Source organism: Jaculus jaculus, chromosome 2 (assembly GCF_020740685.1).
Source record: "Jaculus jaculus isolate mJacJac1 chromosome 2, mJacJac1.mat.Y.cur, whole genome shotgun sequence".
Classification (NCBI taxonomy): Eukaryota; Metazoa; Chordata; class Mammalia; order Rodentia; family Dipodidae; genus Jaculus; species Jaculus jaculus.
Window position 1 is genome coordinate 150,311,501 of NC_059103.1, and position 72,089 is coordinate 150,383,589.

Sequence of the window (72,089 nt, forward strand, 5' to 3'; positions counted from 1 at the left end):
ACCCTGTCTAGTAGAATTAGAGAGCTTAGTTAGGGCATGGCCATAAACAACCTTGGCTTTGGCATCAATCAATCCCATATCCAAAACCTGCAACATGTGTGCTGGAGAGATGGCTCAGTAGTTAAGGCACTTGCCTGCAAAGCCTAACGACCCAGGTTTGATTCCCCTGTACCCACGTAAAGCCAGATGCACAGTGGTGCATGCATCTGGAGTTCATTTGTAATGGCTGGAGGCCCTGCTCTCTCTTTTCTTATAAATAAACAACATATTAAAATTTAAGAAATTTAAGAAAAACTGCAACATAATCTGGATGTGGTAACACACTCTTAGAATTCCAGCACTCAGAAGGTAAAGGCAGGAGGATCATGAGTTCAAGGCCATCTTAGGCTATGTAGTGAGTATGACCCCAGCCTGTGTTACACAGCAAGTCTCTGTTTCAAAAGAAGCAAAACAAACCGGGCGTGGTGGCGCACACCTTTAATCCCAGCACTTGGGAGGCAGAGCTAGGAGGCTCACCATGAGTTCGAGGCCACCATGAGACTACATAGTGAATTCCAGACAGCCTGGGCTAGAGTGAAACCCTACCTCAAAAACCCAGAAAATAACAACAACAACAACAAAAGCAAAGCAAACAAATAAAACAACTTTCACTACTTCCAGACTGGAAGTCTTTTTCTCAGTCACACAACTTCCCACTCACAAGAGCCTTGATCCTCTCTCTCTCGCTCCGTCTCTCATGCTCCACCCATGGCTTTCTTAACTTGGCCTCTGGAGCCCTGGCTGCCTAGCCTACTAGAGTCAGGAGCTCCTCAGGGACTGGCTTCGCTGGCTCTGCAGCGTTCAGTGTTACACCTGCTTCGCTTCTTGAGGAGCCAGCCAGCTGCAGGCCAAGTGCACATGTGTTGCTCCCTGCCAGAAACATTCCTCTCCTCCTAGTCCTGGGAAGCGCTGCCCTATGGGATTCCAATCAGTACAACTACAGAAGGGTCTCAGCCAGCTGCCTTCTGCTGGTGTTCTAATCAGGTGAGGAACAACACATGCCTCTCCTCGCTGCCTGAAGTACAAAAAGGACCACCTAGTCGAGGTGTTTTATTTATCAGGGGAGGGAAGGAAAAAAAGATCTTACTATGTATCCTGGGCTGACCTTGAACGCAGTGTTCCTGCCTCAGTCTCGTCAATGCTAGCATGACAGGTGTAGACTGTCATTCTGGGGGATCCTGTCATTTTGAGTGATGGCGTGGGCTACTGGTTATTGGCTGTTTATGGGTTAGCATGTTTTATTAGTAATAGAGTGATAGGATAAAGAACCAAGCAGGGAGGAAAGGCTGAAAAAGAATGAAGGAAACCAATTTGCATGTAGCCAAGTTTGGCAGAATGAAGGAAACTGTAGACAAGTTAACATTTAAATTGGGCCTTGAGGGATAAGTGAAAGTTTCTCATGAAGAGATGAAGGGTAGAAATGGAGAGTGAAAGAGAAACCCAAGCAAAAAAAAAAAAAAGAATGAGCAAAGCCTTCAGAATCAGGCCTTTATCTACAGACTAGCAGGGAATTCTGACCTGGGAACAGAGGAGGAATAGAGGGGATATCTGGTGCAGCAGAGTAATAAAGTGTCAAGAAATTCATAATTTGAGCATTATCTTTCCAAATGTAAGTGCTTTTGGCCACTGAGACAGAATGGCATTTAGTGTGTGTTAAAATGTAGTTTCCAAGGCTGAGGAGATTGCCCTGTGGTTAAGAGGCTTGCCACTGAAGCATGAGGGCCTCTTGGAAACCACCAAGCTGGACTCTGCAGAAATCACATTTATTGCTGCTCTATTCACAACAGCCAGGAAATGGAACCAGCCTCGGTGCTCTTCCACTGATGGATAGATGAATAGATGGAGTTTTATTAAGCTGTAAATAAAAATAAAATGAACAAATTTGCAGGGAAAAGGATGGATCTTTAAAGGATTATACTGAGTGATTATACCAAGGCTCAGAAAGTTAAACTCTGAGTGTTCTCCCTCATATATGGAGTCTAGCTTCAAATGTTTAGATTTGTGTATGAATTTGAGTGAAAGTCAGTTGCAGAGGCCACAAAGCTAGAAAGGGGCTATGAGGGAGGGAAGAGAGAGGAAGCTTCAAGGGAGGGTACAGTAGATACATAAATAGAGGGACAGAAACTGGAGGGTGAAATTGTCTAAGAGGAGTCAGGGGTTGGGATGGAGGAGAGGAAGGGATGAGAGGAGTATTAATCAAAATTAAAGCTGTTTTGGATAAATCATATACAAACTTCCTTCTTTGCTATCTATCAATATATATGTTTAAAAGATAGAGAATTTGAGTGGAAGTATCCTGTGGAGGTAGATAATGGTGTGCCCAGAAGCCATAGATTGATTGTCAATAGAATTCAGTGCCAAGGGAGGGATACCTTCAAGCAAATTCTTGGTCATGTTGACCTCTGATGCCCTCAAATTACTATAGACCATTTCCAAGGCTCTTGTTTCCCACCAGAACTAGATTATAAGGTCATATTGGTTAAGACTCAAAATGCCTGGGCTACAGGACATTGAGAAATTAAGCTGGAGCTGAGCTAGAAGCCTCCTCCCTATTGACTAGCTATCAGGATACTGGAAAGAGCTATGCAGCCTGTTGGAGAAGAAAAGTCATCAATGGTATTGACTAGCAGTGGATTATGGCTGGCCAGTCATGCCAAATGTACCAGCTGGTGTAATAGTGGCATATATGTTATGGGGAAACTAACTGTTCTCTGATTGAATTGGAGGCCCACAGCACCAGAAGTAACTCCTGCCTGGTACTGAAAACCTAAAGAAAAGCCTATGGCTGAGGATCTCATAAGCCCTAGAGGGAAAAATACTACGGTTGTCAGCTAAATGGGCACATTATACCCACCACACTGTCCTTCTCTCACTTTTGGTTAAAGAAGCTTCTCTTTTCAGATGGAGGTGACCACTGGGATTACTGAAAACTCACCAAAGTGCTGAGAAATGACAGTGCAGTGTTGAGCACTAAGTGAGACAATTTTATCATTAACCTCCAAGGGTCAGAGACCGTTGTGGAAGAGGTGGCAGAAAGAATGTAAAGGCCAGAAGAAGGGGAGGAGTGTTTACAATACTGTTTTCCAGACGAAAAGTGGTTATGGTATTCATGACTGATGCTACCAACACAAGACTTGTATAATAGGAAGGGGGACATGATGGCATTAAAATAGAAGAAAGTCTAGTTGGAAAAAGGGATCCAGTGGAGAAAGGGCTTGGAAGGGGGAAAGCAGGGTGGTAGTAGGGGATTATGAACCTGGTATACTGTCCATATGTCTGGAACTTGCCAATAAGAAGTTAAAAAATAAAGCTGGGGCTGGAAAGATGGTTCAATGGTTAAAATACTTACATGCAGGGCTGGAGGGATGGCTTAGTGATTAAGGCGTTTGCCTGCAAAGCCAAAGGATCCAGGTTCAATTCTCCAGGACCCACGTTAGCACAAGGGGGCGAACACGTCTGGAGTTCGTTTGAAGTGGCTGGAGGCCCTGGCATGCCCATCCTCCCTCCCTCCCTCCCTCCCTCCCTCTCTCTCTCTCTCCCCCCTTTCTCTGTCAAATCAATAAATAAATAAAATTAAATATTTTTTTTAAAACACATTTGCATGCAAAGCCTAACAACCTGAGTTTGGCTTCCCAGTACCCACATAAAGCTAGATGCACAAAATGGCACAGCAGGGCTGGAGAGATGGCTTAGTGGTTAAGTGCTTGCCTGTGAAGCCTAAGGACCCCGGTTCGAGGCTTGGTTCCCCAGGTCCCACGTTAGCCAGATGCACAAGGGGGTGCACACGTCTGGAGTTTGTTTGCAGAGGTTGGAAGCCCTGGCGCGTCCATTCTCTCTCTCTCCCTCTGTCTTTCTCTCTGTGTCTGTAGCTCTCCAATAAATAAATAAGTAATTTTTTAAAAAATGGCACAGCAGTGGAATTTGTTTGCAGCAGCAAAAGGCTCTGGCATACCCATTCTCTCTGTGGCACGTGCCTTTAATGTCAGTACTTTGGAGGTAGAGGTAGGAAGATTGCCATGAGTTTAAGGCACCCTGAGACTACATAGTAAATTCTAGTACAGACTGGGCTAGAGCAAGACCCTACCTCAAACAAACAAAAAATGTTTCAACATATTGGCATAAGCAATGACTTTCTGAATATAACCCCAGTTGCTCAGGAAATAAAACCACTAATCAATCACTGGGACCCCATGAAATCAAAAAGCTTTTGTACAGCAAAGGACACTGTGAGTAGAGCAAAGAGGCAACCTACACAATGGGAGAAAATCTTAGCTAGCTATACATCTGAAAGAAGGTTAATATCCAGGATACACAAAGAACTAAAATAAATAAATAAATAATAAGAAGTCAAACAACCCAATTTTAAAAACTGGGCCATGGAACTAAATAGAGAGTTCTCAAAAGAAGAAATGCAGATGGCATATAAACATCTAAAAAAATGTTCTACATCCTTAGCCATCAGGGAGATGCAAATTAAAATTACTTTGAGATTCCATCTCACTCCTGTCAAAATGACTATCATCAAGAAAACAAATGACAATAAATGCTGGCAAGGATGCAGAAAAGGAGGAACCCTTCTACACTGTTGGTGGGAATGTAAACTGATACAACTATTGTAGAAATCAGTGTGGAGGTTCCTGAGACAGCTAAAAGTAGATTTACCATATGACCCAGCTATACCATTCATAGGTATATATCTTAATGACTCTTCTCACTACCTTAGAGATACTTGCACAACCATATTTACTGCTACACTATTCACAATAGCTAGGAAATGAAACCAGCTTAGATGTCCCTAAATTGATGAGTGAATAATGAAGATATGGTATATTTATACGATGGAGTTCTATTCAGTAGTGAAGAAAAATGAAATTTGCAGGGAAATGGATGGATCTGGAAAGGGTTATACTTAGTGAGGTAACCCAGGCTCAGGAAGCCAAATGTTGCCCATTCTCTCTCATATGTGGATCTTAGCTACAAATGTTTAGACTTTTATAAGAGTTAGAATAAAAATTGGAAGCAGAGACCAGTAAGCTAGAAAGGGTTATAAGGGAGGGAGGACTTAAGGAAATGGTATTCTATATATTTAAGTAGATGAACAGATTACTGGGGGTGCAATGGCCTAAGTGAGGTCAGGGAAGAGATTGAGTAAAGGAAGGGTAGAGGTGGCTTAATCCAAATCTAAGAGAGTATGAATAAGCCATATGGAAATTTTTTGGGTAATGGTGCACGCAGAAGCCATAGACTGTTACTAGAAAAATTTCAGTGTCAGGTATGGGATACCTTCCAGTGAATTGTTGATCATAGAGGTACCTGATGCCCCAAAAACATTATAGGTCATCACCAAGGCTCTTGGTTTCCCACCAAAAATAGATGGTAAGACTCTATTGCTGAAGACTTCACATGCTTTGGCTGCAAGGTCATTGAGAAATCAAGCTGGAGCTGAGCTGAAAACCTCCTCCCTGTAAACCAGTTAGAAAAAGCAGGAAAGAGAAGTCACCAGTGGAGATAAACAACAATGGACACTGCAAGCCTTAAATTTGGCTGGCCAGACCAAATGACTCAAGTGGTACAATAGTGGCGTGTCTGTTATGGGGGAAACCAACCACTCTGGACTGGAGACCTGCTCCTTGAGAGGGAATACATGTTTGATACTAAAAACCTAATTGAAAACCTATGGCAGGAGAGGTCATGAGCCCTAGGAGTGTAATGCCTGCTGTTGTCTGACTAAATTCATACATTATGCTCACCAAACTGCCCCATAAGCACCTTTCTTAACATTCATACCCATATATTAATGCTACTTTTCACCTTTGGTTAGAGAAGCTTTTCTTTTCACATGCAGTGACCTCTGGGATGACTCAGAAGGCACCATGGTACTGAGAGAAGTGACAGAGGAGTGCTCAGCACTGAAATATTTCTATCACACCTTCCAAGGCTCAAGATCTATTGTGGAAGATGTAGCCAAAAGAATGTAAGAGCCAAGAGAAGGAAGGGTAGGACTCCTTACAATGCACTCTTCCAGACACAAAATGGCCTGGATATACATGACCTCATAGTGCCTAGCACAACCTTCACAAGACCATCATAGTAGGAGGAAAAGTTAATGACATCAAAATAACAAAACAACCTAATTGAGAGAAGGAGGAGATATGATGGAGAGTGGACCTGTGAAAGGAAAAGTGGGGAATGGGAGGGTATTATCATGGTTTATTGTCTATAATTATAGACATTGTCAATAAAAAAATAGTTAAAAACAAAAACCTGGGTTTGGCCAGAGTGGTGGTTTGATTCAGTTGTCCCCCATAAACTTAGGTGTTCTGAATGCTAGGTTCCCAGCTGATGGAAATTTGGGAATTAATGCCTCCTGGAGGGAGTGTATTGTTGGGGGTGGGCTTATGGGTGTTATAGCCAGCTTCCCCATGCCAGTGTTTGGCACACTCTTCTGTTGCTATTGTCCACCTATTTTGGCCAGGGGATGATGTTCACCCTCTGCTCATGCCATCATTTCCCCCTGTCATCATAGAGCCTTCCCTCAAGCCTGTAAGCCAAAATAAATCTCTTTTTCCCAGAAGCTGCTCTTGGTTGGGTGATTTCTACCAGTAATGTGAACTGGACTGCAACAGCCAATCTTCAGGGGTAGGCAGAGGGATTGGAAATTGCTGGGGCTCTTTAAGGGTCTCTCGCTGGAGCTGAGGGAGGGACCTCATCTTAAAGGCAAGTCTTCTGACCTCTCTATGCATGTGCATGGTTCATGTGCATTTGTGCACAGACATTCACATACCACATCACACATTCTACATATACTCATATGCAAGAAAAGGTGCAGATTCCAAGTATGTATGCTACCACATGCCTATAATCCCAGCAGAGGGGAGCCAGAGACAGGAGGATTATCACTTTGGCTATGTAGCCAGTACCAAGCTAGCCAGTGCTACATAGAAAGACTTTGTCTAAAAAGGTTAAAAAGTAATAAAAAATGAAAAAGAATGAACATTGAACCTGGTGGCACAGGCCTGTAATTCCAGGTGCTGAGGATCCTGAAGGAGGAGTTAGAAATTTGAAACAACCTGGGAAACTTAAAATTTTTTAAAAATCTGAGTATGTAATTACTAGCAGAGAGCTTACCTAGCATATATGCAAGACCCTGGGTTCAATCCTAATTACCAAAAAATGTGACACACAGTTGGTGGATAGATGATATATGATAGATGATGATGAGGAAGATAGATAGATAGATAGATAGATAGATAGATAGATAGATAGATACATAGATAATCAGACAGATAGATAGATACATGAAATATTGATAACTGGAAAGAAAATCAAGGGGTATGTAATACACATAGCATAATTTTACAGTGATGTCCCATTAACTCTACATATACATAAACACACAACATTAAAATAGTATTTGATGGTTCTTGGAAGGGGCCTTACTGATAATAGTGGCCTGTGGAATGAGTTAAGCCTGGGAAAGATGGCCAAACTATACTCTTATTTTTACAAAGAGAAAGTATTTAGATATACTGTGTAACTAAAATCTAACTCTGACACAATGGCACATATCAAAACAGAGCTGGCTCTGGATTCAAACCTGGCCCACTCTTCAATATTGCTCCCAAAGTGACATTGGCCACACATGCACTTGTCCCCACTCAGTCAAGCCAGAGATGGTAAGCAGATGGGGCTGGGGTAAGGCACTCTGCCTCCCCACAAACCACAGCTAAATGCGAGCACAAAACAGAAGAGGCTTCAGTCTGCAGTCCCGTTTCACACGCGGTCTCCTGAATCTAGCATAGATAGCCTCATCCTCGCTTGCTCAGGCACACGTGTTGCTGAGCAGCCCAGCCGAGCCCAGCAGGAAGGATTTTCTTGCAAGAAAAGCACTTTGGTTTGGAAAGATAAGTACCCAACCATGCCACCACGTAATAAAAGACAAAGGGCCCCGGTGTACATTTTGTTCTCATGTGTTTTTCTCTCTCTACTGTCGGGTAACAGGAAGAATATTCTGCTAGCAATGGTTAGTAAAGATGTAAGTTTGCCATTGGGATTTGCACCTAGTGGTGAAACAACATAAATAGCAAGGTAACACTTAATTTTCCATGCACAGCTATTGTTAATTCATGCAATACCCTCGCCAGGGCCCAGACTCAGCTCAAGCAAACCTGTTGAAGTCACACACAAGAAACTGCCTAGAAGCCAAACTTTGTTGTTAAATTGAATTAAGTGTTTTATGTGTCGCATTTTGAAAAATAAATCCCATGAGACATTTACCAGACCAGAAACTGCAGAACTACTTAAGGTTTCCTCCCGACCCCAGCCCCTCCAGCCCCAGCCCATGGAGATGCAAGCACGTCTTGATTCTGTAGCAGCAGGTTTTCCACGGAGGGTCCCAGAAGGGATTGCTCAAGGTAAATGGAGGTCAAAATTAAAAGGCTGAAATGATTCTACCTGGATGTTTTTTTCTTAATACTCAAGGCAGAGTGGCCATGACAAGCTCCTAGAGTGACACATTACTTTGTAAGTTCTTTCTTCTGAGTGACCTGCAATGTGACCGTTGCTCTTGGAGCCATCAGCAATGCTGTTTTCTCTTCTACATGGCACTTACAAGTAAGAGCACACTTCATGTTTTCTCTTTTAAGCTTAGTCCAGAGTTAATCAACAAATCTCAACCATGCGCATGAAATATAATACAATGTATGCACTGTGCATTTTACGAGGTGGAACACTAGTAATCAAAACTCAACAAAGATAAGGCTGGGAGGTGGCTCTGATGACCAAGAGCTTGTGGTGCAAGCATGAGGGCCAGAGCTCAGTCCCTCGAACCCATGTCTGAAAGCTGGGCATGGTGGTGTACACTTGTAATCCCATCCCCGGGGAGGCAGAGGTGGGGGCCCAACCCTCCTGGGACTTGCTGGCCAATCAGTCGTACCTTAAGTGGACAGCTTCAGATGAGTGAGTGACCCTGTCTCAAAAACACAAAAGAGGAAAAAGGTTAGGGAAGTGGCTCAGTGATTTCAGTGGTCAAAGGCACTTGTTTGCAAAGCCTGTCAGTCCAGGTTTGATTCCCCAGTAGCCACATAAAGCCAGCTGCGAAGTCACTGAGCATCTTTCTATTGTTTGCAGTGGCAATGAGGCACCTGCATGTCCATATACTCTCCATCCCCCACCTCTGTCTTCTCACAAATAAATATATTTTAAAAATTTTTAAAGGGGCTGGAGAGATGGTTTAGCATTTAAGGCATTTGCCTATGAAGCCTAAGGAGTCCCAGTTCGACTTGCTAGTACCCATGTAAGCCAGATGCACAAGGTGGTGCATACATCTGGAATTCATTTGCAGTGGCTAGAGGACCTGGCCCACCCATGCTCTCTCTCTCTCCCTCTCTTTCTCTCTCAAATAAATAAATAAGATATTTTTAAAAATTAAAAGACAGATGGTAGCCAGGCATGATGGTGCACACCTTTAATCTTTAATCCCAGCACTCAGGAGGCAAATGTAGAAGAATTGCCATGAGTTCGAGTCTACCCTGAGACTACATAGTAAGTTTCAGGTCAGCCTAAGCTAGAGTTAGACTATACCTCAAAAGAAATAAAAAAGATGGATGGCATTCTTGAGGAATAACACCCCAAGGATGTTCATATCCACCCACACCCATGCCAACACATATCCATCTGCCCCTTACACAATTACACACAATTCATATACTATGGTCTAGAAAAAGAGAAAGATAAGCAGTTGAATGCTTTGGTAGATGTAGACAGATCCTGCATAGATGCTAATGGGCTCTCGGTGACATCTTAGAGGAACTGTCGTCTAAGCAGACGAAGAAGAGCAGTGCATCAGGAATGCTTTCGGTTACAGTAATAGAAAAATCTCATTTACAGAAATACTAACACATAGCAAGAATTCTGGAACTGGAGAGATTGCTCAGTGGCTAAAACTGCTTGGTTGTAAAGCCTGAAAGCCTGGGTTAAATTCCTCAGTACTCACATAAAGCCAGATGAACAAAAAGTGGTGCATGTGTCTGGAGCTGGTTCACAGTGGCAGGAGGTCCTGATGTATCCATACCTTTTCTCTCTCTCTCTCTCTCCCTCTCAAATAAATTAATTAATTTAAAAAAAGAATTCTGGAGGTGATTAGCTCCTATATTTGGAAAGAGGTTATAGTATACAGGGCTGCATTTGTCAAGTCTTGGCTTTTCCCTCATGTTTGTTGCCACATGGTTTGTTAAGTATGTTGTAACTCCAGGCCAGTGTGGTGGCATATGCTTTTAATCCCCACATTCAGGAAGCAGAGATAGGAGGACCACTATGAGATGGAATCCAACCTGAGACTATATAGTGAATTGAATTCCAGGTCAGCATGGGCTAGAGCAAAACCCTACCTCAAAAAAAGAAAAAAGGAAAGAAAGGAAGGAGGGAGAGAGATGGAGGAAGGAAGGAAGGATAAAAGAAGGAAAGGAGAAAGAAGGAAAGAAAGAAAGAAAGGGAGGGAGGGAAGAAGGAAGGAAGGAGAAAGAAGGAAGGAAGAAAAAAGAAAGAAAAGAAGGAAGGAGAAAGAGGGAAGAAAAGAAGGAAGGAAGAAAAAAGAAAGAAAAGAAGGAAGGAAGGAAGGAAGGGAAGAAGGAAGGAAGGAAGATGTTCCAGCTTCAGGCATCACCCCAAGGGGAAACAAGGATGAACCAAGCTAGCTATATCTATACCGTTACCATCAGGTTTAAAAAGTCTCAATGCTGTCCTCTGGGTGTGACATGACCGCCACACTCAAAAACTCACAGCAGCAGCTGTTTCCTGTACAAAATTGAGCCCATCCACCATTCTTGGAGTAGCTGTCGCAGATAAGGGCTGCTGGAGGAGGCAGAGTCTTGTTCTTCAGGGGTGTGCCACCGGTAATTTGCCCACAGTCTGATAAATAACTCCCTACCCAAGCTCATGCGAGCAACCCTCATTTCAGGCAGTGGGTCACACACACGCACAAGCCATGAAGGTGGGAAGGGGATTACTACTAGAAGTGGGCCGGGAATAAGAGGGCCATGGGGTAAATAAGCTGAAGAAACATTATGTACGTGAATGAAATTGCCAAAAGCAAAATAAAAATATTGAGTTAAAATTAAATCCCCAGTAAATTTGTTGTTAGGGTGCACAAGCTGTAGAACAAAATCACATGACTGCCTGCCTGCAGCCAGTGGGAATGCTGCACGTACACTCAGCAGATAATCCATCCCAAGTCATGGAGGAGGCAAGGGGAGAGGGTGACTTTCAATAGTCACCGAGTTTGCTCCAGACAAGTAAGCATGAGGGGAAAAGTATAGACATTCCAAGGAAGGAGAGCAATGTGGGCACACGTCTGTATGTACCTTTTCAGTCTGTCCTCACAGCACTTCTATGAGGAAGTGACAGTAAAAATGCTCATTTTATACATACAAGACCTTCATAACATATCCAAAGTACGTGCGTATGTGAGCAGACCAGAATTTTAACTTAGTAGGTCTGACTGCTAAAAAATGTACTTTCTATTGTTTTGTTTTTCTAGGTGGGGCCTTGCTCTAGCCCAGGCTGACCTGGAACTCACTCTGCAGTCCCCTACTGGCCTTGAACTCAAAGCAGTCCTCCTACCTCTGCCTCCTGAGCACTGGGATTAAAGGCGTGTGCCACCACGCCTGGCTTCTATGATTTTTATAATTAGGAAAATTGCCATGTTGCTGATGACTGTTACAGGGGCTTCCATCCAGCATTGTATGTGTTATTTGTGATTGAGTAAGCTGAAGTGAATCCTGCCCTCCATCAGGAAGGACTCTGATAACCCAGAAACAAAAACTAAACCTGGAAGAGAATACTTACAGTAGGTCAGAACTAAAATCCTCAAGGAAAGCCGTGAGAGATTTAGACCTGGAGATTCTATGGTGTAAAAATGAAGGTGAGGAGGCACATGTGATCATCTGGTGGGAAAAAAAAATGTAAATAGAAATCACCTCACTTTGAAAGAGCAGCAGCCAAAGTATAGCTACTCCCTCTGACCATGTGGACATCTGCAGGCAAGTGAGTCATCTTCCTCCCCCGACCCCCGACAATGTTCCTACCTGTAGAGTGGAAATAGCACACCTTATCTCAATCAGTTCATTATATCGATATAGACTAGATAGATGATTGATAGATAGATAGATAGATAGATATAGATAGATATAGATATAGATATAGATATAGATATAGATATAGATATAGATATAGATATAGATATAGATATAGATGATATAGATATAGATATAGATATAGATATAGATATAGATATAGATATAGATATAGATATAGATATAGATATAGATATAGATATAGATAGATATAGATATAGATATAGATATAGATATAGATATAGATATAGATATAGATGTGGCAGAGAAGTTTTATATCCAAGCCCACAGTCTCTGCAGTTCCCTCTACCTAACACCCACCCCCTCCGCACCCCATGACTTGCAGGTGATGGTCTGAGCTCCCAGGAACAGGGTTCTGCATCTTCATGCCATTGGCTGCTTCTCCAATCCATTCCCAGAAAGTCCCAAACTACAGTTTAGAGTCACTGCAGTTGCCCAGGTTGGCAATTTTCTCTTTTAGCCCACAACTTCTCGGCATGAGATGGTGTATCTACTGGGTGACCAGGTCCTGTAGCTCAGAGGGGGGTCAGCGTCTTCTTCCCACCTTACATGGAGTACGGGTAGAAATTCGTGATGAGGGTCTCAATGGCCTTCTCCAAGTCCCTGAATTCCTGAGTGTGCTCAGCGTAGGCTGACTGACACTGTCATGGTCCTTTGGTAGGTTTTGTCATCCCACAACCTGCCCGTGAGGAGCTGACCACTCATGATCTGCCTGCTGGAAGCAGCTGAAAAAAGACAAGAGGCCAGTTCATTATGTTATACCAAATATCATGATACCAAATACTACAAACTGCACAGTGGTTGCAGAAATTCCTTCCTCATAGTCCCTAAAACTAAGGAATCCAAGATGAAGGTAGCATTAGATTCAGTATCTGGGGACAGCTTTGTCCCGGTTCATAGATAACTCCTCCTCTGCATCCTCATTGGACTGAAAAGGCAGGCAAGCTCGTGAGGGCCTCTGCTGTAGATGCACAAATTCCCTCCTCGAGAGATCTGTGCTCATGACCCAACTGCTTCCGTCAAAGCCCCCATATCCAGTGCCATCAACCTGGGAGTTGGGATTTTAATGCACAGATAATCTTTGTAATGCACTTAGCATGTCTGACACTAATTTCAGCAATCATAATTACTCCTCTAGACCTTATTCTTCTAGTTGTCAGCTATAAAGTATGATCCAGTAAACTTTTAACTGCAATATTTACTTCTCTTTTAAAGGTCTAGGAACCAGTCATTTGATAAGCACAGAAGAGCTCTGACTTAACATCATTTGAAGGTTTCAGTGATCTAAATATTCCTAAAGTGGTTAATTTTAAGTTATCCAAAATTTATTAAGTAGCTCTTAAAATTTCCATATATTTAGTAAATTAGCTCTCACCAGTTAGGGGTATCTAGCTCCAGGTGGCTCTGAAACCACCATCTTGTTTCCTCTGCCAAGGTTTATCCCCACCGAACACTTAAGCCCAAGACCAGCTACATACTTTTCTGGCTTCAATTAAAGGAAAATCTGCAGCCTTTATTCAAAGAGGATGCAGACTGTAGAGAGTTGAGCCAATGCAAGATTCCCCTGAGCATGACAGTCCTGTGCTCACACAGCTTGCCATTGCAAGGCAGCTGCCTCCAGACCACTGACTCTCTCAAGGGCTGTGGAGCATGAACAGTTCTAAAGGGTTCAGCTTCATATCCCAGCTGCCACCCTTCTAAAACTGATTTTCCACAGAAAGCCACGTCAGAGTACAGGTAATTCCTTCTCAACTTTCCATTTACTGTCATTTTTCCGCCTGCTTAAAACAAAAACTTATCACTCCTCAGAACCATACCATGGTGTGTAAACCAAAAATGTTAGAGACAGTTAGGTGACTCTTTTAATCAAAGTGCCACAATATGCATCCAAAGAATACTCATTAAAAGTTCAATTTCTTGCAAGGCATGGTGGCGCATGCCTTTAATCCCAGCACTCGGGAGGCAGAGGTAGGAGGATCACTGTGAGTTCAAGGCCACCCTGAGACTAAGTGAATTCCAGGTCAGCCTGAGCTAGAGTGTAACCTTACCTCAAAAAAAAAAAAAAAAAAATTCAATTTCTTGGGGCTGGAGAGATAGCCTAGAGGTTAAGGCATTTACCTGCCAAGCCTAAGCACCAAGATTTGATTCCTCAGAACCCACATAAGCCAGACACACAAGATGACACATGTGTCTGGTGCTCATTTGCAGTGGCTGGAGGACCTGGTACAACTCTTCTCCCCACCCCCCTCTCTCTCTCTCTCTCTCTACCATCCTCCCTCCTTTCCTCCCTTCCTCTCAAATAAATAAAAAATATATATATTTTAAAATTCAGATTCTCTTGGCCTCAATATCCATGACTTCACAGTGTCATGACCTTCACAAGACCTCATAATAGGAGGAAAAGATAATGACATCAAAACAAAAAAGAGACTAATGGAAAGGGTGGAGATAAGACGGAGAGTACATTTGTGAAGGGGAAAGTGGAGGAGGGGAGGGGATTATCATGTAATCAAGTATCTGTAAGTATTGAAGCTGTTAATCAAAAAGGAAAAAAAAGGCGGGGTGTAATGGTGCATGCCTTTAATCCTAGCACTCAGGAGGCAGAGCAGGAAGATCGCCATGAATTTGAGGCCACCCTGAGACTACATAGTGAATTCCAGGCAACCTGAGCTAGATTGAGACCCTACCTGGAAAAAAATTTTTTTTTAATTTTTTTTTTTTTTTTTTTTTTTTTACTTGCGAGTGAGAGAGAGAGAGAGAGAGAATGGGCACACCAGGGCTTCCAGCCACTGCAAACGAATTCCAGATGCGTGAGTCCCCTTTGCATCTGGCTAACATGGATCCTGGGGAATCGAGCCTTGAACCGGGGTCCTTAGGCTTCACAGGCAAGCACTTAACCGCTAAGCCATCACTCCAGCCCCCCCCCAATTTTTTTTAAGTTCAATTTCTCAGGAAAATTCATTGATAGGTAAAATAAATATATATTTATCATTCTATATATTTTTGTTTTCTTCTTTTGAAGTTGGGTGGGTGTCTCCTTAGTCACCTCCACTTTCTTTTTAAAAATATTTTATTTCATTTATTTATTTATTAGAGAGAGGGGGAAAGATAGAGAATGGGTATGCCAGGGCCTCTAGCCACTACAAACTGCAGACACATGTGCCACCTTGTGCATCTGACTTATGTGGGTATTGGGGAATTGAGTCTGGGTCCTCAGGCTACATAGGCAAGTGCCTAAACCACTTAGCCATCTCTCCAGCCCGCTTCCTTATTTTTTTTTTTTTTTCTGTCAAGGTAGAGTCTTACTCACTCTGTAGACCCAAGACGGCCTTGAGTTCACAGTGCTGAGACTGAGTGCTGGGACAAAGGAAGTCACATGCCTCCATGACCAGTTTCCACCTTTAAAAAAAATGTTATTTCTTTATTTATTTGCAAGCAGAGTGAGATCTAGAGAAGAGAGAGCCACAGAAAGAGAGAATGGGCACACCAGGGCCTCTAGCTTCTGCAAGTGAACAGCAGATGGATGTACCACTGTGCATCTGGCTTTAAGTGGGTACGGGGGAATTGAACCTGGGCCCTTAGACTTTAGAAAGTAAGCATCTTAGCTGCTATGCTATCGCTCGGGCTACCTCCACTTTATTTTTGAGACAAGATCTCTCACTAGACTTGCTAGAGGATAAAGCCTGGGATCCCCTTTCTCTCCTTCATAGGCTCTTGAGCACACAGCATGGCCAGCATTTATGTGGGGGCTAGGCATCCAAATCCGTGTCTTGATGATGGCAAGGCAAGCAGGTTCCTGAGTCATCATCCCAACCCTATAAGTTTTAAAGTTGATTTCTTTACTATTGTTTATTTTATCCAAATGTTAAAAATTTGAAATTAAGCTGGGCTTGGTGGTATATGCCTTTAATCCCAGCACTCAGGGATGGGGGGCAGACGTAGGAGGATCGCCATGAGTTCAAGACCACCCTGAATCTACATAGTGAAGTCCAGGTCAGCCTGAGCCAGAGTGAGACCCTACCTCAAGAAAACAGCAAAAAAAATATGTGAAATTATTTGCATTGTTTTTATTTAACTGTACAACGTTCTTTTTTTAATTTTTTTTGTTCATTTTTATTTATTTGAGCGTGACAGAGAGAGAAAGAGGCAGATAGAAAGAGAGAGAATGGGAGTGCCAGAGCTTCCAGCCAGTGCAAATGAACCCCAGACGCGTGCGCCCCCTTGTGCATTTGGTTAACATGGGTACTGGGGAACTAGGGTCCTTAGGCTTCACAGGCAAGCGCTTAACTGCTTAGCCACCTCTCCAGGCCACAAACGTTCTTTTTTCAAATACTTACAATGTTTGTTCATAGGAACAACATACACTCATACTACTGAAAGGGTGATCAACAGAAAACTTTCAAGCCAGAAAGCACAGGACACTGAGAAAAAAATTAAGGAAGAGGAAAACAGATACAAATTCAAAGAGCAAAACTAAAGATGTACATTTAAAAAATTTATTTGACGGGTGTGGTGGCACATGCCTTTAATCCAAGCACTCGGGAGGCAGAGGTAGGAGGATCGCTGTGAGTTCAAGGCCACCCTGAGACTACATAGTGAATTCCAAGTCAGCCTGCACTAAGTGAAACCCTACCTCGAAAAACCAAATATATGTGTGTATATGTATGTGTGTGTGTGTATATATATATATATATACTCATTTATTTGAAAAAGAGAGGGAGAAAATGAGCATGCCAGGGACTGTAGCCACTGCAAACAAATGCCAGACACATAGACCATCTTGTGCATCTGGCATGGGTGCTGGGAATCAAACCTGGGTCCATTGGCTTTGCCAGCAAGTGCCCCAGCAGAGCCATCTCTCTAGCCCAAGATATACATCTTTTAACTCTTCTTAAAAAAAAAAAAACAAACCCTCACCATGCATTTTTTAAATGAGCTACAATTCTATTTTATTATAAAATGCTAGATTTATGAAGACAATTGAAGTACTTATTCTGTTTTAAATAGCATAGGCATACTAGTCATATTTGCCATGTGAGCAGAGCAGAGTACCATTCTAAGCCCTTGATACTATTTAAAAATTTGATAAATAAATTAGACAGCTATTTTTAAATGCAGCTCATAGTGTGAAAGTTTCTGCTGATAACTTGACAGGGTTTAGAATCACAGTAAAAAAAAATAAAGTGGGAGCATGACTGTGAAGGATTTTCTAGATTAGTTACTTGAGGTTGGAAGAATCACCTTGCATGTTGGTGGTTCCATCCAATGGGCAGGGCTCCTGTAGTATGGAAAACAGAGAATGCAAGCTGAGTACCTCCATTCACTGCTTTTCCTTCCTGACTTCACATGCAGTGTGAGCAGAGCTGGGTGCCCCATGCACTGCTTTTCCTTCCTGACTTCACATGCAGTGTGAGCAGAGCTGGGTGCCCCATCCACTGCCTTTCCTTCCTGACTTCACATGCAGTGTGAGCAGAGCTGGGTGCCCCACTCACTGCCTTTTCCTTCCTGTTTCACATGCAGTGTGAGCAGAGCTGGGTGCCCCATTCACTGCCTTTTCCTCCCTGACTTCACATGCAGTGTGAGCAGAGCTGGTGCCACATTCACTGCCTTTTCCTTCCTGACTTCACATGCAGTGTGAGCAGAGCTGGGTGCTCCATTCACTGCTTTTCCTTCCTGACTTCACATGCAGTGTGAACAGAGCTGGGTGCTCCATTCACTGCCTTTTCCTTCCTGACTTCACATGCAGTGTGAGCAGAGCTGGGTGCTCCATTCACTGCTTTTCCTTCCTGACTTCACATGCAGTGTGAACAGAACTGGGTGCCCCATTCACTGCTTTTCCTTCCTGACTTCACATGCAGTGTGAGCAGAGCTGGTGCCCCATTCACTGCCTTTTCCTCCCTGACTTCACATGCAGTGTGAGCAGAGCTGGGTGCCCCATTCACTGCTTTTCCTTCCTGACTTCACATGCAGTGTGAGCAGAGCTGGTGCCCCATTCACTGCTTTTCCTTCCTGACTTCACATGCAGTGTGAGCAGAGCTGGTGCCCCATTCACTGCCTTTTCCTTCCTGACTTCACATGCAGTGTGAGCAGAGCTGGGTGCCCCATTCACTGCCTTGTCCTTCCTGACTTCACATGCAGTGTGAGCAGAGCTGGGTGCTCCATTCACTGCTTTTCCTTCCTGACTTCACATGCAGTGTGAGCAGAGCTGGTGCCCAATTCACTGCCTTTTCCTTCCTGACTTCACATGCAGTGTGAACAGAGCTGGGTGCCCCATTCACTGCCTTTTCCTTCCTGACTTCACATGCAGTGTGAACAGAACTGGGTGCCCCATTCACTGCCTTGTCCTTCCTGACTTCACATGCAGTGTGAACAGAGCTGGGTGCTCCATTCACTGCTTTTCCTTCCTGACTTCACATGCAGTGTGAACAGAGCTGGGTGCTCCATTCACTGCTTTTCCTTCCTGACTTCACATGCAGTGTGAGCAGAGCTGGTGCCCCATTCACTGCCTTTTCCTTCCTGACTTCACATGCAGTGTGAGCAGAGCTGGGTACCCCATTCACTGCCTTTTCCTTCCTGACTTCACATGCAGTGTGAACAGAGCTGGGTGCCCCATTCACTGCCTTTTCCTTCCTGACTTCACATGCAGTGTGAACAGAGCTGGGTGCCCCATTCACTGCTTTTCCTTCCTGACTTCACATGCAGTGTGAACAGAGCTGGGTGCCCCATTCACTGCTTTTCCTTCCTGACTTCACATGCAGTGTGAACAGAGCTGGGTGCCCCATCCACTGCCTTTCCTCCCTGACTTCACATGCAGTGTGAGCAGAGCTGGGTGCTCCATTCACTGCCTTTTCCTTCCTGACTTCACATGCAGTGTGAACAGAGCTGGGTGCTCCATTCACTGCTTTTCCTTCCTGACTTCACATGCAGTGTGAGCAGAGCTGGGTGCTCCATTCACTGCCTTGTCCTTCCTGACTTCACATGCAGTGTGAGCAGAGCTGGGTGCCCCATTCACTGCCTTTTCTTCCCTGACTTCACATGCAGTGTGAACAGAGCTGGGTACCCCATTCACTGCTTTTCCTTCCTGACTTCACATGCAGTGTGAACACAGCTGAGTGCCCCCATCCACTGCCTTTTCCTTCCTGACTTCACATACATGTAAGCAGAGCTGAGTACCTCCATTCACTGCCCTTTCCCCCTGACTTCACATGCAGTGTGAACAGAGCTGAGTGCCCCATTCACTGCCTTTTCCTTCCTGACTTCATGTACATGTAAGCAGAGCTGAGTAACTCCATTCACTGCTTGTTCCTTACCGACTTCACATGCAGTATGAGTAACTGCTTACTGGTCCTTCCTCCATTCCTTCCTCATAATGATGAACTAAAAACATCAAACTGGAAAGTAAAACCAACCTTTCCTCCCTTCCTTAAGTTGTGTTTCCAAGTATTTTTTCACAGCAACAAGAAAGGTAACTAACCAATAGGTATGCAAGCAACATGTTATGATGCGTGGCCATATCAAGCAAAATCAGGACTCACTATACATAAGAGCTTGCTACAGTAGAGAAGCTGACAGGGAGGCCACTCATCAACAGTAAAATAATAATAATAATAATAACAGCAACTATAGTCACTTTTATGTAGTACAGAAAGGTCAACTTTAGTGTAATTTCCAGAGGTGACAAAGGTCAGGAAGGTACCTTCCAGTCCATCATAGTCTCAGTGGCTGCAGATTTACAGGTATCCATCTGCACGCATCCAGGATTCCATAGTTTTCTATGAATGAATGTCCTCCCTCTAGGTTGACAACTTAGCTTTGCACCTTTGTACATTTTCTTCAGTTTTAATTTTTTTACTTGCAACTTCCATAATTATAGACAATAAACCATGGTAAGTCCCCCCTCACTTTCCCCTTTACAGCTCCACTCACCCTTATACATTGTTTTACATGTATGCTGTCATCAAGAGGCTTACTGAATATTGTCTCAAAAATAACTCAATTTTAAATCCTAGATTTACACTACAAAATTGTGCTTTTAAAATAACATTTAACATTTTATTTTTTCTAATATGCACTAACATAATAAAAAACCCAGGTTTAATTCCCCATCACCTATGTAAGCCAGTTGCACATGGTGGTACATGTATCTTGAGTTCGTTTGCAGTGACTAGAGGCCCTGGTGCATGCCCATTCTCTATCCATGACTCTTTCTCTCTTTCTCTCTCTCATAAATAAATAAATAAAGTTTAAAAATAAAAATATCACCCATCATGTCACTTGAACTTATTCTGCACATTCACTGCCAAGTATCAAGAGGTACCTTTCAGGCTGGGTGTGGTAGTGTACTCCTCTTTAACCCCAGAGCTTGGGAAAATAAGGTAGGAGGATAGCCATGAGTTCGAGGCCAGCCTAAGACTACATAGTGAATTGCAGGCCATCCTGGGCTAAAGCAAGACCCTACCTCTGAAAAAGAAAAAAGGAGGCAACATGCTGACAGAATCTGTTTGATGCTTCAGAATGGTAGACATAACTGTTTCATTATTTAAGAGGGACTCTGTGGGGGTTATCTCTTCAATTTGAAAAATTTTAATCTTTCCCTGGGCTTGGAAAATGTATGTGGTTAAAGAAAATGCCCAACACTGACCAAGCTGGTCATTTTTTTCTCTCTTAGCAGTAAGATAAAATTATATTGTTCACAAGCTTCCCATAATGCATTTCATTTGCCACTGTGTCTAGGGAAATGATTGGTTATAAAACTATTGGGTCTCTTATAACCAAAGCCAGCTGAACTTCTCTGACACCAGAACAAAGAATGGAAAAAAAAAAAACACCCTCTAAACATCTCTTTACTAATAGTCAGATCTGAGTCATTCAATTAAAAAGGAAACCAATTCACATATAGCCAAGTTTGGCAGTGGGTTTTGATTTTTACAGAGACAGACAGCGAGGCAGAGAAGAGAGTGAGAAGAATGTGGTAGTTTGAATGTATGTGCCCATTGACTCAAGGGTTAAAATTAAACTTGTAACTTGTATCTCCAGCCGCCTGGCTGGAGGAGGTGTCACGGGGGGTCCTGAAGTCCAGCCCTAAGGGATCACTGGGAGCAGATCTGAATTTCAGCCCAAAGGTTTATAGAAAGGTTTGAGCGCTGGAGGGTCCTGCTTGCTGCCAGTTCTAGTTTGCTTGTGTGTTGTTGTTGGCATTTGCTAGCTCATGGTTTTTTCTCTCTCTGTTTGGGTTTAAGAATCACAGCCTGAGCTGGAGGGATGGCTTAGCAGTGAAGGCGTTTGCCTGAAAGGCCAAAGGACCCAGGTTCGATTCCCCAGGACCCACGTTAGCCAGATACACAATAGGGCACATGCATCTGGAGTTTGTTTGCAGTGGCTGAAGGCTCTGGTGCATCCATTATCTCACTCTCTCTTCCTCTTTCTCTGTCAAATAGATAAGTAAATATAAATAAAATATTTTTTTAAAAAAAGAACGAGAGCCATCCTCTTCCACCATGAGTGAAACTTCCCTTGGATCTGTAATATTGAAATAAATCCCACTCCTCCCCGTAAACTGTGTCTGGTTTGGTTGTTGCTCCCAGCAACACTGGAACTATCTACTACAAAGAGGAAGGAAAAAAGAATGCAAAATAAGACATGATAGCTTTCTGGCTATGGAAAACCTGAGCAAGTATTAGGTCTAGACAATTGTTACTTTACCTAAGTATTTCATTCCCATTTACTTCTGCATTCCCTAAATATTAGGTCAAAAAAATATTTGAAAGCTGCATGCAGTGAAGCACCTACAATCCCAAGCCAGTTCAATATAATTCAAGTAAATTCAAGGCCAGACTGGACTATATGTTGAGACCTTATCTTAAATATTTCTTGGAACAACTCATTAAATAAGCAAATGTGTTTAAATGGATAAATGGACAAACGAGTAGATAAATTAGGTAAATAGATGGTAGGTGATTGGTGGGTAGAGAAATGATAAACAGATAGGCAAATAACAAAACCTTACAAATGAGGATATAAAGGTTGTAAAAATGGCCAGATATAGTGGTTCACACCTTTAATCCCAGCACTCAAGAGGCAGAGGTAGGGAGATCTCTGTGAGTTCAATGCCAGCCTAGGGCTACAAAGTGAGTTCCAGGTCAGCATGAGCTAGAGTGAGACCCTGACTCAGAAAAAAAGAAAGTAGTAAAAATTACAAGGAAACCAGAATTAAATACATCCACTCTCTTTCATCAGATTCTGTTCATTTGCCTGCAACAGGATCTGAACATTACCTCAACTTCCTGATAACCAATACAAAAGAGGAAACCCAGTCAGAGAGCCATCAACAGCAAGGAGGACTATGCTGTCACAGAACCCTGCATTCGAATCCCAGCTTTAATGGGCTGTGTGGCCTTGAATGCAAGCCACCAGACCTTCCGCAGCCTCAATTTCCTCCACTGCAGCATGGGAATGGTTACACCTAACTCTCAGAATTGAGAACTATCAAGTTTCTGGGGGAAAACCTGGTATTTGGTAACTGTGCAATATGAGAAATCGGTTTAAAAGTTCACACTATCTATTGAATAAGAAAGAAAGCCAATTGCTTGGGTCCAGACACCACCAGCAGTACTGCAACGAGGCTCAAGTACAGAAAAGAGAAAGATCTTACACATTTGCTTTGGCAACACTTGAGTTTCAAATCAACTGTTATAAAAAATATGCACAGGAACTCACAAACAGCCAGGGTGTTGGCAGCGGTCTCAGACTTCAACCTAGAGCACTTGGGTTGGGTTGCATATGTGTGCGTGAAGCCCGTGTATTGTGCTACGATGTGAATTTAGTAGTCCCTAGACGAAAAGTAATTTGTTTCTTCACAGATTTGCCCAGGTGGCTTCAACATCAACTCTCCTTTCTATTTTCTTCAGGAACAAACTGAATTTCCTGGCTCTGCACCCCTCTCCCCACACGTTAACAGAGACTGAGCTGGTGAGCTTTCTCGGTGGGGAAGGCAGGTGAGTCCATTAGACTAGATTAACAAGCACTAATGGATCAAACAGTGACTGACTAGGTGGCAGATTTCCCCAGTGGATCTCCCCGGAGGATTTTAGAGTTCAGGAACACCCAGCCCCCTCCCCTTTGGCCACATCTTGCAGCTCCAGATCTACCAGGATGTCAGGCTCCTGTGTCTTGTTCTGCCTCTGAAAACCCCCAACTGCTGATCCATGATGGTTTTTCCACACCTCACACTGGCTGTTGTCAGTACACCATGCCAGAGTATTTGAAATCTTTTGAATTCATTAAAAGAGATGTGCAAGCGGGATTGTTAACTGCTCACTAGGGTCCCCAGCTCTGGCTCCTATACCACATTCCCCAATGTGCAAACCCATTAATGAGAACACACTTATCTGTGTGTCCCTGGTGGTCTGAAAGCAGTAAGGTCATGTTTAATTTCCACTTGTGTTTTGTTTACCTGCAATAGAGAAACCGTCCCTGCCGCCTTCCATGATAGCATCCCTTGGAGCCCTAAGAGACATTGACTAGAGGCCAAGTAACGCTTTCCCACACAGGCCAAAATTACCATGTTTCTCAGAAAGCTGTATTATTTTTATCCAATACTGATGCAAAATGCTCCAAAAATGAAACATTAAAAGGCAAAGTAAAAGAAGAAGAAAAATTAACTACATGTCATCTATTTAACAATTTAGTACTTCTTGGGAAAGAGAGGTCTTTGGCTAGGGAGAACATGAGGCTCAGAAGACATCGGCATTAAACAAATATGTTTGTATTTTCAAAGAAGTTAAAGAATAATGGGTGAACACACTCAGTCAACTTGCAACAAAGAGGCACATTGCACCAGTCATGACAACAGTCGGGCTCCCAACCACACACTCAGCATGAAAGTTTCCAAATTCACTTAGTTACTTGCTGCGACCCTATTGGGCCCTTTGAAGCCAGTACACCTATGCCTTTTTCAAGCTTACAAAGCCATCATAAGGTAGATCTTACCTCAAAGGACTTTGGTCATTCCATTTGTTTTCTGAAGTCTACTGCACACCACTGAGTCATTCATCTGCCCAGTGAATCCTCTGGCAAAATATTCCCATGAGAATAAAAATGTCAAAATCTACTTTCTTGAGCTGAAACAAAATAAATGACATTTTGTCCCCTGAAATTGTCTTTATAGCAGAATTTATGAGAGTAGGAACATGCCCCGAGGGGTAAGATGAAAGGCCCATTTCTAGGGTCATTTTAATCGAGACTGGAGACAGCCCTGAAGAAGTCAATGCAAGTGGGCCCCAGAGGACAGACTGATGCCTGGGTGTCTCCACAGTTCTTGTCATTATTTTTTTCCCCTGTGTCTATATGGCATTCATGTATGTGCAGGCATGTTCATACACACATGGGTGCATGTGTGTGTGTGCATGTAGAGGCTGAATGTTGAAGCTTGGTGTCTTTGTTAATTGTTCTCCTCTTTACTGAGCCAGGGTCTCTCACTTAAACAGAGCTTGCCAATTCAAATCAGATAATCTAGCAAACTATCTTGCCCCGAGGCTCCCATCTCTATCTTCTGAGTGCTAGGATTATAGACAGGCCACCATTGACAACCAGCATTTACACAGGTGCCTAGGATCTAAACTCAGGTCCTCTGCTTATGTTGGAAAGCGCTGTGTGTATTGAGCCTTCATTTCCACACGTCTAACAGCTACACTTCTTCTGTAAGAAGTCTCAGTACCAGCAGGATCAGTTACTCTCTCATCCTGGGCCAAAATACCCGACCAGAAGCAACTTATGGAAAGAGGTTTATTTCAGCTAATCTTTTCAGGGGAAGTTCCATCCTGGCAGAAAAGTCAAGGAAGGCTGGAGGGAAGCTGGTATCACATTGTCACACAGGCAGAGAGGGAAGTAGAGTGAATGAACAGCATGTGGGGCTGGACTATAAAATCTCAAAGCTGTCCCTGGTGACACACTTCCTCCAGTAAGGCTCCACCTCCTGAAGGTTCTACAACCTTCTCAGTCAGAGCCACCTGCTGGGGATCAAATATTCAAACACATGACCCTGCAACGGGCATGTTATATTTGACATCAAACCACCACACAAGTCTAGTAAGTTGTCAAGGTGTTTTATGCAAGAAAACTGAGCACGCTAGAGTCATAGGCATAGACTACAATGGCATACTGCAGATAGCTCCATGATAAAGGAGGTATGCCCAGGTGCCAAAGGTACTTTGGAGGGGCTGCAAGTTCTGGTAACCCTTCAAGAGCTTCAATCTACATGGAATCTATGGGGAATCTGAAACTATGACCATTTGACTCTGACCACTATACATGATTCATTATAGAATAGACAAACGGGTCCTTTTTCCACAAGAGAGACAGCGCTGTTGAAATAAGTTCGCCTTCATTCTTTCCATGCCATGTGTTGGTTAAACTTCACTGCCAAAGTGACTGGATTTGGTATCTTCCAGGAAATACACCTGCACACATGTCTGTGAGGCTGTTTCCAGGGCAGTTAAACTGAGAAAGGTCCCCCCTGAATGTGGCCAGAATCAACGCAAGGGCTAGGGTCCCAGACTGCAACCACCTCTTTCTGCTCTCTTTCCTGACTGTGCACATTAAATGGCCAGCTGCCTCACTCTTCTGCCACCATAGCTAGAACCATTCACACCTCCACACCTTCCCCCCTTGATGGACCAGACCCTGAAAGAACAAGCCAAAATAACCCCTTCCTTCCTTATGGTTTTTTTTTTTCAGGTATTTTGTCACAGCAACAAGAAAAATAGCTAGTGCACTGTGCCCACTAACATAAATGTACAGAATTTGAAGATCATCAGCTTAAATGGTGCCAAATTCTTACATTTCTCTTGGCCCAGACCCCTCCTAACTAGGTCTGTTACTGCATCTCAAGGCATAGAGCATCACAGGGCTAATTCAGGAAAACCATCACGTCTCACGAATGCAGTGGTCACAACAGTGGGCAGAGCCCTGAAATAGCCCCAGAGCCCAGAACAGCTGAAGGCCTTGCAGCAAGGCCAGCAGCATTAGGAAAACAGTAAAGGCTCGGATTCAGGGATATCAGCAAGAGCACAGCAAAGCAGGTCCCAGCCAGAAGCCCCTTCAGGATGTCAGCATAGGAAGGCCAGAGAGGCAGCAATCTGATTTGAAGAGGACTGGAATGTTCTATTTGTGTAGACTCCTACACAGGATTGAGGACATGTCAGTTACCTATCTCCACCCATGAAGGAACTCTGGACATTCTAGGGAGGGACAAACTGGAGCATCTCAAAACATGCACTGCACATCATCCCAACCCTGCAGGACACAGAAGTTTCTGGGATTCAGCATTCTCTGAGGCAGCCCCAAGCAGAAGGATGGGCTTAGAGACCAGGCTACAACATGGAGGACAGGCTGAGCCCAGAGAAGCCAGTTTCAGGTGTCCCATCCCAGCACACAGGGGACAAGGAGATGGGGGGGGGGGGAGCTGTTGCCATTCCCAGTACAGTGCAACAGCTCAGCCATTAGCAGAGGGACACACATCCTTGATAAAAGGCAGAACTCAAGAATGTCTAGATGTGAGGAGGGCCTTGGTGGGCCTGTTTAATTGCTTCCTGCCTCCAGCCAGAGTGGTCTGGGAAGGAGACAGGGCCCCAGCTGCAGGTGGGAGATCTGTGCGGCCAGCTGGGCTGAGACAGAGGGATCTGAGTCAGGGGAAATGGGAAGTGGCAGGGCATTGACACACGCTGAAATAAATCCTTGCATGTCCTGGAGAAGGAGACAGGTCACTCAATGTGGGGAAACTGGTTCCTCCCCTCTTTCTTTATTTTCCTTCCATTCTCTTCCCCCACTGGCAACCAGCTAGAGGCAGGATGATCTGTCTGAAGGAGGAAGAAATAAAAACAGGTTTTAAAACACTGGAGGTCATGTCCTGTTTGAAAGAACAACAAGCAAAGGGAGCAGAGGGCCACCTCTTCCTCTGAGACCTAGCAGACAGGAGCTGGGTCCAGGGGGGCTGCATTAGTCCTGGCTTCCCAGCCCTGAGGCTCCTTTCAAGAACCTAACCACCTCCACACTGACAGTAGTTTCTTTTTATGCTTTTGTACACACACACACACACACACACACACACACACACACACACACACACACGGTATTTCTACCTACCCTGTGGCTCTTAAAACCTTTCTGCCCCCGCTTCTGCAACAAAGCCCGAACTTTGGGTGTGTTAGCACTGTGTTTTTAGCATTGAATTCACAGTGGCCTCTATATTTCTGTTAGATTTTCCTGGCCTTCCACAGAGAAAGCTGGGATGCAGTAACCCCAGAGGCAGTGTCTACAGCTCGGTTACCCCAACCTGTGCTCTTATGCATTTAGCTTAGGGCATAAAGAAGAAACTCTCAGCCGGGCGTGGTGGCGCACGCCTTTAATCCCAGCACTCAGGAGGCAGAGGTAAGAGGATCACTGTGAGTTCGAGGCCACCCTGATACTATATAGAGAGTTCCAGGTCAGCCTGACCTAAAGTGAGACCCTACCTTGAAAAACCAAAAAAAAAAAAAAAGAAGAAGAAGAAGAAGAAACTCTCAGCAACACGAGCAGCTCAGGAGCAAACAAGACCACTGCCCCCTTTCCAGCTCCAATTGCTAGGGATTGACTGACCACCTATGAAATATGCACCACATTTTAATTTGCAAAGGAACCCTAGCCCTGCCTTCCTTCAATCCAGCCCATTACGTGACAAGTATTTATTATTTAAGCATTCTAGCTTTTCCACAGAAATGGCAGGCACTACTGAGATGCCACCAATAGGATCATCTGCAGTTTTTGTCATTGTAAAAATTATGCATTTCAACATGACAATTTCACACGTTTATATACTGTGCTTGCATCATATTATCTACCCCATTACCCCCTCTCGCACCCACCCTTTCTGCTAGTCCTTTGCATTTTCTCAACTTATACCCTCTCCGCTTTCAGAGGTTTCTTAAAATATTCATTTATTTGTTTATTTATTCGTGAGCAGAGAGACAGAGAGCGTTCAAGATGGAGAATGGGCGTGCCAGAGCCTCTTGCTGCCACAAACCACCCCCACATGCACCACTTTGTGTACCTGGCTTTATGTGGGTACTGGGGAATCGAATCCAAGCTGGCAAGCTTTGCAAGCAAGTGCCTTTAACCACTGAGCAGTCTCCCCATGCCTGTTTTTGTTTTTGTTAAGCAAAGTTTCACTCTGTAGCCCAGACTGACCTGGAACTCACTAGGCACTACACAGACCAGGCTGGTCTTGAACTCATGGTGATCCTCCTACCTTGGCTTTTGAGTACTGAGATTTCAGGAACTGTCAAATCTGGTTTTCATGTCCTTGTTTTAAAAACCTGGATTCTACTTACAAGGGAAACCATATGATATTTGTCTTTCGGAGTCTGACTAGTTTTGCTTAACATAATGTCCTCCAGTAATATCCTTTGTTTGTTTGCTTGTTTTTAATTTCTTTTTTTGCAAATAACATGATTTCACTCTTTGTTGCTGAATAATACTCCATTGTGTATATACAACACATTTTCCTTAGCCATCCATCTGGTGATGGACACCTAGGCTGATTCCATAACTTGACTATTGTGAGTAAATGAACACACCCACAGAATGTTAAAAAGAAAGAATGAAGACTAAATTTAGAGAGACAAAATTAAAGCATCAATATCTGGAAATACAGGCTAAATTACAGTGGAGAGTCAGAATAGCCCCCTGAATACTCATGTCATTTATAAGGTTGGATGGGGCAAGCAGAACCGGTCAACCGGCCAGAAGAGCACAGTAATGACCATCCAGACATCCAGAGGAACCGCTGGCTGCTGAGGTGCTAATGGCATGAAGAACCCTGGAGGGCTGGGAAAGGTCCATCCAGCTGGCTGTAGTCCAAGGGCACGAAGCACAGCCTATTTATGCAATGGCAACCACAGGACCTGGGCAGAAGAGTGCCTAAGCCCAGCCTCCAAGAACATGCACTGGTTCCCTAGGCAGTCTGGCTCTTGTAATGGGCCTGGCTATCTCATTTATTCAGAAGCTTGGGGTACCTACTAATGAGATTAAGTATGATATTTCCATATGTGCACATAGTGTTCACTGACCAAATCCTCATGACTGACCCACACACACCCTTCTCGTTCTCTAGTAGTCACAATTCCACTTTCAGGTAATATATCTGCTCTTGAGAGATTAAATCAGTTGAAAATAAATGAACCCCTATCATGGCTATTGGATCAACATTTCCTGACTGAAAACGAACAGGAAGAGGAAGAGGAAGAAGAAGAAGAAGAAGGGGGGGAGGAGGTGGAAGAGGAAGAGGAGGAAGAAGGAGAAGGAGGAAGGAGGAGGAGGGGGAAAGAAAGGAGGCCTCTGAGCTTGACTGTTTGGCAGCCAGCCACAGAAAATCCCTCTAGGCACAGCCCCTCCCTGTGAGCAGCTTGAGGGAGATTCCGCAGGCAGGCCTTTCGTTTGCTCCCAAGCACCCTGCCCCAGATCTCGGCCAAACATGTCTGCTTTTTCTGACACTGAACAAATGAAACCAACTCTTGCAGCAGGGACCCCTTCATCCTTGAGAAAATAACATAAAACAAGTAACTGCCATGTATGAGTTCTGAGCAAGAAAGCAGGAATGACAAGAGATGCTCTTAACGTGGCCTTGAAGATCTGCAAGGATGGAGAACTGACCCGCATTCCAGATTGGAGAGGACCCAGAAAGAAAGTGAGAATACTGCCCGGCGTAGTGGAGTACACCTAGAATACCAACAAGTCGCAAGTAGAGGCAGGAGGATGGACATTCAATATCAGCTGTGGCTACATAGTGAGGACAAGGCTGGACCGCATGATATGATGTTTAAAAAAAAAAATGAGGCTGGAGAGATGGCTTAGTGGTTAAGACACTTGCCCGCAAAGCTAAAGGACAAAGGTTCAATTTCCCCAGGACCCATGTAATTCAGATTCACAAGGTGGTGCATGCATCTGAAGTTCTCTCTCTCTCTCTCTTTCTCTCTCTCAAGGAAAAATAAATGCAAATACTTACAACTTATGGCTCAGTCTTTGAAGTGCTTAGAACATGATAACAAAGGGTGACGAATGAATCGTGCGCTGTCTTATAGCCAGACGGGCTGTTGCAAGAGCACAGAGTGGAAGTGGACCTACCACCGACCTGGGACGGTAGAGAGGCAGGAGGCGAGGGAAGAAACCAAACTAAGAACAGTCAAGAACCAACTCAGGAGGTAATGAAGAAGGGTAGTGAGCTCACGTTTAATTTTTTTGTTTTGTTTTGTTTTTCGAGATAGGGTCTTACTCTAGCCCCAGCTGACCTGGAATTCGCTATGTAGTCTCAGGGTGGCCTCGAACTCACGGCGATCCTCCTACCTCTGCCTCCCGAGTGCTGGGATCAAAGGCGTGTGCCACCACACCCAGCTCACGTTTAATTTTTTGATAATTGTCTGTTTTCTTTTACATTTCTAACCTAAGTCCTTGGCCTAATGAGGGGAATACATTAAGTGGAAGAAAGACAGTGACAGGAGATGGGAACACGGAGGCTGGTCTGGAGAGCATGGTGGAAAGATGCCTGACACACTTCTGTGTGAACTCACATGTCCGGAGAACTTTTATCCTCGTAGACTGAAAAGTTATACAGTATTGATTTGTGGTGCTGAAAATTTAATTTAGGACCTCACTCATGCTACAGGTGCTCTGCAACGGAGTTAAAACCTCAGCCCTCTTTTTACTTCTGACTTTTGTGTGTGCGCGCAGGTGTGTACAGGCATGATGTGGGGTGTGTGCATGTGTGTGGTGTATGCATGTTTATGTGCAGATGCAGCACCCTCTGTGTGTGGAGGCCAGAGGCGAACATCCCGTGCCCCCTTCATTGCTCGTCCTCTTGTTTCCCCGAGACAGTCTCTTTGTTGATTCCAGAGCTTGCCAGTTTTCACGAGCTCCAGTACGTCTCAGGTGTCTGCTCCCCACAGCACTGAGGTTACAGACACATAGCCATGCCCAGCTGTCACCGTAGGCTCTGGTGCATTGAACTCAGTAGTCTCAGGTCCTCCCAGACCCTCATGCTTGCCCGGGAAGCACTTTTTTAAAAAATATATTTTTGTTTATTTTTATTAATTTATTTGAGAGTGGCAGACAGAAAAAGGCAGAGACAGAGAGAGAGAAAAAGAGAGAGAGAATGGGCATGCCAGGGCCTTCAGCCACTGCAAATGAACTCCAGATGCATGCGCCCCCTTGTGCATCTGGCTAACACTGGTCCTGGGGAATCGAGCCTCGATCCGGGGTTCGTAGGCTTCACAGGCAAGCACTTAACCGCTAAGCCACCTCTCTAGCCCAAGGAAGCACTTTTAACCACTGATTCATCCCTCCAGCCCCTCACTTTATATTTTTGACGTAGGGTCTCACCACCCACAAAACTCTGCAGCCCAAATAAGCCTTGAACTTTTAAAAAATAAATTACTTATTGATTTGCACAGTGTGTGTGCGTGCGTGTGTGTGTGTGTGTGTGTGTGTGTGTATGGACACACTTTTGATCCTCCTACCTCAGCTTTCCAAGTACCTGGGATTGCATGCCTGAAAACCCAGGCCCAGCTATGTCTAATATTTTTAAAGCCAAAGAGAATTTTTATTCTTCCCTAAAACTAAGGCCTTTTGCTGGATAGCAGGAAGGTGGGCGGGGGGGGGGGGGGGGGGGTTCTGTGCTTCTCAATGAGCCAGGAGATTTGGGACTGTGGCGCCTTGGAAAGTTTCCAAGAAGCTCAGCATTCTCACTTCATCCTGGCAATTCTGGGTTAGAGAATTCAAGGCAAAAGGACTAGCTGTATACTGACTTCCAAGAATTATCCATCTAGAATAAATACACAAAAACAATCTTATAATTCTGATTACAAAGTTCGTGACTATTCCAGAAAAAAAAAAATCGGTAGAATTTCAAAGGCCTACCCCTTTTTGAGACTTTCTTAACAATATAAGACTGTTTTGCAGCTTGGACTAACTTGGGAGAACTATTGTCAGACAGTCTGAGCTTAGGTAAACAATTCCAGTTCACCTCTAAGTAAAACAGTCACCTATTTTTAGAGATGAGGGCTTCAGTGTTTTACCATTCCGGAAATAAACATCATCATCTTTCCTTCTGTTTCAATGAGCGCAGCTGTCTGGGTGGGGATGTAAACATCCCGTGGCCATGTTGTGAATCCAAACACAACATTGTCAGGCTGGTGTGTGAGAACCAGGAAGCGAAGTTGGCTACAAATCGCACAAGAACCAATCTAGTCTGACTATCTAATCTAAATGAAACAAGAGTTACAGCACAGATAACGTGCTTGCATCTCTGCAAAGCTAGCCCTTTTCTGTCAATTCACAACTCTACTAGAAGGGCAAAAATAAGTCCTGCTTGGACTCTTCATGGTTTCTAGTTGTCTACTTCTAATTTTCTACTTTATGGTAGTGACAGCTGAGGGAGCAAGGAAGACTGCCCTTCTTCCATAGCTAGTTTACTTCCAAAATAATAGACTAGCCTCAGTTGGGGATTCTACCCTCAACACCTAGTAACCTCCCCAACGTTGAATAATATAACATTGGAGAACAGGAGTTCAGTACACAAACTTGGGAAGAGAACAAATATTCAAGCCACAGCACTCAGAGACCCTGCAGGTGGTGGCTTACTCGTTCCTTGTTGACTGTTAAGTAATAAAAAAATCTTTCAGGGGGCCAGAGAGATTGCTCAGTGGTTAAGGAACGTGACTGCAAAGCCTAATGACGTGCGTTTAATTCCCCAGTACCCACATAAAGCCAAATGCATGAAGTGGCATAAGGATCTGGAGTTCCTTTGCGGTGGCTGAAGACTCTGATGTGCCCATTCTCTCTGTCTATCTTCTCTCTATCTCTGCTTGCAGATAAATAAATAAAATATTTATTTATTTATTTAGAGAGAAAGAGAGAGAAGCAGACAGAGAGAGAATGGGCATGTCAGGGACTCTAGCCACTGCAAAAAAACCTCCAGATGCATGCACTACCTTGTGCATCTGGCTTATGTGGATACTGGGGTATCAAGCCAGGGTCCTCAGGCTTCACAGGTGAGCACCTTAACTGCTAAGCCATCTCTCCAGTCCAATAAAGATATTTTTTAAACATCTTTCATGCTTGCTTCAGCAGCACATATACTAAAATTGGAATGATACAGAAAAGATTAGCATGGCCCTTGTACAAGGGTGACATGCAAATTTTTGAAACGTTCCACATTTAAAAAAAATTGTTCGAGCTGGGCATGATGGTGCATGCCTTTAATCCCAGTACTAAGTACGCTGAGGTAGGATGATCACTGTGAGTTCAAGGCCAGCATGGGACTACAGAGTGAGTTTCAGATCTGCTTGGGCTAGAGTGAGACCCTACCTTGAAATAAAAAGAGAGAGAGAGAGAGAGAGAAAGAGAGAGAGAAAGAGAAGAGGAGAGGGGAGGGGAGGGGAGGGGGGAGGGGAGGGGGGGGAGGGGAGGGGAGGGGAGGGGGGGGGAGGGGAGGGGAGGGGAGGGGAGGGGAGGGGAGGGGAGGGGAGGGGAGGGGAGGGGAGGGGAGGGGAGGGGAGGGGAGGGGGAGGGGAGGGGAGGGGAGGGGAGGGGAGGGGAGGGGAGGGGAGGGGAGGGGAGGGGAGGGGAGAGGAGAGGAGAGGAGAGGAGAGGAGAGGAGAGGAGAGGAGAGGAGAGGAGAGGAGAGGAGAGGAGAGGAGAGAAGAGAGAGGAGAGAGAGGAGAGAGAGGAGAAAGAGAAAATATAATCTTACCTTAATCTTTGGAGCTAGAGAGATGGCTCAGTGGTTAAGACACTTGCCTTACACAAAACTTAAAGACCCAGGTTTGATTCCCCAATACCAACATAAAGCCAGATGCACAAAGTGGCACATGCAACCATAAAAAAAAAAAAAGCCTGGCATGGTGGCACATGCCTTTAATCCCACCATTAAGGTGCATGCTTATGAAGCCTAAGGACCCATGTTCGATTCTCCAGGTCCATGTAAGCCAGATACATATAGTGGCGCATGCATCTGGAGTTCGTTTGCAGTGCCTAGAGGCCCTAGCACACCCATCCTCCGCCCCCCCCCCGTCTCATAAATAAGTAAATAAAATAAATCTTTTAAAAAAGACACTAATATCATTGATGGAAATGTGCACCCCAATAACAACAAAAAAAACCTCCCACAAGTTGTAACTTCCTACAGAACAAATGTGAAAAGCTTGAGGTGCATTGTATAGTCAATATTTTCTATAAAACAAAAAAGAAATGAATCTTTTGCCTCTGTTTTTGGTCAGAAGGAATGAAGGTAGATATTCTGAACAGGAGGAAAGAAGAGAAAGGTGGGGTGGGGTAACCTGAATGAAGAGCACGGTATCCCCAGAGTTCCAGACCAGAAGCACCCTAGAGGATATGCCTAAAGGGTATATGTCCTAATTGTAGATTTAAAAAATTAAGAGAACTTTCTGAATCACATCATTCTTTCATACCTGATTGATAGTCAAATAATACCTCTAAAGCCACAATTACAGAGCATTCTAATGTCAAGGAACGAAAACCCATTTTATGGTATTCAAAGAAATCAAGTATAAATCATTCCTTATAAAGAACATAGTGTTATGACTCTTGTCAATTTGCATCACTGGAATTCAACAAAGGACAGCAAAAAAAAAAAAAATTAAAAGAATAAAAGAATGGGCTAGGAAGTGGTTGGGAGACATAGGAAATCAATCAACCTGTGACAATATGTAAGTATTTCATTACAAATGGTCCTTCACACAAAATTGTGTTTAAATTTATTGGAGCCATCATAAAAGCAACAGATTTTACATGAAAATCTAGTTTTCTAGCTTCGGTTAAAAACTGAACAAACTGATGCTACTGGCATGTTTTCCCACAGACACTGAGGAAAGGCACCTTCTGCTAGGGCGTAAATGACCTCCAGCTGCCCAGTATCCCACCCACCGGAGACCACTGAAGGTGACCTCCAGTAGCCTTATGCTTGTTCAGGTGGCTACTTGTAGCACTGGCACTTTTCTGGTCCTTTAGTGGCATCTTGCAGCGGTTAGGGACAAGGGGCTAAGGACCCAGACACTGACCGCACCAACACCCTGGGCCTGCACTTTCCTCTCAAGTTTGACTTCAGCCAGTTTTGCTTCCCCCACTAATTTCCTCATTAAATGAAGATATGATCATTATACCCACCTGTGGGGCCCTTGTGACAGCAGAACTTTTAAAAGCATTTAGGGCTGGAGAAATGACTCAGCGGTTAAAGGCTGGCATCAAGGGCTTCTGTGTCTCTTTTCAATTCCCTGCATTACTGCCAGATGAACTGCCAAACACCTCCCCAAAGGAACCACTAAACACCTCCCCAAGAGAAGCCACCAGACTCCACCCCAGCGGAAACATGAAACATGTTCCCCAAGGAACCACCAAACACCTCTCCAGAGGAGCCACCGGACTCCTCCCCAGCGGAAACATGAAACATGTTCCCCAAGGACAAACACCTCTCCAGCAAACATTTCTGCAGAACAACCACTAAACACTTTCCAGTAAGCACCACCAAACACCTCCCCAGAAGAACTTTCAAGAACCTCCCCAGAGCCAGGCTCATGCTTTAAATGGCAGCACTTAGGAGGCTGAGGTAGGAGGAACACAGTGAGTTTGAGGCTAGCCTGTGGCTACAGAGTGAGTTTCAGGCCAGCCTGGGCTAGAGTGAGAGCTTGCCTCAGAAAAAAAAAAACAAAAACAGAAAGCGAACAGAACCTCTCCAGAGGACATGTGAAACACCCCTCCCTCCGGGGGAACCACCAAATGTTCTTCATACCCCTACGATGCTCGTTGCCACTTCTTTTTTTTTTTTTTAATTTTATTTATTTCAGAAAGACAGATAGAGGGAGAGAGAGAGAATGGGCGCGCCAGGGCTTCCAGCCTCTGCAAACGAACTCCAGACGCGTGCGCCCCCTTGTGCATCTGGCTAACGTGGGTCCTGGGGAACCGAGCCTCGAACCGGGGTCCTTAGGCTTCACAGGCAAGCGCTTAACCGCTAAGCCATCTCTCCAGCCCTCGTTGCCACTTCTTAATCTAGTTTCTGAGGTTGGTTCCCCTGCCCCTTTCTGTCCCATGCACAGCTTGGTCACACCTAATCCATCATTCAAAGTTACTGTAGAGGCTGCTTCCTCATGAAAACGGCTTAGTCTTTCCAGTTCAAATAAGGCTTCTTAGCTGGGCATAGTGGCTCACGCCTACAATCCCAGCACTCACAAGGCTGAGGTAAGAGAACCACCATGAGTTCCAGGCCAGCCTGGGCTATGGAGTGAGTTCCTGGTCAGCTGGGCTACAGTGGGACACTGCCTCAAAGAAAAAGCAAAATGAAGGCTTCATTTACATTCCCCGAGCATTTATAATCATTATATATATTCATTATACATTCATTATATATATTCATTATAGTCATTTGTATATATCTTATTTTTGCTAGTAAACTGTAAAATAGTTGAAATCATTCTTTTTTTTGTTTTGTTTTCCCAATATAGCAGTTATAAGAAAATGCATTTAACCTGGATTACTTAAAATAACACAATAAGGGGCTGAAGAGATGGCTTAGCAGTTAAGGCACTTGCCTGCAAAACCTGAGGACCCAGGTTCCATTCCCCAATACCCATGTAAGCCAGACTCACAAAGTGGCACATGCATCTGCAGTTCTGGCTAGAGGCCTTGGTGCACCTGTTCGTTCTCTCTCTCTCTCTCCCTCCCCCCCCTGCTCCTCCTCTCTCTCTTTCATCTGCCTCCTTCTCTCAAATAAATAAATAAATATTTTTTAAAGAATAAAATACATTTTCCAGCCCAAACAGATGGCTCAGCAGTTAAGTCGTTTGTCTTCAAAACCTAAAGACCCAGATTTGATTCTCCAGACCCATGTAAAGCCAAATGTACAAAAGTAGTGCATGCATCTGGAGTTTGGTTGCAAAGGTTGGAGGTCCTGGTGCACCCATTCTCCCCCCCCCCCCCTCTTCCGGCCTTCCTCCTCCCTCCCAATCTTAGCCTCTTTCTGTTTCAAGTAAATAAAGAAAAAACTGTTTGAAAACAACAATTTATTTTAGAAAATCTTTTGCCTTTTAATTGCATGTGTGTGTGCATGTCCAGGGATGTCAGCGTGTGAGCGCAGGTGAGTGCACGCCACAGCATGCGTAGCACGCGCTCCTCACCCTTCCTCCTCATTAGAGCAGGGTTGCTCTCTGGGTTCACTGCTGTCATTCTTCTGGTGTGCTCACCATGCCTGCCCAGGAAACTGTCCTGCCTCCCCCTCTCCTCTTAGCCAGTGTACTGAGATTTCAGAAACCTGTCATGCTTTCTTTTTGTTCTATTTTTTTTTTTTCATTTCTTACAGAACTTGGAAACTAGCCACATATAGTAGTGCATGCCTTTAATCCCAGCTCTGGGGAGATAAAAGGATCGCCCTGAGTGAGTTCCAGGTCAGCCTGGGCCAGAGTAAGACCCTACCTCTAAAACAACAACAACAAAAACCTTGGCAATAATTTATTGGGTTATCATCACAAAATCCAAAGTAAGAATAACAATAGACAAATGAGATTACATCTAACTAAACACCATTTATGTGCATGAACCAAGGAAACAATCAATAGAATTTCTGTTACACGGGGTCTGGGGATAAAACTCAGGTACTTGGGTTTGCACAGGAGTAGCCAGTGCTTTACCCACCACACTAGTCCCCTGCCTAGATTCTGACATTTCTAGGACTGCTTTTTTAAAATAAGAAATGGCATAATTTATTTGTCTACTTGCAAGCAGGGAGAGATAGAGTGAAGAGATAGAGAAATAGAGAGAATAAACACACCAGGGCCTCCAACCACTGCAAACAAACTCCAAGTGCATGTGCCACTGTGCATCTGGCTTTATGTGGGTACTGGGGAATCGAACTCTGATAGTTAGGCTTTGCAGGCAAGCACCTCAACCACTAATCCATCTCTCTAGCCCCAGAATTGATTTTTTTTAAAGTGTTTTAAAATAAAAAAGTAAATGACTGTTTTGTCCATTATGATAGCAGGACAGAGCTTTTAATTGCCCATGACATGGCAAGCATTTATTAAGCAATGAATTAGGGGTTTCAAAAGAAATATAGCTGCCAATTGGATACACATAGATATGTAAGATGTGATTTATTATAGAAATTGGCTCACACAATTATGAAGACTGAGACCCAGGATCTGTCATCTGCAAGCTTAAAAAGGTAGGAAAATGAATGGTGTGATTCAGTTAGAATCCAAAGAAACAAGTCAGGAGCAAAGGACTGAGCATGGGACAGTGGCTGGTATAATACAGAGTATGAATGTTTGGGACCCAGTAACTCTGATGGACAAGTGCAGGAGAAAATGCATGCCCCAGCTCAAAAGAGTAAGAACTGTCTCGGCCTTGAACTCCTTGGAAGATGCTGATCCATGTTGTTGAAGGCAGGTCTTCTTTAATCCCTTAACAACCGAAATGTTAATTGCTTATGAAAAAGAGCATGATATGAAATTATACCTCATATGATTCTATTTTATAAATGTACAAATATTTGCTTAAAGTGTGATTTAAATGTGCACTTAGTCCCCAGCTGGTGGAGCTATTTTGGGAGGTGATGGAACCTTTAGGAGGTGCATCCTAGCTGAAGGAAGTGAGGGGCAGGCCGCGAGTGTTACATCCAGGGTGTTCTGACGGAGTGAGCTCTCTGCTTCCTGACTGTTGGGAGCAGGGAGCAACAACTACTAGGGACAACTGCCTCACAGGGGCTCCAATTGCCATGTGCATCATCGTGATGGGTGACCATCTTAAATCATGAGCTTAAATAAGTAAGTCCTTCCTCCATTTTATCACAGTGACTGGGAAAATAACTAATACAATCCACATATATAGAACGAAGAAGGAAAGCACACAATTGTTACTCATTGTGATGAGATTATAGTTCTTTTATAAAAATTCTTCAGGGCTTTCCATATTTATCATGATAAACACATTATTTTTTGTAATCATACTCTCTGTTATATAAGATTCACTCTTCAAAAGTCTGATTTGTACTAAATTTTCTGGATTGCACTTGCTGCTTCAAAAATCTCTCCCTCCACCCCCAAGGTAGGGTCTCACTCTAGCCCCGTCTGAACTAGAACGCTCTCTTCAGTCCCAGGCTGGCCTTGAATTCATGGTGATCCTCCTAATTCTATCTCCCAACTTCTGGGATTAAAGGCATGTGCCACCATGCCTGGCAAAAATACCTTATTTTAAAATGGAGTATTTTCAGAATTTTAGTTTAATCCTTAGCATATCTAAGCAAATTTAAAGGCATTTCACATGAATGATATTAATCTTAACAATACAACATAATAAATTTAACACACATGAAGCCCAAAAAATTAAAATGTGATCATTAGAAATAAAATTAGAAATTGTGGGTTGGAGAGATAGCTTAGCAGTTAAGGTGCTTGCCTGTAAAGCCAAAGAACCCAGGTTCAATTCCCCAGGACCCACATAACTCAGATGAACAAGGTGGCACATGTGTCTGGAGTTTGTTTGCAGTGGCTGAAGGCCCCAGGGCACCCATTCGTGCTCTCTCTCTCACTTTCTCTCTCTCTCTCTCTCCCCCACTTTCTCTCTTTCTTTTTATCACTCTCAAATAAATAAATAAAAATATTTTTTTAAAAAGAGAAATTATTTTACTTGCAGCCAATGTTTATCTTGAATCCAAACTACTAGAAAACGAAGATAAACATAATTATTACATTGTACAATTGAGGGGTAATTACTCTTCATAATGATGGCTCTGAGGCATTGCAAGACTCCAAAATGCCTTCTAAACCACCAAGGAAGGATTGCATTACATTAAAAAAAGCTTCCTTGTAAGATGGTTTTATTGTGCTGAATTCTCTGGAAATTGGCTAACCTATATTTGGCATGTATAGCTAGCTAGTTTCAGTTAGCTAAAATTGTTAATCAGAATGCCGTATTCCCAATGCTTTTGAACAAACTGGAGTGTACTAATCACTCATCAGAATTTGTCCAGACAGTAGGCTGCACGAAATGCCTCTGGGCTTCTTCACTTACCCTAGTGATGTCACAGCTGGGAGTCACAAAAACAGAAAATTTACTATGGGGCTGATATAAGGAGAAAGGAATTTTGCAGGCAGCTCAAGACTACAGCAGTACCCCCCAACCCCTTACCCACGGGAGTTAACTAGGCATAACTGAAACCATGAATAGTACTGAACTCCTTACATATTGATTTTTAGTAAGCATGCCTATGACAATACTTAATTTATAAATTATACATAGTAAGAGATTAACAATAATAACATGATAAAATAGAACCATGATGACAATTTACTGTAATAAAAATTACATGAATGTAATCTTAAAAATCCCTTAGTATGGTGTCAGTCTTAGCAAGCTCAGGGTGATCTGCTTTTTCCTTCTTGAGACCTTCCACTTGCATACCTGCAGCCCTCTTCAGCTTCTCTTTGGCATATGCTAATGGTCAGCATCATTGCTACGGTGTTTCAATGTCATGATCATGTAACTCAATGATGTCTTGAACACTAGCCCTGATACCAACACAGTCGATCTGGTCATGGAGTCAACTCCCAAACGATGTTTATTTCTAGAAATTCCCATGTAATGTTTTCAGATCTTCTTGAACCATGGGCAACTGAAACTGAACCTGGAATATAAAGACATGGGATGCTGAAACTGTCCAGCTCTGTTTGGGAAGAGATGTGGAACTTCAGCACAACTGCTGGAAAAGGAAGTGGCAGTCCCAATGAGGTTGGCAAGTGCTGAGTGCAGATTGGGCGCAGACTGGGCCATGCACAAGGCTCTCTGCAGAGCACGGGTCCATGGCTCCTGGTGAAAACACAGCATATTTTCATCCTGAGAAGTGGAAAATGGGGCAACTGAGGATCTGGACTTGGCACCTTGAGCAGGAATCACCAGTGCAATACATCTTACTGTTCTGCATGGTATGGGGAGGAAATAATTGAACTGAGCACCCCATGAGCAGGAAGATGTGCAACTCTGTCTAGAGTCCAAGGGTCCCGAGGGAACTGATGGGCCATAAGCAGGGCACCTGCCTGGAAGATATTTCCAGCCATCCCTGGACAGACCATGGTCAGGCTACTAGTGTTATTAAAACTTAAATTACTAAAATTAGAGATAACTTTATTATTTGCTTCCTTAGTCACTCTGTCCAAATGTCAAGTACTCAATAGTCACATGTAACCAGTAGCTATGATATCAGACAACGTCCCTCAGTCTAAAGCAAGTCCATCATGATTAAAATGTACTGGTAAGATGTGTGAGCACCATGTCAGAACTTTGAACATTTTCAAAATAGGGTATAAGAACTCCCAGAACTTTTGTGCTTGTTTGAGCTGCTTGCCCAGGCTTCCAGGCACAGCAATTTATCGTCCTCTTGCTGGGAGCTCTTCAGCAAGGAAGTGTGAGGGGCATGTGCCAATGAGTGAGCCCCAAAGGCACAACGTGGGACAGCCCTATGTCCTGTCAGGAAGCTTCAGGGACCAGAGGAGAGAGGAGACTGCTCCATCCAGCTCCTGGCCCATGGGGAGGGATAATTAACTACTCTCAGAAGGAGAAAAGTAAACTCAATACTTTTTTTTCCCACCCTAGGTCTTCAAGACCCAGCTATCCTGACACTTCCTGTGTTCAGCTGAGCCAAATCAACTGAAGAGAATTACAGGCCAGCTTAGCCAGCTTCCCTACCTCTAACACAGGCAGCTCTGCCCACAAAGGGGCAAATGTGTGTGACTCAAATGGCCTTTATTAGTCATTGTGTGCTCTAGAATACATGGGTGTCTCTAAGGACCTCCTGCTTCCTGCGGCCTGGGCCTTAACCTCCACCTCACCTTAGTGAGGTTCATGGAACTTGAGAAGAATGCTCTCCAGCCCAACAATTGACTGTATCTTAAGCACAATAAGTAGATCTTTAAAAAAAAAAATGGGGCTGAAAGTCAAAGCTTGTAAAATAATTCCAGCATTTTATAGTGTTGTTCTGATTACACACAATTCCCACAAGAAGGGAAGTACCTTTAAAATAAGGCCTATTCAGTACTAGTACAGGATATCCTCTTGTTGTTGATAATTTCCTCCTCACAGAAGACACGATGGACAGCGTAAAGCAAATTCAAAGGAGGTGTCCACAGACCACGCAGCATCTACGTTCTGCAGGGAACATTGTTCAGTCTAATTGATGTTGTCCTTGCAAAGCAATAGAGTGAGTAGAACTATTTTTAACCATAGCAGAAGAGGTTCCGCCTGAATTTATGATTCCTCACACACCCACCTACTTTTATATGTAGTCATATACACAACTTGTACCCTTGCAAAGGTAACATTTCCATGAACTATGCTATAAACAATAGACAAATCAAAATGCCTACCAATGTTCTAAGCAGGTAAACCTTCACTAGCCAGAGTTTGGAACTGTGGACATCCTGATTCAAGCATTATATTTTCAATGGATTCGATCTTCCCAACAGAGATAGTGAATAGAACGGAGTTCTCAGTTTCCATGAAATTGAGGATTAACCTCCCTGCTAGAACACTGTCTAATCATCAGTGTGGGTCACCTGTAGAGAGGCTGATATCTCCTCACTCGTGTGGTCCAGTTCTTTGGGCAGACAATAACCTTGACTCTTGTGTATACAATGGCAAGTACATCAGTAAGCACAGTTTGGCAGAACATTTTTCTAATTTCCTCCCTTCAGTTGGAGAGGCACAATTCAACCTTCTCAATTTGGCCTGACTTGATAGAAATAAACAAAGGTTATGCTCTTGTACAATTTCTTAAACATACCCCATGAAGGAGGTGGTTCCTTCTTTAGATTGGAGTAGGCAAAAACTGTGATTATGAAAAAGAACTGCATTGGAGGAGGGGAACAGGAACAGAGTCATAATAGGAACCAGCCAAGTTTTCTGTCACATGAGCCTTTTAGAATTTCAATAGGTGAACTTCTTCAAATGGATGCATACCAACCGGCACAGCCAAGGGCTCAATTATAGAATTCAAGTCAATGGTATTTATTTGTCTTTTCATTATATCCAAGCAAAGAAAGCTAGAGAGAAGAGAAATAGATAGACAGATAGAGAGAATGAGCACATCAGGGCCTCCAGCCACTGCAAAAGAACTCCAGATGCATGGGGCACTTCATGCATCTGACTTTACTTGGGCACCGGGGAATCCAACCCTGGTCATTAGGCTTTGCAGGCACGTGCCTTAACCACTGAACCATTCCTTTAGCCACAATTCAATGGTTGTTTATTTAGTTAGTTAGTTAGTTATTTTTGGTTTTTCGATGTAGGGTCTCACTATAACCCAGGCTGACCTGGAATTCACTATGTATGTAGCCTCAGGGTGGCCTCAAACTCAAGGCAATCCTCCTACCTCTGCCTCCCATGTACTGGGGTTAAAGGTGTACGCTACTACGCCCAGCTTTCAATGTTTTGTTGTTGTTTTGTCCTGTTGTTTTGTTTTGTTTTGAGAGAGAGATGGAGAGAGAAAGAAAGAGGGAGAGGGACAGAGAGAGAAAGAATGGACATACCAAGGCCTTTCTGCCACTGTGAGCAAGCTCCAGATGCATGCACCCCCTTGTGCGCATGTGCTATCTGCACACTGGTCATTCGGGAGCTGACGCCATGGCCAGATTGACAGAGTTGGTGTGGCAGGTCTAGTGTGTAAGTCGTCATTGAGTTACATGATAATGGCATTGAAATTTAATGTTTTTAAATGCATAAAGACTTCATATATAATCACATTAATTTTCAGAGTAATAGTATATTTTTTCAGATCACTTCAGGAGTCTAGTGGTTAAAACAAATTAACAATAAAAGCTACACAGAGCCGGGTGTGGTGGCGCACGCCTTTAATCCCAGCACTCGGGAGGCAGAGGTAGGAGGATCGCCAAGAGTTCGAGGCCACCCTGAGATTACATAGTAAATTCCAGGTCAGCCTGAGCCAGAATGAGACCCTACCTCGAAAAACCAAAAAAAAAAAAAAAAAAAAAGCTACACAGATAACGTTGCTTTGGCTTCATTTGTTTCCACTACTGAATGCATAGATGTTAAAATGGAGAGGGGCGATTGGGTTAGAACACACCAGCTGAGTGTTACTCCTTGGTTTCCTTATCTGTCCTACCTTTAGCCAAGAATGGATAAAGATGGGCTCAAAGAGGATAAATTATGAATTATTAAGTTTATTTAGGGGGAAATCACAAATTGTGGGGTTTATTTTAGGGAGAAATCTCAAATTGTAGGGTTTATTTAAGGGAAGCTGGGATCTCGGAAGGAAGGCTGGAGCAGAATCATAAACACGTGGGAAGTTGGAATCACACTCTCGTGTGGAAAACACTGCATAGTTCATAAGGTTCCTTTTAAGAAAAATTGAGGGCTGAAGCAATGGCTTAGCGGTTAAGGCGTTTGCCTGCAAAGCCAAAGGACTCAGGTTCGTCTCTCCAGGACCCAAGTTAGCCAGATGCACAAGGGGGCACATGCATCTGGAGTTAATTTGCAGTGACTGGAAGCTCTGGTGCACCCATTCTCCTCTCTCCCTCCTTCTCTGTCAAATAAATAAATAAAAATATATTTTAAAAAAAAGAAAATTTGATGGTTTTAGGCAATGACCAGAGTAGAGCTGCAAGCACATTCAGAGGAGTTTATAAAGCCCATTTAAGAGAAAGTGAGACATTTGAAGAAAGACTGGAACAGAGCCACAAGCATGTGGAGGATAGTTCATAATGCTCATTTAAGACCTTCACCAGGCCCTTAGAGGGAACACCTGAGTCATGAGAAATTGAGGCTTTCAAGGAAAGACTGGCGTATAGCCACAAGCACGTGGAGGATAGAATTTAGGATCTTATGTAAGGAAATTTAGAAGGAACACACATGGCATCTGCCATGTGCTTTCCTTGGAGGGAAGTTAAGAGGCAAACACTGTGGTTCAAAGAAAAATATGAGGGAAAATATCAAAGCAGAGACCAAGAAGTTCAGAGGAGAAATGAGTAATGAAGAGAATTACACTCATGGTTACCCCAAGTTTAAGGAAATTCCATAGGTAGATGGCCTAGAGTTAGTAAGAGCACTGATGTGATGGATCTAGAGTGTAAAGGAAGTACCCACATGGGAGATTCAGAGACGAGCAGAAAATCGTGATGTAATCAAAGTGAGAAGTTACCCCAAAATATAAAGCAAAGGCAAGCAGAAAAGTTCTCCAGACCAAGAAACTGTATTATGCTCTCCGCCCTCCACGCCCCCCCCCCCCAAACACACACCCACACCCAGCCAGACTGGGTGAGAGGGAAGCCAGACTCATATGTATCCCTGTGGACCAAGCAAAGAGATGCAGGCAGAGCCAGAAAAGCAGGGCAGAGCGGAGCAGAGCTGAGCAGGTGGAGACAGCAACAGGAAGAACACTGCAGCCTTCACAGGCAAGCAGAAGACCTTACTGATCTGTAGGTTTGGAGGGTGGGTCACAGAGCCAGCCCACCTGGACTGGCTCGGTAGGTAGTGCACTGGACTGTGGGCAGAAGGGGTTGCTGCAGATCAGTCTCGATCAGACACGAATTCCATTTCTGCCAAAAGTTCCCTTCTTGTGCCAGGGTGAGGTGTCAAATGGGGTGGCATCTCCTGGTTCTCTCTGGGCCTCAATTCTAACTGAAACTGCCTCAAAGGAGCCAGCTTTCTCCTATCCTACTTCACCATGGCACACATACGGAGGTCAGAGGACAACTTTGAGGTATCTATGCTCCATAGGCTTTAAGATGGGGCCTCTTGCTGCTAAAACTGAATGCCAGAGACTTGCACCACTTTTAGTGTCTGCCTTACGTGGGCGGCTTGACAACTGAACCCAGGGCCAATAGGCTTTGCAAGAAAGCACAGATATTATTTTTCTTCTCCCTCACTTAATAGCTGGTCCCAAAGAGACCACAAGGGTATCCTGCCCTCTCCCCCTCCTCTCCAGATGACCTGCCCTTAGGATATTCCTCTCAGAGACCTAGCCCTTCACCCCAAACCACACTAGACTGGACAGTTCAGCCTTAGGGCTATAAGTGCCACCCAGTTCTGGCTAAAGACCTTTTAAATGCCTGCCTCTTAGTAGCAGGTCTTGGTATGGATTCTTAGAGACTGGCTGGAAGAAAATCTAAATGGATTCAGTTCAACCACTAGCCTTTTGAGGCTGGTTGTCCTTGTTAATCTCAGTTTCTGATCCTCTCATGGGAGCTTTCTGGAAGGTGGCTAAGGCCTTCTCATAAATCAGCCAAGGCAAGCACAGACCTGCCTTGAACAGAGCCAGCCTGGGGACCTTCACTGAGGCCTTTTATTCTTACCTGACCCTGCAGCAGAAATTCTTCAAGTCTGGAATTATTGTGCGTGTGTGTGCACACGTGCGTGCATGTATGCGCACCAGAACCTCTTGCTGCTGTAAACAAACACCAGATTCTTGTGTCATTTTGTGTATGACTTTCATGAGTGGCTTAGGAATTGAACCCAGGCTGGTAGGCTTTGCAAGCAGGTTCCTTTAACAACTGAGCCACCTCCCCAGCCCTAAGCCTGGGGAGATCAAAGTATCATTAAAATGGGGCTGGAGAGATTGCTCAGTGGTTAAGGTGCTTGCCTGCAAAGCCTAAAGACCTGAGTTAGATTTCCCCAGGACTCTCTTAAAGCCAGATGCACAAGGAAGAACATGTGTCTAGAGTTCATTTGCAGTGATTAGAGGTCCTAACACGCCCATTCTCTCACTCTATCTGCCTCGTACTCTCTCTTAAATAAATAAATAATAAAATATTTGTCATGCTATGTGATGAAACACAACAGGGCCAGGCCAGATACCTGCATGGGTTTTGGTGGAAGAGCCTGCCCTCCAACAGTACTGAACTTATTCAAGGGGACCCCAGATTCCACCTCCACCTCTCATTCTCTCAGCCTTTAAATTTTTTCTTTGTTTCAATGTTTGCTATTATTAACAACATATTTTGTGTGGTTATATCATGTTGGTACACTCTTCCCTTGTCCCTGCCCCCATTCTTTTGGAGACCCTCCTCAGTGGGTTTGCAGGTGTTCCCTATGAGGTTATAGTTGATGCATTGTGGGAGCATCAGACATCACCGAAGTAAACTTAAAACTCACCCACCGCGGCTCAGGGTATTTTTGCAGAAGAGAGGACAGAAAGATTGGAAGAGCCACAGATTGGACATCATGCCCAGAAGCATTGCCTCCCCCACGAAGAAATAACTGACTGCTGCTCTCCCAGCTTTTTGTCCCCAAGTGGCTTTGTCAGATGAGACTTGCAGCCTTTGCGATACACTGTGCATGTGGTCTCATAACCCCTGCATCTAAGACCTGAAGAGTCTTGTTGTAGAGGACTTTTTGTAGAAACCTTGTCAAAGTCCATTTAGCATTGATCCACAGCTTGTACATTCTGAAAATCCTGCAATTTTAGGGAACTTAAATCGGCAAAGAAATAAAGGGTCTTGTGCCGGGCATGATGGTGCACACATTTAATCCCAGCACTGTGGAGGCAGAGGTAGGAGGGATTTCTATGAGTTTGAGGCCACCCTGAAACAACATAGTGAATTCCAGGTCAGCCTGGGCTAGAGTAAAACTCCATCTCAATAAAACAAACAAAGAATGGGTCTTCACAAATTTTACAAAATATATGAGCGGAGGACACATTTTTCAGGGACCTCCCAGACTTCAGAAAAAGCTAGTGTGCAAGTTCCTGTAGCCCCACAATACTGCTTCTGGGCTTTCCCAGGTGTGTTGCCAGCACATGATCTATGCACCACGCACTTGGGGCAACTGCAGTATAAACACATACAGAAGGGACCCTGCAGCCTTTTGGGAGACAGAAGTCATCAGCAGTGAAAACAGTGGACACTGGAAGCCTCAAGTTTGGCCAGACAGGCCAAATGACTGAACAAGTGCAATAGTGGCATGTCTGCTCTGGGGGAAACCAAATGCTCTCTAATTGGACTGAAGGCCCACTCTATGGGAGGGAGTATGTACCTGGTACTGAAAACCTAATCAAAAGCCTATGGCAGGGGTGGTCATGGGCCTTAGGGGTATAAAATCTGCTCTTGTCTAGATAAATGCATATATTACTCTAACCAAATTGCCCTGAAAGCACTACACTTAATGTTCATACTCATGTATTAATGCTACTCTCACTTCTGGTTAGAGAAGCTTCTCTTTTCAGATGGCAATGACCACTGGGATGACCCAAAAGACAACACAGTGCTGAAAAGAAGGCACGGAGGAGTGTCCAGCACTGAAACATCTCACACCCTCCAAGGCTCAGGGGTCCATTGTGGAAGAGGTGGCGGAAAGAATGTAAGAGCCAAAGGAAGGGTACAACTCCTTACATACAACTGTCCGGAAAGAATTTGGTCTCCATATCCAAAACCTCACAGTGCTAGCAATCCCCACACAAGACCCTCATAATAGGAGAATAAGATGATGATATCAAATTAAAAGAGAGACTAATGGAAAGAAGGAGGGGATTTGATAGAGTGCAGAGTTATGAAGGGAAAAGTGGGGGAGGGGAGGGAAATACCATGATTTGTTGTCTGTAAGTACAGAAGTTGTCAATAAAATATATTTAAAAAAAAAAAAAGGACCCTGCCCTACAGCAGACTGCTTCAAAGCTAAAAATCTCCCTGTATGTAGTTGGAGAATACACAGTTTAAGAATTAAAGAAATGCGGGACTGGCCACAAACTCATCCAAATACACAAATATAAAATTCTGTGGTCTTTTAACTTTTTTTTTTTGGCCTAGTATCCTTCATTGTCTAGCAGTCCGGGCAGTTTCTTTTTGTTTGTTAGTTTTAAATTTAGTTTCTTTGCAGTTACATAGGCTGAGACACAATCTTTTTTTATCTTGTTGCATTGAGCATCCTTGAAGGTCCCTCCACCCCAGAGGGGAGGAGCCTAGCATTGTTTTGTTTTGTTCCTAAACTCCACAAATAATAGAAGAAGTGATATTGTTTGTATTGGGTACACCTGTTTCCCTGAGCCAGGGTGAGGTGTTTTGTTTTTCCCCCTCCACCCCCACTCTCCTTTTATCTTGGCTGGGCTACTTTGTTGTTTGGTGGGAATTTAAGTGGATCCTGATTTCTTAGGGAACTTCCTATCCCAGGGAACTCAGGATTCTCCCCAGAGGCCCCCAGAGACTATTGTTTTATTGCCCCCACCCCCCCCCTCCACATGCACCATATAAACAAGCACCCAGACACACATGATGTTCTTAAAGCAGAAGAAATGTGATCTTGCAAAGATTTCCTGCATAAATGTGAATTTATGAGTGTATATGTGTGCCTCACACCCAGGAATCCATGTCCTCAGACAAAGGAAGTCTGTGGGGTTTGCTACATGCATTCTCTTTAATCTTTAGTATAGGGCTTCTTAAATTTTTCTACTCACAACCCCTCTTTGCCTGTGAAATTTTTACATGACCAAGTATGTAGGTATGTAAAATAGGTATCCAAATCAAACATTTACTGGTAATAAATCACAAAAAAAATATTTTTGTAATCCTTCCTTTGCCTCCTGAGTGTGGGGATTAAAAGCATGCACCACTACACCTGACTAAATTTATTTGAAAATAACTTGCTATGGAGCTGGGGAGATTTCTCAGTGGTTAACGTTGCTTGCTCTCAAAGCCTGAAGCCAGTGCTCAATTTCCAAGCCATCCATGTAAACCAGATGCAAGAAGTGGTGCGTGGTATTCATTTGCAGGGCCAGAGGGATCGGTGCACATAAAGCGTTACATCTTGGCTGAACATGTGACGCTGTAGGACATGATGTATCTTTAACAAGTCTCAGAGCTGATCAATTTTCTGATTTTATAATCTTCAATGCTAAAAATGCAGTTTTACAGAAACATACAGTACAAAATGGTGGAAGTATGCTTAAGATCATTTCAAAAATTGTTGGAAATTCCATCTTTTGTTTGTTGCTGTTTCCGAGACAAGAATGCATGTACCCCAGGGTGACCTCACACTTGTCATGTAGTTGAGGCTGACCTTGAATTTATGATCCTGCTGTCTCTGCCTCCCAAGTGGTGAGATTATAGGACTTCATGCATGCTAAGCAAACACTCTATCAACTAAACCATATCCCCAGACCCCAACACACATGTTTTTTTGAAGCAGGGTCTTACTGTAGCCCAGGCTGACCTAGAACTCACTTTATAGCCCAGGCTGGCCTTGAACTCATGGCAATCCTCCTATCTGAACCTCCTGGATGCTGGGATTATAGGCATGAGCCACCACATCCAGCTTCTTATAGCCAAGGCAGGCATTTATACACACATACAGATACATACATACATACATACATACATACATACATACATACATATATACATACATACCCAGACGGTCATTGAATTCCCAATTCTCCTGCTTCTGCCTCCTAAGGTTGGGATTACAAAGTACATGCTGTCATGTGGAAAACATCCTGTCTTAATTCCAAACCAAAATTCATTACACAATGTTTTATGAAATTGGAGTCAAAAACTGAAACTTTGTGTGTGAGTGTGTGTGTGTAGTGTATGTGCATGTATTTTTCCATGCAGTGCCCCAAGTGCCCACAAGTGCCAAGGTATATTCATCAGCAATAGCTAAAGGGAACACCCACTGTGTCTTCAGAGCTTATTTTTACTTGAGCCAGAGTCATTTGCTGTTTTACCCTTACCTCCAGCTTCTGGGATTCTCCAGTCTCAGCTCCTCACAGGACTGAGGTTACAAATGTGTATTGGCCTCACTGAGATGTTTATGTGGGGCCTTGGGGTTGAACACAAGTCTCCTCAGACCATCTCAGGCCCTCATGATTGCACAGGAAGCTCTCAACAACTGAGCCATCCTCCTGACTCCCAAACAACAATATTTTAAGATTAAACATTGTTTACTTTATTTTATTTTATTTTTTAAACAGAGTCTCATGTGGCTCAGGCTGGCCTAAAACTCACTATGTCACTAAGAATAACCTTGAACTATTACTTCTCTATTTCACTTCCCATATGCTGGCATTAAAGGAAGGCACCACCATGCCAGACTAAAATTCAAAATACTCTAATACAATATAATACAAAAATATACTAATTGTAGAGCTGGAGAGATTTCTCAGTGGTTAAGACACTTGCCTGAAAAGCCTAATGACCCTGGTTTGATTCCGCTATGCCCACATAAAACCAGATGCCCAAAGTGCCACATGCATCTGTAGTTCATTTGTAATGGCTGGATGCCTTGGCATGGCCATCCTCTCTATCTGCCTCTCTTCTCCCTATTTCCTTCTGCTTGCAAACAAATAAATAAAAATATTTTTTAAAAGTTCTTTAGGGCTGGAGAGATTGTTCAATGGTTAAGACGCTTGCCTGCTAAACCTAAGGACCCAGGTTTGATGACCTAGTACCCATGTAAGCCAGATTCACAAGGTGGCAAATGTGTCTGGAGTTCATTTGCAGTGTCTAGAGGCCCTGGTGTTCCCATTTCTCTCTCTCTCTCTCTCTCCCTTTCTCTCTCAAATAAATAAATAAAATATAAATAAATAAACTTATACAAAAAAATCTTCTTTAAAAATATACTAGTTGGGGACTGGGGAAATTGCTTAGTGGTTAAAGTGCTTGCCCGTGAAGCCTAAGGACCATGGTTTGATCCCCCAGGACCCAAGTAAGCCAGATGCACAAGGGGGTGCATGAGTCTGGAGTTTGTTTGCAATGGCTAAAGGCTTTGTCATGCCTATTCTTTCTTTCTTTCTATCTGCTTCTTTCTCTCTCTCTTTTAAATAAATAAATAAGTAAAAATGCATTAATATACATGAATTATATATATACATATATATAATTATATAATATATAATATAATATCCAACTAGTGTGTATATATATACATATATATATGTGTATATATATATATACATACATACACACACTAGTTGGATACTTGTGTGCTGAGGAATGATGGTAGGAAAATACTCAAAGTCTTAGTTGTTCATAATTAAAGCATTACATTTCTTTTTTTAAAAAAAAAAAGTTATTTATTTGCAAGCAAATAGAGAGTGCATGGGTATGCAAGGGCCTTCTTGCCACTGTAAACAAACTCCAGACTCATGTGCCACTTTGTGCATCTGGCTTTATGTGGGTACTGGGGAATCATACTCAGGTTGGCAAGTTTTGCAAGTAAGTGCTCGTAACCACTGAGCAATCTCCCCAAACCAAATAATTACGTATCTATAACAGCAGAAAAATGTTGAATGTGCAGAAAATCATTTCATAACATACATAGTCTTGAATCTGAGCTGGAGTGTTTCAGGTAACATTTGTGAGTATGCATACCAAGTAGGTATGCACAGTGCAAAGTGCATACCTACTTGCCTGAAAAGCCAGATATTGTGTTTCAGGCTGGAGAGCTGGCCTAGTGCTTAAGGCTGGGAAGCTTAAGGATCCAGGTGCAATTCCCCAGGACCCACGTAAGCCAGATGCACAAGTTGGCACACGCGTCTGAAGTTCATCTGCAGTGGCTAGAAGCCCTGGCATGTCTACTCTCTCTCCCCCTCTCTCTTTCTCTGTCTCTTTCTCTCTCTTGCAAATAAATAAAATATAAAAGAGAGGAAGATCAAATATTGTGTGTCCAGAACAGAGGCAGCAGTGCAATGATAATACCACATGAACAAGCACTGCCAGAAACACCTTGGATTCATCAGTATTGTTGACTTAGTTTTCACTTATTTTCACACATTTAGGAACCTTTTGGTGTTGTCAAATTTTATGCAGCCCCACACGTTCAGTTACATGGCCTCACCGGGGTTCAAGACACGCAGTTGAAGAAGCTGTAATATAACCCAGCACAGCAAACACACTGGGTTCCCAGTGAAGGGAGAAAGGGGACCAGCCCTCTACTTAGTTCCAGTTTGTGACTGTCTGGTAGCCAGAACCATGCCTTATTTCACCCCTGCACCCCTCAGCTCCTGTCAAAGTACTCCATGCATGAGACACAATCAGGAAACATTCGTAGAAGGGCTATTCGTTGATGTACCTTGAGACAAGCCCTTCTACAGCTCTGGCTCTAATCTTGTTTTTAACCTGAAATGCAGTTTAAATTCTTCCTAATTCTTCCCTTGTTCGCTTTCAACAAAATGGATGGGGCTTTGCCTATAGGACAAAACATCTCAAGTAAGATGACGCTCCTGTCTCATATATGCCAGGTCCAAAGATGAGCAATTCGTTATTCGTGGTGGACATCAAGAACTCAGGTTGCCTTCTTTCTGGATTGCCATCCTTAAGATCCAAGATTGATGTCATGGTTACAGCCACCATGTTCCCCCTTCTTCCAATCACAGGATGTGTGGGAATACAAAAGGGCACCTTTTGCAGCTGAGCCCAATTAAATGCTGTCCTACTAGGCATGACATTTGGCCAAATCTCCTGCAGAGAAACATACATTTTGTTTTTTAGCAGGTCAATTTATTCCCCTGTCCAAAAAATTCCCAGAATCCTATTGCTAAGGTAGGAGGGAGAGTGGCTGCTGACGGTAACTGTAGATCTGATCATACCCAGGCTTCGTCATCATTTGGACTGTTTTGTAACTCTAGACAATAGGCCCAATACCTTCCCCTCCTTTGAAATCTTAAGTAAAGTTTCTTAAACTCCTGATGACCTTTCAACTAGTTCTCAGAAAAATGAAAGAGAGGGAAAAATAAATGGACACTACAGTGTACTTTTCAAATGCCACCTTTATAATTAAATGTAGATATAAGAACTGTACTCTATTCTAATTCTATCATTTTGTTTCACTTTTATGTGACATATGTTTTTTGGAGAAGGGGAGTTGATGATGATAGTTCACTTTTATGATAGCCCTGGTTTGAAAAATAAAATTGTTTGTAATGAATTAAATAGCATGTGTGCAGGTGTGTGCTGGCGCATGTGTGCTCACACACAGGCACCAGGGCCTCTTGCTATTGGAGAGAAATACCAGACACACACTTGTATCACTTTCTGGGTGTAGCTCAAGTGGTTGGCTTGGGATTTGAACCTGGGCCAGCAGGCTTTGCAAGCAAGCACCTTTAACCACTGAGCCATCTTCCTACCTCCAAACTTGAAACCTCTGCTTCAGTCACTTGGTTTATTTTTTGATAATTCTTTTTTTTTTAATTTTTTTTTTTTTTTTTTTTTGAGAGCGACAGACACAGAGAGAAAGACAGATAGAGGGAGGGAGAGAGAATGGGCGCTCCAGGGCTTCCAGCCTCTGCAAACGAACTCCAGACGCGTGCGCCCCCTTGTGCATCTGGCTAACGTGGGACCTGGGGAACCGAGCCTTGAACCGGGGTCCTTAGGCTTCACAGGCAAGCGCTTAACCGCTAAGCCATCTCTCCAGCCCGATTTTTTGATAATTCTTTAAATACAAAAGTCTAGGCACCTCACCTCAATTAATTTATTTATTTTCTCCCTTGTTTCTCACTTCTAATGAAGGGTGTTTAGGGGAAGGAAGGCATAGATTAGAAAAGACTTCAGGCAGGAGTGTCTATCCACTGTTAACAATAACAACAGAGAAATCAAGCATAAGCATGGTTCATTCAGGAAAAGAAAATAAACATTCTCATCCATTGATATAAAGGGAACAACTAAGGAATGATGTTAACAATTTGAGAGAAATGAAGAGTCCAGGCTCCTGGCAGTGTCTAGATTCAAACACTTCCCTAGAACGTACTAACAGAGTGATCTTGAACAAGTTCCTTAACTTCTTTATATCTATTTTTGTTTAGGTAGTATCTCATTGTAGCCCAGAGAGACCAGGAACTCACTCTTTAGCCTCACCTGACCTTAAATTTACTTTTCTGATACTCTATTCCTAGATTTAGTAATTAAGCTAGAAAGACTCATCCTAACCATGGACAGCACCACTTCCTGGGCAGTGGTCCCAAACTGAACAAAAGGAGGAATGTGAGATGAGCAGCAGCACTCACACCTCTGCTCCTGACTGTGGGTTGACGTGACCAGCTGCTTCACGTTCCTGGTTCCACGCCGTCCCTGCCACGGTGGGCTGTGCCCTGAAACTGTAAGCCAAAATAAACTTCTCCCCACTTAAGTCACATCTTGTCGGATATTCTCACATGAACGATTTTTTTAACTTTTATTTATTTATTTATTTGAGAGAGAGAGAGAGAGTGGGCACACCATGGCCTCCAGCCACTGGAAACAAACTCCAGACACATGTGCCACCTTGTGAATCTGGCTTACATGGGTCTTGGAGAATCGAACCTGGGTCCGTTGGCTTTGCAGGCAAGCTCCTTAACCTCTAAGCCATCTCCCCAGCCTGTGATTTGTTTTTTAATATGACACAAAAGCACAGGCAAGAAGGCACCAATTGACAAGTGGGACTATGTCAGATGGAACTATATCTACAGTGCAAAGGAAACCATCAGCAGAGTGACAAGGTCATACAGAATGGAAGAAAATATTTGCAAACTGTACATCTGATAAGGAGTTAATTTTCCAAAACATATAAGAAACCCAAACACCCCCACAACTGGAAAGCAAATTTCCCAATTTAATTTAAAAATGAGCTAACAGGGCCAGGTATGGGGGCTCGTACCTTTAATTCCAACACTCAGGAAGCAGAGGGAGGAGGATCACTGAGTTCAAGACCAGCCTGGGACTACAGAGTGAATTGCAGGTCAGCCTGACCTGGAGTGAGAACTTACCTTGAAAAACCAAATTAAAAAAAAGAAAAGAAGTGTGCTGAAGGGCTAGGGAGATTGCTCAGTGGTTACAGGCACTTGCTTGTAAAGGCTGCTGGCCTGAGTTTGATTCCCCAGTACCCATGTAAAGCCAGATGCATAAAGTGGCCCATGCGCTGGGAGTCTGTCTGCAGTGAGGAGTCTTTGGTGTGCTCATTCTCTCTCGAGTCTCTCTCAAATAAGTATTTTTTAATTTTTTAGAAATTCAATTCTTTTCAAGAAAATATAAATCAGTACATTCCAGAGATATCTCTACTCCCACGTTCACTGCAGCATTGTTCATATTAGCAAGTTATGAGAACAATCTCAATGTCCCACAACATATGAATAGTTTTAATTGGGATCTCTGTGACTATATCTGTTTAGGACATAGCTCAATAGTAGAGAAATTGGCTAGCATGCCCTAGATGCTTAGTTCTATCCCTAGCAACAGAGAGAGACAGAAACAGAGACAAAGAGAGACAGAGAAAGAACTTCAGGAGATCCCTTATCCAACTGAAATTAAAGGGTAAGTAGAGTTTTAGTATTTTGCCCCCAAAAGCAAAATCCTAGCATTGACTCTTAACAGCTGCAAGAATTTGAATAAGTCCATCTTGCAAAATCTGTTTCCTCAGCAGAGGAAATGTTTTGAACAGCAACCAAGGCCTGTAAGGTGGCTCATTCTTTGTGAACTCTTCCCAGCTGCTGGTGTTCAGCACTTTTTTTTTCATATAAGATCTACAGATGATCATGCTAATGATTCATTTTAAAACTTTGCCCCAGGGATGGACGGATTGCTCAGTGATTAAAGGTTCTTGCTAGAAAGCCTACTTCAATCCACAGCGCCCATGTGAAGCTGGATGCAGAGTGGTGCATCCATCTGCAATCCCGGCACACCTATGGCAATGGGACGCAGAACCAGGAGAGTACAGAAGCAGCAAAACCAGAGATCCTGTCTCAAAAAGAAGGTGTAAGGGCCTGGAGAGATGGCTCAACAGTTACAGGTGACTGCTTGCAAAGCCTGACAACTTGGGTTTGATTTCCTGGTGCCCACTTAAAGCCAGATGCACGAAATGGCACATAGATCTGTAGATCATTTACAGTGGCATGCCATTCCCTATCTTTCTCTTTCTTCTTGCCCATAATTAAATTTAAAAAAAGAAAAAAGGTGGAAGGAAAGAACTAACCTCTGAGTGGCATGTGCACACAGCGGTGCATGCACGCACCAGTACAGATACAATAATAACCAAAAGCTTTGCTTTGGCAAGGTGGGGTGGCTCACTCCTATAACCCCGGCAACCCCAGCACTAGAAAGGCCGAGTAGGAGTATTCTCACGAGTTTGAGGCTACACAGAATAACTTAGCAGCACTCTGGAGTATTGGTTGTTCACCCTTATGACAGACTAGCTGGTTGGGAACAAGGGCATCAAGACATATTTTAGTGCCACATAGGCACTAACCTCGAAGAAAGATCCAAATCCAAAATTTAAAGTGTGGGCTTTATGAAATGCAGATCATTTTGCATCATCTTAAAGTCTGCAGACTCAAAGTCCGAACCATTTGTGTTAATACTGAACTGATGTTTGTCATCTTAAAATAAATAAAAAGAAAATACCATCATCTCTTTTAGAAGATCTGGTCTTCCAGGATCTCTTCCATGCTTTGCTGGTCCCAGAATCGCAGGCTGGCGGAGCAATGCCATGAACAAGCTCCTTCCACTTACCCTGTCCCCTCTCCCATTCCACTGGCAAGAGGAATCGCAGTCACCGCCCTGGGGAGAAGGGGAAGAATCGGATAGCTTCAAGGGGAACAGTGCCTTTCATGGAGAACTTAAAAGAGAAGGCCAATGCCCCACACACTCCACACACACCCACCAAGAGAAAATAGAAGAATGATGTTTGAGTTAGGTTTTTAAATTTTATTTAGTCATAAAAGAAGGCGGGTGTGTCACTGCTGTCAGATAAGGGTTGGCGCCATGGAGAAGAAAGGGGAAAGCGGCGGGCGGGCGCGAAGGGATGAGAGCAGGGTGGCGAGTTGTGTAGCTCTGTAAAGGGAACCTCATGGAAAAGGTACGTTTGGAACACAGCCCCTGTTGAATCACATCCATGTCTTCATCTTTCTCCTGTTGTAACAGAATACCAGCAACTGGATATTTTACAAGTCACAGAAACATTTTTGCCTCACAATTCTGCAGGCTGGGAAGTTCAAGAGCATGACTTGAGCCGGGCGTGGTGGCGCATGCCTTTAATCCCAGCACTCGGGAGGCAGAGGTAGGAGGATCACCGAGAGTTCGAGGCCACCCTGAGACTCCATAGTGAATTCCAGGTCAGCCTGAGCTAGAGTGAGACCCTACCTTAGAAACCCCCCCCCAAAAAAAACGAACCAAAAAAAAAAACAACAGATGACTTGAGCACCTGGTGAGGGCTTCTAACATAACACCCCAACAGAGAAAATGAGGCAAACTTACCACTTAAAAAATTATTTATTTGAGAGAAGGAGGAAGCAGATGAGAGAGAGAATGGGCTGCAGGGTCTCCAGGCACTGCAAACAAACTCCAAACACATGCACCACCTTGTGCATCTGGCTTAAGTGGATACTGGGGAATTGAACCTTGGTCTTTAGGCTTCGCAGGCAAGCACCTTAACTACTAAGCCATCTCTCCAGCCCCCCAGATCCTACCTTTTATCAGGACCCTACTACTGGACCACCCAGTCTCCTCCTCCTTCAGTGGTAGCATGAATTAATGCAGATGACAAGGCCCTTTGATTAGCTCTTAAAGGTCCCACCTCTTGACACCATCACCATAGTTATTAAATATCAACAGGACTTCTGAGAGAACATTGAAACTGGAGCAAGACGGGGTAGCAGAGAATTGGGGTAAAGGCATTCCAGGCAGAGGGAAGAGCCAGTGCAGAGGCTTGGAGGTCAGAGCACGGTGGGCATGTTTCAGTAATGGCACAGCACAGCAGTGGATGAGCAGTGAAGGGCAGGTGGTAGGAAGTGAAGTCAAATAGGGTGAGGAAAGGCTCAGGTGTATCATTCTGGGACTTTGCTGTTCAATTCTGCATGTGTGGAACATTTCTATACACCAGAAAAAAAAAATACACTAAGGTGGTTTGATTCAGATGTCCCACATAAACTCATGTGTTCTGAGTGCTTGGTCCCTCTGCGGGCTGATGGTAACTTGGGAGGTGAGAAGAGGAGTGATTCCGGGACAGGCTGTGGTATGTTGCAGCCAGCTTCCCCTAAGCGGAGCTTGAGCCCCTCTCCTGCTGTTCCTTTCCTCCTGCAGTGGCAGAGGGGATGGCCAGCCTCTCCTCATGCTTTGCTGTCCTCTGCCATTATGGAGCTTCCCCTCAAGACTGTAAGCCAAAATAACCACTTTCCTCTCATCGGCTTTTTTTTTTTTTAAGATTTTAAAAATTTATTTGTCTATTTCTTAGAGACAGAGAGAGGGAGAGAGCGAGGGAGAATGGGCATGCCAGAGCCTCTAGCCACTGCAAATGAACCCCAGACCATGTGCATCTGGCTTATGTGGGACCTGGAGAATCAAACCTGGATCCAAGACAAGTGCCTTAACCACTAAGCAAACTCTCCAGCCCTCATCAGCTGCTTTTGGTTCGGTATTTCATTTTGACAACAAGAAGGTGAATACAACATATGCTCCAAGGAAGATTTAAAAACAAAACATAAAAAAAACTAAACGCTCTAAGTAACTATAGAAGTTTTTCAGTAAGTAAGCAACCCCTCAGAGGTAACAGGCAGTCTTTGGCTAAACTAAGATGTTTTCAATACTCTGCTAAATCAAGTCATAGATCACTACCAACTACTTACAAATGACCAAGAGTTTCCAAATTTAGGCACACTTTTTGTATTTTTTTTAAATATTTTGTTTATTTGCAAGGAGAGAGAGAATTAGCCATCCAGGTCTTCTAGCCACTGCAAATGAATGCATGCACTTCTTTGTGCATCTACTAGGGAATGTAACCCAGGCCATCAGGCTTTGCAAACAAGTGCCTTCAATTGCTGAGCCACTTCTCCAGCCCTAGGCATGCTCTTTGACCTTGAACATATATCAAAGTTTAATGTAGAACACTTACTGAAAAATGCCAACATAGCAGTAAATGCAATGGGAACATTTTCAAACTATAGAGTCTTGGTGTTCCAGTACTTTAAGAGAACCCGGAAAGCCGCCTGAGCTCCCCACATCCATCTCTCGGGGACACCTGTGTAACTGGGGCTTTGCTGATACTCACAGGCTGGAGGGAGGGGGAAGTTCTTGAGCACACACGTGTTAACATGGACACACTGCTCAAAGGAGAGGCCGGCATTATGCCTCCTTGGCCTTTCTGCCCACTCTTTCTTCCCCCACCCCGAGCAGAACACTGATGCAAGGAGAGGGAAGAGCTGCAGCTCGTCGAGATCAAGGCAGGCATTATATTTCACGTCGAAGTTCAAAGCAGCTCACTTTGTGCTGGGACTTCTTATGTCCTGAAATCAGATGGTGCCTTTTAGTACTTGTGTGTGACGAGTCACAAGCCAGCTATATAGTTCCTCTTTCATGTGAGGCCACCAGGCTGACAGTCTGTCATTCTCTCACAGCAGAGTGAACCCAGGACCACTGGAAAGTACCTTCAGGACTCAGTCCTGTAAAGTGTGAGAACAGGGAACAGAAGGGATGTTTTTGCTTCTTTGTTCTGGATTTTACCTTGAGGACACTTAATAAGCCAGAAGAAAACCACTATGTCTGTAATCTTTGCATTGGGTCACCTACAGCTGCTTAATTATTGCAATATTTATTTGAGGCCTGTGTTTGCCCATTAAACACTTTCAAAGGACATGTGTGACAAAGATATCAGAAGATGCTAGCCATCCATAGAGACGTTCAGGTCATAAGACATGGCTAATTTCCCATTGGCCTAATCTTGCCAACAGACAAATTTTGGTGAATAGGTTTCCAGCTGGTCAAAAGTACAAAATTCCATGTGCAGATTCAAAATTGGAGATTCTCATAAAAACCTGAAGTATTTGACAGCACTGGGCCAAAAATCCTGTGTATGAACAAGACCTTCATAGAGAATACATCCTTCCTCCATAACCAGTCACCTGGCCTGACCGCCCTGCCTTTCCCAGTTGGCACCTGTTCCAGTAACCTCTCATCTAGGAACCCCACCCCATATATTCTAACCATTTCATTTGCGAGATGACCAAAGGGGCCTACTTTGAATTCTAATGACCTCTCCAAGGTCACCCAATTAGATAAAGGCAGAACCAAAGCCAGAATTCTGGTCCCCTTCCCAAGATGGCCAAATCCCCTGGTGCTCTGGTTGTGAAAGAAACTGGGCCACATTTGAAGCAGTGTCTCAGATGATGTTGGCTCTGAAGTTATTTTAATTATAAATCATCACTGGAAAGTAATGAAGGCATCAAAGCTGTGATACTCATATAAACCAGAAGGGCTAGAGGAAAGTGTAGCCAAGAGAACATTTCCTGGGGGATTTTAAATTTAAGTAATCTATATTTAAAATATTATGGTTTTAGTGACTAGCAGAGTGGAGCAAGGAGAATCTGAATTAAAAGAATCACGCTGTAATTTAGCTATATGGAATAAATTTAAAATGTTATTTGTCAGATTTTTCTTTTTTTTTCTGGGAAAAAGAAATTTATTTTGGCTTATAGGCTCAAAGGGAAGCTCCACAATGGCAGGTAAAAATGATGGCATGAGCAGAGGGTGGACATCACCCCCTGGCCAACATAAGGTGGACTACAGCAATAGGAGGGTATGCCCAGATTTTTCTATTAGACTAGTTTATGCAAGAATTTGCTTTATATTCTTCATCTCATTAATTCACAATAATGCATTTAGCCAAATAAGTGGGTCTCAAAAAAGAAAAAGAATAACTCCTTTTGCCCCCACAAAAGCACTACCTGCCCAGATCATGATACAGCCATCATCCACAGGACAGGTGTGACATGCTGTCTATTTCACCATTCCAGGCTCTTCCTGCAAACCACATTAGCACCCATCAAACCTGGGTGATGATAAGCTGGAATAATGAAGCACAATGCTGCTCAGTAACGCCATAGTGCCGTTTGAAACTGCAGTTGCTAAAATTAAACTGACACTTGGCAGAATTATCACAACGCTTTCCATCACAGCCTGTGACAGACAGAAAGTGTGTCTCCACAGCACAGGCAATGCAGAGAATGAAGCTGTACATCCCAAAGGCATAACGACTGAGGCCACCCAGCAAAAGCTGAGTGATATATCACATTTGAAACCCAAATGCTAGCCTCTTGCCCCTTCCCAGGAACCCAACAGTCATTTCTCAAGTTCAAAATCTAAACTTCTCTTTGTGTTCAGTCTTTGTTTTCGCGTCAGAGAGAAGAGGAGGAGCTCAGTAGCTGGGCAAATGGTGGCTCTACACTCGTGGCCAGAGTGGGTTTCGCCCTCTTCTCTCCATCACCCTAAGGATCAAGGTGAATTCCTTCTAAGCCAAGAGCCAGTGCTCGCCTCTTCAGCGGCAGGACTACTTTTAAGGTAATGGGAAAGCTCCTTTTCTCCCTGGGGCTCAGGTACTGTTAAGGCAGCATTTTGCTCTAACTTAAAGCATATGTCTGCTTCCTCAGACACAGCTCAGGAAACCAATGCAATTCAAGGGAAACCTCTCCAAACTGTGCAGGTGCAGAATTACAACCTGCCACAGGCCATCATGATGCCACTCTAAGGCCGGGGGGGGGGGGGGGGGGGGATGAGGAATCAGATATGACTCAGATGGGAGTTCTCTTCTGTTCCATGAAAATAAATAAATGAAATTTTCTATTTTATCAGCATAGAACCAAGCACACAGTCAGTGCTCTTAGAAAGTATTAGTCAAATGGTCAGCAGGGTTTTAAAAGTTTATCAGAGTTCCTTCCCAGTTTTGGAAACTCTAGTCTGATTTCAAGCTTCCTAGTCCACTGATGGAAGGCTTAAGGGCCAGGCAATCTGGCTGAACAGCCAGCAGGTTATGTTCTCTTGTGGGAGGCCAAGCAAAACTCTACACTCCCCTTATTCAACAGCACACATCCACAATTTAGAATTTCAATAATGAAATTAGTAAACAAAAGATAACCAATCACCAACAAACTTTTTAGCCAACAGAAGGAAAGACAGAATAGTTTGTTCTTTTTTATTTAGTCACAACACATCAGTACAACAGAGGTCAAACTCAGTTCAGTGGAGGTTGTTCAAACTACACCTGCTAAAGGAATAAATCTGAAACGATACTTTTATAGCCCAAATCAAATTAAATAAATCAAAGATAAGGCAGAAAAGCCCTTTGAAATATCTCAAGAACCACATGTCCATGCACCAAAAGGAAGAGACAACATAAGAATTTCCAGTTCAAAGAAAAGGTGGTAGTTCCCGCAAAGTTAGGCTTATGCATTTACCAGGTTGTACTGCACTACTGAACAGACCAGCTGCATACCATGACTCTGATGCAGGTTAACACGTGGAAACTTGATATCCATGAGATTAAAAATTCATTGCATTGCTTGGGGCTAGTGTATGCAGGCATAGTCAATGCAATTGTCTTCAGTGTCTTTGCTGCTAATACACCAGATAGGGACCTGCAAGGCCAGGTAGACAACAACAGTAGTCGATCACCTTGATTGAGGGACACGGGTGGCTTGTGCGTTTCCCCTTACTGCTGCAGGAAGCAGAGAACTAACTAGTCTTTCTTGAATAAAGCTGACCATCTGATTTGTCAACGCTTTGGAAATATAATGCTTTGTCCCCTCCCCCCTCCCTAAAGTACATCATTTTTTTATACAACACCTTCTTCTGTCAAAATATTAACAAACAAAATCATGTTAACATTGAGCACGGTGGTTTGGAAAATAAATCAAAAGAAAGGGACTGCAGCTATAAAAGCAGGAAAAAAAAGGACCCCAAACATTAAAGGTTAAGATTACCAACATGGTGAGGCAAATGAAATCATTCCTGTACAGGTTTACAAAGTCAATTAAGAACGGTACAAACGGATCCCATAGTGTTGGTTCACACTGAGTAAAATGTTTAAACAAAAATTAACTAGTTTTTTAAAAAAACTGCTAATACATGACATGATAAAAAAAAATTATAAAGAAAAAAGTAAACCAACAAACCTTTAGTCTTTAGGGAAAAAAAAATCTGAAAGTGTACCTTTTTCCTTTTTACTTTTACTGACGACTTTAAGGTGATGTTGGCAACAGTTCCAGCTCAGCTGGGACATTTTAAGCGTTCCCCTACCTCGTCCTACAGCACCAGTTCTTTAAAAAGCTCCAATCTCCGTTCCCCAAGGTCTATAGGGCTTGCCAAGGTTCGCTGCCTGCGTGGGTGCCGAAGGGCTCAATAAATGGAAGGAGCCGAAGGAGAAGGGGAAGGCGGACAGCGACGCCACCGAGGAGAGGAGAGGGGGCGACAGTTTGGAGGCTGAGGTCACCACGGGGAGCACCGGTCCCAGACCGCCTCCAGGGGGCGCTCGCAAGGCCGGCGCCTCCGGATGGGCCGCGGCCAGCCGGCCCTGGTGGTGGGACTCCGAGGACGCCGCCGTGCTGCCCGCGTTCCCGTGGCCGTTCTGCGGCGGCGGCGGCGGCGGCGGCAGCAGCAGCGGGTGCGCGACGTGCGGGTGGTGTCCGAAGGCGCTCCCCCACGGAATGTGTCCGAGGCCCGCGTGCGCGCCGCTCGCCGCTTCCCGCTGGGAGGCGTAGTTGTTGAGATGCGAGACCAGCCGAACGCGGAGCGGGTCCGAGGCATCCAGTCCTTCGATGATACTCAGGTAACGGGCAACCTCGGCCAGGCATTCCCGAAACCCCAAACTCCGATAGTCCATCGCCAGGGCGTGCGCGTCAAAATAACCTGGGGATGAGAACAAAAGAAAACCCTCAGGGCTCGACTCCTTCCCTTCCCGGCAAATATATCTACGTTGTCAAAGCACAGCGCTCGTGGGTTCTCCTGCAAGCCCAAATATTTTGAAGCTGACCGAAATCTCTGCATTCATCAACATGATGTGCTTGTTAATGAAAGTTCAAAGCCCAGTTGGAAGCTGCTGAGCAGGAATTATACCCTACCAGCGGATGAAACTATGTTCTTTCCTTTAATGTTTTTCCCCCAACAACAACAACAAAAATATAACAAAAAAAAATACATCAAGGACAGAGAAACCACAGAGCAGTGAAATTCATTAGACACACAGATGTAAGTTATCATCGTGGCGCTTTTAGGCACTTGGTCCTTGGTGAAGCATTTTCTAGCTGGAGACAAGACACACAGACCTCCTGTCTCCCACCTCTGGATTTTTCCTCTACTTTGTCACAACAGTTTCTTTCCAGAGTCTCGTGGCAGCTGACGTCAAAAATTACGAATATGAAATTCATGCTGCATGCTGTTGCTGTTAAAAAGCCCTTTTCCCAAAACGACAGTGGACAAATGCGACAGCGACCTGATCGGAATCAGGGCTGACACAACTTTGAGGATCTCACAGATGAAAAGCATTTGCTGAATGATGCCTCAACTAGTTCCATGAGGCTGAAGTGATGAATTCCCTGCAGAAGATCCGAGGTGCCGCTGAAGGTGCGCTGACTGGCGAGCCCCACACTATCCTCTCCCCACCCTCAAAGAAAAAACAGGCAGGGACTGCACCAATCCCAGCCCTGCCTGCTGCTGGCCTCCACCCGACCACGCAGAGCCGCCGCCAGGGCTGCTGAGACGTACCTTTCCCTCCTGCAGTGTGCAGCATTTTCAGGTGATCCACAGTCATTTGCAGGATCTCGGCTTTTTCTAGCTTAGCAGATCCCTAAAGAAGACAACGCCAAGAGACTATCTGGAATAGGTGTCTCGGTAGATCAACTTAAAATACGCATACGTGTATGTAAACTGTAAAATGTGAACTGAAGCAGATGAGCTGTCTTCACAAAATCCGCTGGGGAGGGAGGGAGGGAGGGAGAGGGAGAGAGAGAGAGCGAGCAAGCGAGCGAGTGCGTGTGTGTGTGTTTGTGTGTGTGTGTACGCACGCATGCAGATAGCACAGCTGTTTTCCAGGACAGGGACAAGGTAGGGCGCATGGGGGAGGGTGGAGTCAGAGGTGCACGCAGCTCTACCTACTTTCTCCATTACCTGCTTCTCGAAAGCACTGGGTACCAGTCTCCTCAGCTCAGACAAACTGTTATTGATCCGGTCTCGTCGGCGCTTCTCAATAATCTGTGTGGGAGGCAAGCAAAACAACAAAGGAGCACGTTTCCATTAAGACTGTAAATTCCAAAGGGAAGAAACGCGGTTCTTTCTGTTGGTTAATAACGACATTTTTAAAGAATTAAAAAAAAAAAACAACTCACGCCTCTCCGTCTTTTCCTGGCCAAGATCTGGGAAGATGTCGTTGGGGACATGGAACCTAGCGCCGAACTCAAGTTTCTGAAAGGAGGGGGGAGAGCAGTCGTGGCTGAGAAAGGAGGTGACCCGCGAGTGTCCGACCCCCACCCCCGCACACGGCTTGTTTTGGCAACTTGGGCTGGAGCGTGGCTGCAGCGTCGCTCGCCCCCCGGGAGACCGCCAGCCCACCGCTCGCGGAGCATCGGCGCGCCCGTGCGCCGCCGACTCACCCATTCTCGTCCGCACTCTCCTTCTCCACCTCGATGGTCTCGTCCAGCTCGCTATCGGAGGAGCTGTAGTCGGGGTGAGCTCGCTTCATGCTGGCGGCGCGCGGGCTCCGGGGAGGGAGGGAGGGAGGAAGAAGGGAGGGTGGAGCGGCGGCCGGGGAGGAGTTCACAGCCGCGGCCGCGGGGCGCTCGGCTGCTCGCGCTGCGCGCACACTGATCCCGCTCACGCTCCGTCCCCGGTTAAAACTCAACCATCCCTTTCCCACGCTGCGCCCCTTCCCAGGGCCCGAGGGAGGGTGGTAGGGGAGGAGGAGGGCCGGCGCGCCAGGGGGCGAGGGGCGGGGCCGAGGCTCCCGGGCAACGGCCCCGCTCCGGCCAATCCGACGTGTCGCTCCGTGGATTGGCAGCCGCTCGGGGGCGGGGCGCGGGGCGAGGGGATGCGCCGCTCCCTCTCCGCGACCTCCTCCTCTCTGGACGCCCGCCCCTGCCCGGCGGCGGTGCGTCGGCTCCGCGGGGACTCCACTGGGGGCAGGAGGAGGCGCGGGCGACGGTGGGCCGGCGGCGGGCAGGCGCGGGGGGCCGGGCCGGGACACCAGCCCGCCGGCGGCCGCCGCCCCGCCCCGCCCCGCGCGCCCCGATTGGCCTGGCCGCGCGCCAGGACCGCGCCTGCAGCGCCGCCGGTGAGCCGCACGCGCCGCGGGCCGTGGGAAAGTGCCGGCGCCCCGGCCGCCAGCCAATCCGGGAGGCCGGCGTCGGCGTCGGCGGCCGCGCTGGCGGCGGCGGCGGTGGCCCAGGGCGTCCGCATGAATGGAGAAGAATGGCCGGGCAGGGAGCGGGGCCGCGCGAGGGCGCGCCGCCCGGGCTCCCCCGTGTGAACCTGTAATCGGAGCCCGGGCGCCGGCCGGCCCCGGAAGCCGCCGCCAGAATCCCCGTCCATCTCGGCTGCGCGACCGCCGGTGCCCGGCGGCTGGAGGCGCGCGCGGTTGGCGGGCGGGCCGTGGGCGTCTGGCCGGCCGCTGCGCAAGTCTTGCAGGGCGCCGGCTCCGGGGCTCCGCGCGTCGGCCAGCACCCCAGGGACAGTCCCTGGGAGGGTTGAGTCGTGGGGTGGACGGATGTTCTTTGGGATCGAGGAGCGTGTCCGCCCCTCCGAAGCCAGTCTTTTGGGCAGGGGTTGCCCAGTCTTCCCCTCAATGGAATGAATTCCCCTGTGCATCTAATTTCCGGGGAACTGGAGCGCTTGTTTTCTGGGCTAACTCGGGAGAGGAGGAGGCCCCTGGGGATATTCATTATGTTGGGTTCTTTTTGTTGTTGTTGGGTTTTTTTTTTCTCCAGGACTTGGCGGCCAGATCATCTCAGTGGGCGACAGGGTGGCGACCTGGGCGTTTGCTTCTGAGGCTGACCTCACTGCGAGAACGCACGTTTCTGATCAACACACACACCCATCTGGTCTTCCTTGTAGCGGGGCGTACACAAGATTCTACATGAAAGTTTTCAAGCACCGCACCTCTAGCCCCCCTGTTCCCCCCCCCCATCAGACAGACTTGAAAATACTTTTAAATCTCAGCAGAGATTCCTGACGTTAATGGAGAAAACCCAGTCTTCTCTATCTCTTGCAAACACACAGAGCACTTTGTCTTGGTACTCCAGGAGTTTGCCATTGTGTCTGTAAGGGAAAACTAAATAAACCTGGGCTCTAGGGTCTTCGGAAATAGCTCAGTCAGTAGAGTGGTTATCTAGCCTGAATGAGGCCCTGGTTCCACCTCCAGCACTGCATAAATCAACGTGGCATGCAGACCTGTTAATTCCATCATTTTGGACGTGGGGGTAGGATTCAAAGTTCAATGTCATCCTTGTCTACATAGCAAGTTCAAGGCTAGCCAAAGATACATGAGACCCTACCTCAAAAATATAAATAAGCATGGCTACCAAAAGTTGTGGTACCTTTCCAAATAGCCTGGACTTAGACCTCATTAGTCATTGATCTCAATGCTATCTTAAGCCAAGTACTGGGTGGCCTGAGTCCAACTTAAAGGTTCCTCCGTGTCCTTGTTCCCACAGAGTTCTCACTGCGCACCTAACCCTCCAGCCCCTCGGCCCTCTCTCTGGGCTCCTCTGTGTGGGACAGGCCCCTCTATCTTGGATCTGTTCTTGCTAGTGCTCGGTTCTGAACCAAAAGCTGCCTGTGGATTGTCAGTCCAAGGCCAGTCTCTCCCTGCTTTGTCCTGCTCACTAGAGACTTCCTGAGGATTGCTGTGGTCACAACCATTTCCAAAGCTGTTTTCTGCTGGTCTTTGACCACGACCTACCATCTCCTTCTCAGAGTCTGGTGAGAGAGCACTGTAGTCCATTCCTGTCATTTCCACAAGCCCCTCTCCCATTCCATGTGATCCTCTAAAGTGACAAACTATCCTGCCCCCAGATCTACATCCAGTGGCTCTAACTTTTCCCAGCCAGTGGCATCTACAGTGAGTCAGCCTTTTCTGCTCTGACCCATTCTGGCCACTCTGGAGGAAAAGAAGAGCTGTATTTTGGCAAGTGGGAGGAAAATAGAGCAAGGTTGAGGATGTTTGACTCCACACTGGTTTAGAAACCAATACTTCTCACATGTTTACCGTCAAAAATGATGGTATTAAGAAGGCAGTTCAGCAGTTAAAAGGCGTTTGTATGCAAAGCCAACTCTCAGACTAAGCTACATAGCAGGACTTTGTATTAAAAAAGAAAGAAAAGAAAAGCTGAGATTATAACTGGGTGGTTGAGCATGCCCCTAGCATGTATAAGGCCCCAGGTTCAGTCCTTACTGCAAAATAAATAAGAAGGTTAACCTGGTTTTGAACATTGACTAATTCTTTTATCCACATAACGGATTTGGTGACTTGTACCTGTGTGTCCTTTCACCAGCTTAGTATTCTTCGGTGTTAGCATAGTGCCAGAGGCCTCACTCTCTTGGAACTCATATCCTAGGGACAAAGTCAAAAAAATCCACTAGTAAAATACCTATAGGTGGCCCCAGAGTGCAGTGGCATTTTAGGATAAGGAAACTTGAAGGAGTAGCGATACCTTATGAAGTCTGGGAGGCCTTTTCTGAGCTTAGGCAGGGACATAAGATGAAATGGAGAAGGTCACCAGGAAGGAAGGGGTGGTGGCAGGGTCAGAGGAGGGAAACTGATGACACCAGATCCCCTTCCCACCAATGGCTAACTAGAGGCAATTTTCTCAGGAGGCTTTGGGCATCCTGAAAATTGAGAGTGGCTGCCCAGGCCGAACCTAGGAGTCCTTTTCCCAAATTGGGAAGGAGAACGTGTTGCCATTTCTAATCCACTGTCCTTTGCTCACCAGGCCCTGGCCTCATCGGCTCTGTGGCAAGGTACACTTACTCATTTCAGCAGAGCTGTCTTTCACTGTGGTGTCTGTCATATGGGATCCTCTAGATGTCTTGCAAGAGGTGGATTCTCTAGATTTAGGAAATCATTTCATGTGTTAAGTCCAGGTGGGAGCTGGGGTGGTAAACTGGAAGGGTATTAAAAGGGAAGCATAGGCCTTCTTATACTCCAGAGGCCTGAGGGTGGTCTGCTCCATGCAAAGAACCCATACAATAAAAAACCTGGGAGGGGCTATCCAGGAGGAAGACCTGAATCTGATGTTGTTCATTCAACAGGTCTGGGGCTGCTGTGGAAGTCCCTATTTTGGGACCCACCATGAGATCTTGGCTCCATCGTGTTTTGAGTGCAGGTGATCTTGACTGAACTGGCACTAGAAATCGTGCTCAGAGTGCCAGAGGCTAGCTACACCTACCTCCAGCTCAAAAAAGAAAGGACTACCTCCCTCAGAACTTCCATCCTTCCATTCGAATTGCTGCATCCAGGTCTGTGGAGATAGCTCAAATGTACATACCTGAGTTTGATCCCAAGCAGAAGCTGGCCATGGCAGCACATGTCTGTAAGTCCAGTGCTAAGGACACAGAGACAGGAAAATCCCTGGGGCTTGCTGGCCAGATAGTCTAGCCTAATTAGTGACCTCTGGGACATGAAAGACCCTGACTCAAAATTGGTGGCCAAGCCAAGTGTGGGGGGGGGCTTGTGCCTTTAATTCCAACACTTGGGAGGCAGAGGTAGAAGGATTGCTGTGAGTTCAAGGCCAACCTGAGACTACTTAGTGAATTCAAGGTCAGCCTGGGCTAGAGCAAGACCCTACCTTGAAAAAACAAACAAAAACAGGTGGTGCCAACTGCAAGGATTGACAGTGACATTCTATGTTGGCCCCTGGCCACCACACAGACACAGATAGACACACGTACACACTCACACAGACACACATAGCTGTGCCTACTCTAAGGCAAAAAGTGCTTGTCCTCGGGTTGGAGAGATGGCTTAGCAGTTAAGCGCTCGCCTATGAAGCCTATGGACCCCGGTTCGAGGCTTGGTTCCCCAGGTCCCACGTTAGCCAGATGCACAAGGGGGCGCACGCGTCTGGAGTTCGTTTGCAGAGGCTGGAAGCCCTGGCGCGCCCATTCTCTCTCTCTCCCTCTATCTGTCTTTCTCTCTGTGTCTGTTGCTCTCAAATAAATAAATAAATAATGAACAAAAAAAAAAAGTGCTTGTCCAAACAGCTATGAGGAGACTGAGGCAAGTGGAGCATTTGAGACCGCTCCAGACCACATAGTGAGGTCCAATTTTAAAAGAAACACTTAAAAAAAAAAAAAAGTAGGACTGGAGAGATTTCTCAGTGGTTAAGGTGCTTGCCTGCAAAGACTAAGGACCCTAGTTCAATTCCCCAGCACCCACGTAAAGCCAGATGCACAAAGTAGTGCGTGTGTCTGGAGTTCGTTTGCAGCGGCTAGAGATCCTGGTGTGCCCATTCTCTCTATCTGCTTCTCTCTCTCCCTCTTAAATAAATAAATATATATTTTTTAAAGCAAACATCGGGGAAAGACAGTCTGTGGTGAAGCCAGTCAAAGTTAGGAACCTTTGGGATTTGATTGCATACTAGTAGCAAGCCCCGCTGTGTGCTATGCCCTGAGCCAGACCTGCAGCCATAAGGCTGAAAAGCTACAGTCTAGAAAGTTCTCACAAGAATTTCTGGTATGCACACAACATGATAGCAGACATGTTATTTTACTTTTTAATCCTCAGGTATCTGTAAAATGGAGACATTAATATTTATCTTCTCATACTCCAGATTAAATAGTTCAGTTATGTAAAGAACATTACATAGTGCATGGCCATTAGGAAGACCCCAATAAATGGCACCTGCTATTATTATGTGATTGTTCTGTTGATAAACTGTAAGTACCGGGTGACCTCAAAGTTTTCTTCTGATGCTCTGATACACAGCTAAATGAAGTTGAATGGTGGGATCATGGTCTAGCATCTCGAGAAAGTAGTTTTCTTTTTGTATGTGGAAGGAGTCGGTGCTTCTTATCTGGAGCACTAGATCACTGTGAGTAAAAAGACCATCTACTATTCATTATTAGCGACAGTGCTACCTCTCGGTCTCTT

At 44.7% G+C, this 72,089-nt stretch overlaps 1 protein-coding gene, 1 non-coding gene and 1 pseudogene across 3 annotated transcripts; 1 reads left to right on the plus strand and 2 right to left on the minus strand.

Moving 5' to 3' along the window:
* Positions 1-12,480: 12,480 nt before the first annotated feature.
* On the minus strand, positions 12,481-40,735 carry LOC101598673 (annotated as a pseudogene).
* Positions 33,336-33,438, plus strand: LOC123459005. The gene has a single exon (XR_006635937.1). It is a non-coding gene; the product is annotated as a U6 spliceosomal RNA (small nuclear RNA).
* A 22,397-nt stretch (positions 40,736-63,132) lies between the features above and the next one.
* Positions 63,133-66,851, minus strand: Hey1 (hes related family bHLH transcription factor with YRPW motif 1). Of its 2 annotated transcripts, none has more exons than XM_045144451.1 (5): positions 66,598-66,851; positions 66,334-66,409; positions 66,104-66,199; positions 65,714-65,795; positions 63,133-64,858 (listed from the first exon to the last, which is right to left on the minus strand). In XM_045144451.1, exons 1-5 carry the CDS (start codon positions 66,684-66,686, stop codon positions 64,272-64,274), a joined length of 930 nt encoding a protein of 309 aa, XP_045000386.1. In that variant the 5' UTR covers positions 66,687-66,851; the 3' UTR covers positions 63,133-64,271. The 2 variants fall into 2 exon arrangements, with proteins under 2 accessions (XP_045000386.1, XP_045000387.1); XM_045144452.1 differs by having other exon boundaries at positions 66,116-66,199; positions 66,598-66,849.
* Positions 66,852-72,089: the final 5,238 nt, after the last annotated feature.

What these genes read in the sequence shown, in the direction of transcription:
- Hey1 (XM_045144451.1), bottom strand. Translation starts at nt 66,686, where the DNA reads ATGAAGCGAGCTCACCCCGACTACAGCTCCTCCGATAGCGAGCTGGAC. An exon ending in CCAGGAAAAGACGGAGAGGC is followed by an intron (nt 66,200 to 66,333) that starts GTGAGTTGTTTT and finishes CCTCCCACACAG; the next exon opens with ATTATTGAGAAGCGCCGACG. An exon ending in GCACACTGCAGGAGGGAAAG is followed by an intron (nt 64,859 to 65,713) that starts GTACGTCTCAGC and finishes TCTCATCCCCAG; the next exon opens with GTTATTTTGACGCGCACGCC.